Source organism: Macaca fascicularis, chromosome 12 (assembly GCF_037993035.2).
Source record: "Macaca fascicularis isolate 582-1 chromosome 12, T2T-MFA8v1.1".
NCBI classification, from domain to species: domain Eukaryota; kingdom Metazoa; phylum Chordata; class Mammalia; order Primates; family Cercopithecidae; genus Macaca; species Macaca fascicularis.
In genome coordinates, this window is record NC_088386.1 from 5,833,785 (window position 1) to 5,905,873 (window position 72,089).

The following is a 72,089-nucleotide window of genomic DNA, read 5'->3' on the forward strand; positions in this document are numbered from 1 at the left end:
AATTTGCTAAAATCATAAGGCTCAAAAAGTAATATAGGTTAAAAGTAAATATGAGTCAAAGTAAAATTCTTCAAACTCTGTAGTAATATATTCTTAATTCTTTAATAAGAGAAGCTAGGAATTAGGAGTTTGAGGTAGAGAAGGATGATGTTTTACATGCCTAATTTTTGAGTTTAATTACAAAGTCTTGGTAATTAAATCTTTTTGTTCTGAACCAGGGAGGCCTAATTTAGGGTTTCATGGGTTTAAAAAGACATATCATGTGGAGAAGAATCAAGAAGATACAAAGATTTTCAGATTAAATCAAAAGGTAAAGAAACTTTTAGGATGAAATATTAAAAAGCAGATGATTTTACAACTTTAAGATGATGAATTCAGTTGATTATAAACAAGTTAACACCAGACTCTGGGGCCAACAAATCTGGTGGCCTAGTGAAAAATCCCTTCTCACTGCCTGCATTTTTTTTCCTTAAGAGAAAGATATTTATATATGTACCATTACTAAAATCTTGAATAAAATGATCTTTCAGCAAATTACATTTCTAGCATTTCATTTCCCAGCGGTAATGCCAAATAAAATGCAGATAAAAACATTAAATGTAGCTACCTACTGCTGCAGCACTAGGTAAGATTCCATCCGCAGGCATTCTAATAGGCTCACAATGAGTGCTTTTTGTATTGCTGAACGGTACTGTACAATCACAGGATAATTTAGAACAAAAAGTAAAGGTCAGACATTTAATGCTTCTATGAGTGACCTTTTCACTCCCAACCCCTTTGTACAAGCATCTGTATTAGCAAGTTTAGATGCGTCTTTTAAGGAAGTTGTACAATTCCCTCCAGGAGCTATGTTTCCACTTTGAAAGGGCCTCCATGGGGAATGGAGTTTCGCTGAAACATTCACAGGGAAGCAAAGTCCTCATTGTCCCCCTGAGAGATTCAATAAGAAAAGCTAAGTACAGTATGAGAGCCGGCAGTTTCCATGGTAAATATTAATGTTCAACATTCAGGTGCTTATTTGGATCGGGGGAGTTCAGCCAGAGCCTCTCCTTCTTCCTCCTCAGGAAGAATGTGGGGTCTGCCAAAGGTCGGCTGTATCACGAGCTTCGGGTTCATAATGTACTTAAGTGGCTATTATGCCTGTGTTATTAGATGACCTTCTGCTACAGAATGAAACTTCCTCTTTAACCCGAATTCCTAAGGTCACATGAAATAAAAATAGCATGCTGTAATAGTGGCTGGAATACGTGCTTTTTCACATAATGTTCAATAAATGTTACTTGAATTAAATAAATCACTTATTTCATTTCAGGTAAAAACGTGGGCACTAATCCTTTGAAGAAAAGAATGTGAGAAACTGCACTTTCCCTCAGTTGAAGATGCAGCAAATATTACTGAACCCTCCCCTGTGCCTCCTCCCAGCCCTGTGCAACCCACTATGATGCTAAAAAGGCTCAGAACAGAGCCTCCTCCCTTGCACTCCTCACAGCCAGACATCTACGCACACGGTTCTTCCTCGCTCTCCAGCTTATCAAGCACACAGGAAGTTCACTACAGTTCCTTTTTTAGAATTTTTTTTATTTTTTAACATTCATCAGTGACCTCTGCATTTTCATACACAAAGACACAACTGTGTTCTCAATTTAGTCTATTCATCAGTAGCAACAGATATTACTGACATTTTAGATCTTAAAACACCCACATCCTCTTTTAGTAACCCTTTCCTCTCAGTCTCCTTGGAGTTTAAGGACAGCTTCCCTCTCCATTAAGTACTTTTCCCTAGGTAATTCCATGGACTTTCATGGCTTATTACTGCAGAGCTTGTGTTTCCAGCCCAGAAGTCACTTCTCAGTACACCTTTGTCCATCCATCCATCCATCCATCCAGAAAATATGATGGAAGCAGTAGATATTTCTAAGTACGTTAAATCAAAAAATCAAGGTGCCTTATGGAGTTGTCTTGAGAGCTGCCAGTAAGAGCTGAAAGCAGAAAACGTTGAAGGAAGGTGACTCTGGGAATTATTATAAGGATTTAGAAAAGATGAGGCATCTATCTTTCTCTTCATTATAGTTTTCTCCATTCCTGATGATTCTGAAAAGGCTACTCTCATGGACCATCTCATCAGAGTCAATATTGTTAGTTGTTAAAAAGATGCATTCCCAAGACCCTAAACCAGACTTACAAAATCAAAACAGCTGGGGGTTACTGACAAGCATGAGAGAGTTTAGGTAGTATTGTTTTAAGGCTCCGAATCTGCTTTTAAATATCACTTTTCCCTCATTCATCTGTTTGGTGTGTTTTATTGTGTTTGTCTTTATATACCTAGTCTTTAATTTGAACCTTGATTTTGTCATTTAACCAGGAGATACTTGTTTTGTTGTCGGCTAAATATTTTTTGGTACTTTTGTTACTTTATGTTTAGGTTTTTGTTGTATTGAACTATGTCAAGAATCTGAGACATTTCTATATTTCGATTTTAGCACTTTAAAAATAGGCTTTGTTTTTAAGAGCATTTTTAGGTTCACAATAAAATTGAGTAGAAGGTCCAGAGATTTCACACATACTCCCTCCCTTCACAGATATACAGCCTCTCCCATTATCAACAGCATTTTTTAAATTTTAAATATTTAGCATTTTTAACTATAGTCTGTAGTCTTGAAATGTTGGTTTTCTATTTGGCATAGATTTTCTATTATATAATACATATTGTATTTTTAAAATCTCTCCATCATTTTATGTAGTTTTTTCTATTATTCTACTACTCTTTAATATACTAATGTATTAAAGGTATAGGAAACTATATTAACATTCTTCATTACAGTAAGTATGATTTTTTTTCAATTTTGCCTTACAGTTCTAGCCGGTTTTACTTTATATATTTCATTATTACATTTTTGAGTGCAAGAAGGCTCTTGACTATTATATCTTTTTTAGAGATTTTACCTTTCATGATTATAAAATATCCCCTTTGTCCTTTTTAATGGTTTTCACCTCAAAAGCTACTTTCTATGTTATAAATATAACCACACCTGCTTTCTTTTCTATCGAGTTTTTATTAGACTGAAAATCTTCATTTAATTGTCTGTATGGGTTCAACCTTTATGTGCCATTTTGCTTCTAATGATTATTATAATGAAAACAAAGATACATATTCACAGAATATGAGAGTCTAAGTTATTTAAGGTACAGTTGTTTTCTTTAATGACTGATTTGTCATATTTTCAAGTCAACATGTTTTTCTTTTCAATTGATTGTTTATTAATGTTTATTGGTGGGTTTCATGTTTCTACTTTGATAAGTATTGGTTTTAATATGTTTATTCATTCTTTTTGTCTCCTGCATTTACATTTTTTGTAATTCATTATCAAACAATGAATTAATAACTTTTTGCCACGTTTTTCTCCTACAATGTATATAAAAGATGTACGTGGGATATTTGTGGTTAGGTATTCAACATTACCTCTCATCCACTGAATAAGTTCCAGGATATATCTTTTGTACTTATATTTTGTTTTAATTTTGGTCATCTTTATTGATGCTTTTCATAATGCTCTTTTTACATAAAAGCAGGCCCTTTATCAGAAACCAAATCTACCAGTGCCTTCATCTTGAGTTTCAGCCTCCAGAACACTTGTTAATAAGCTAGTTTATGACATTTGTTTTGTCATCCTGAAAAAACTAAAATACTGCTATATCATTTGTGTTTAGAATCATGCCTGACAAAAAATATTCACCAAGTTTTTATGAAAAAAATGCATATATCAGGGACAAGCAAATAAACATCATAACAAGTTGCTACTTAACACAATATTGACTGTTTTCTTATTTTCTTACTTTTTGTATTCTTGATGCTCTGGCATCTGAGCTCTTGCTAATCCATGAGAGAGTGCTTTTCCAGGGTGAGCGAATTTCTAGACATAGCAAACCACACCGCCCCCCCACCCCAAGCAGCATTCTTTCCATCTGCAAATGTGGGCTTTGTACTGGTACATTTGAAGCTTCCTGGTTCATAGGTAGTGCCTCCTTACTGGGCCCTCTCAGGATAAAAGAAGAGAATGACCTCCCTTGGGCCTAATTTTTAAGGACCTTAATCTCATTCATGAGAGTTCTTCCCAAAAGCCTCATTTCAGATACCATAACCTTGGGGGTTACGATTTCAGCATATACATTTTGATGGAATGCAAACATTCAGATTATAGCAAGCAGTGACCAACCTCCCTGCTCCTGTGCTGCTTAACAGCCTGGTAGATGGCATAGACAGTCATGTAAAAAAAAAAATTAAAGTGAAATTCTGTAATGGAAATCAAAGCAGAGTCACGTGAGTAGACCAAGATTGGTATTTTTAGCTAGGAGAGGAGAATGCCTAAAGCTTCCATAAGGAGATGACCCTTAGCAGAGACCTGAATTACAAGTGAAAACAACCATGTAAAGATCTGAGGAAAGAGTATTCCAGGCACAGGGGGCCGCTAGCATGGTGACAATCTTGAACTGCTGGAATCTTGGAATGTTCTATCTGGGAATGTTCAGGGAGATGAAGGTTGGTGGGTGTGGTAGGAGCCCAGTGATAAGGAAGAGAATGGTGCAGCAGGATGAGTTCAGAGAGAAAGCAGGAGCCAGGCCATGCAGAACTTTGTGCAGGGTGTGTGTTAGTTTCCTAGGGATGCTATAACAAAGTTCTACAAGCTGGGTGGCTTGAAACAACTGAAGTTGTTAGTCTCATAGTCCTGAAGAATAGAAGACCAAAAGGAAGGTGTCTTGAGGCCATGCTCCTTCTGAAACAAAGGGAAATGCATCTTCGCTTCTTCCTAGTGTTTGGTGGTTTGCCGGCAGCCTTTGATGTTCCCTGGCTGGTAGGTGCAGCATTCCATTCCTCCATCTTCACATGGTCTTCTCCCTGTGTTTCTCTGCCATCACATGGTGGTCTTCTTATAAAGACATTGGGCGTATTGGATTAAGGATGCACCCTACTCCAATATGACCTCATCGTATTGTAACTAATTATGTAGTCAATGTCTTGATTTCCAAATAAGCTTACATTTTCAAGTACCAGGAGTTACAACTTCAACACATCTTTTAAGAGAAGGACATAATTCAACCCCCAAAAGAGGTGATTGCTAAACTACTGAACAGTTCCTACAATGTGAAACTTACAGAATTTGCTGATAAAAAAAAAGATGTGGGAGTATAAAGGGGGAAAAAGGCATTAGAAACAATTACTAGTTTTCAGTACCTAATACCTGAACCATTAGTGTGGCCATTTAGCGAGATAGATAAGACTAAGGCAGGAATATGTTTGATGGTGTAGAGAAGTCAAGAGTTCCACATTAACATAATAAGTTTAAATGCCTGCTGTACACTAAGTGAATAAAGCTGTTGGAATCCCACATCTGTTTCTCCGATAAGTGTTTTAGGTTGGAGATTATACTTGGGGTTCACTGGCATTTCTGACAACATTGAAAGCCTTGGGGCATCACTAGCAGGGTAACGAAGGCGGAGAAGAGAACAGGCCGCTGGATTCAGTCTCCAGCTCACCAATATTTAGAGGAGAAATAAGCCATGAAGGATACTGAGAAGAAAAATTAACTGGTTCAAAACAATCAGAGACTGTTGTATCTTCAATACAAAGAAAAAGGTGTGTCCAAAGCTGGTGCCTGGTCAACCATATGAAATGAGATTTCAAAACCAAGTAAGGCAATAATGGAAATTTTTGACTCATCTAAACTGTCCTGGGTCAAAGGGGATTCCAAGTGTGTAATGCAGAAATACCCTTTCACATATTCAATACAAGTTATTAAATTATGCACACAGAATAAATTTTGAGTATTTGTATGTTTTGCTTTTGTTTTAGACTGCGAATGTTTTTTCCAATGATCAATCATGTTGAGCACACTTTCATATACCTGTTTGCCATTTGTGTATCTTGTTTTGAGAAATGTTTATTAAGATCTTTTGCCTATTTTAAATCAGATTATTAGATTTTTTAATAGAGTTGTTTAAGCTCCTTATATATTAAATTCAATAGAAGGAAAATAAAAATAATGACACTGACTTAAGTGTTGTAAGGGTTCCTCAGTGGCATAATGATGTTTGGGCAGTAATTAGTTGGATAAAAAGGATCCAGGACTTGTCAGAAAAGAAATTAGACATAAAATTGCACACAGTAAGAATGTCCAAGGAACTGTGATTCCACATCTCTATTCACACTGTTCACATGTTCTTTGTATTCTGTTGTCTACTCCACGCCCAAGTTTTCCCCACAACCTTTAACTTTGTGACATTTCAAATGCCACGGACTCTTGACACCAATGTCAGGTTAAATATATCCAGGAGTTATGACTGAAGGGTTTTGTTATTTCAATCGATCTGTATTACAAAATGCTCTGTGTATATGAATCTTTGGCCTTTGAGATACTGATCCTGTTCCTAATTTTCATAGTTTGACTCCGACACCTACTCTTGAATTCTGGCAGGTCCCATCCCTGAGGGGAGAGATGGTTTTGGAAATCTCTCTCCTTCTCTCGTTTTAAATATCCTACGCATGGCAAAAACATGCTAAGATGCTTTGTAGAAATTGAGAAATGTTAAAATTTTATGTTTGCAAGAACATAAATCATTTTCAAGTAAAGCTAATCTTGTTTTTATTTTTGTTAATATAATGTTAAATAAGGGTCATTATTAATGTTATTGTCAAGTATTACCAACAAATTCTTCCAAAGTTTTAAACAATAATACAGGCTGGGAGCAGTGGCTCACACCTATAATCCCAGCACTTTGGGAAGCCAAGGCAGGCAGGTCACCTGAGGTCAGGAGTTCGAGACCAGCCTGCTCAACATGATGAAACCCTGTCTACTAAAAATCCAAAAAATTAGCCGGGCATGGTAGTGGGTGCCTGTAATCCCATCTACTCGGGAGGCTGAGGTAGGGGAATTGCTTGAACCCAGGAGGCAGAGAGTGCAGTAAGCTGAGATGGTGCCACTACACTCCAACCTGGGCGACAAGAGTGAAACTCCGTCTCAAAAAAAAAAAAATAAATAAACAAAATAAAATACTTAAATTTAGAAACGCTGCATGTTTATATTCTAATTTTAATGTGGTGTTGTAACCTCTGTAACAAATCTAATGAGGAAGTCTTTTACTACAAATATAAACCAATCCAATTTTTGGATAGGATAAAGTACAACAGGTTGAATTCAATACTAACTCATCATGACCAAGTACTATTCAAGCCAACACTGCAAATAGGACTCAATTCTAAGAAAGTTGACACTACATCACATGAGTATGCCGAATAGCTACTAATAATAGCAATTGCTACATGCACTTTCCATGGGACATTCTTCTCACATTGAATTGCGTAATTATCCAAGTTTATCTTTGCTATCACTCTTCACAGCAGAGAGAAGTAATTCATAAATCACAGAAAATGCTCTTGGTGGAGAAATAATCCAGGCAGTTTGAGTCTACACTAGTAATGCCTCTCATAGTGAAATCACTTATAATCTCCTTTATAACTTTTAACAATATAACTGTCTATAAAATTCCTATTAATGCACTTAACCTATCATCTAGGTTTTGAGCCCCTCATGCATCGGGTATTTTTCTGTATACCTTTGTAACAAATCTGCATGTTTACACATGTATCCCAGAATTTAAAGTAAAATTTTTTAAAAAATAGAATATCCATATCCCATTAAATATTTAGCTTCATGATATTCTCTTGTCATTATAAAAAAATTCTTCTTAATGGAATAGCACATATGATAAAATGTAATACTACAGCCACTGGAATTAAAATAAGGAACATAACTATGTGAACTCCTACCTTTGAGTCTTAAACATTGGCCTGAAAATCCCAGCCAATTCAATGAAACACAAAAATGTAATTTTAAAAAAGATCTATTATATATTTAGCTTAAACTGAGGATTAAAAGAAATTCTAGATGCATTAATGAATAAAAGTGGAAAATAAAGGTAAACACCTATTTGATACAAGAGGGAAAAGATTTGCTAAATGTAAAAGAACGGAAATAATATGAACATAATTAATTATATATTTTTAAAGTAGTCTGGTAAATGACATTGAAAACAATCAAATATCAAATAACAAAATCAAATATTAAATAAACTTACATAAATTGACAAAATAAAGAGGGATATTGTAAATTCCTAAACACCTTGTACCTATTGGTAAACAAATAACATTACCTTATTAGAGATGAACCATACACATTTTTCAAAAAAAGAAATAGGGTTTTATGTACAAAAATGTTTAGCTTTACCATCAATTGAAAAAAAAAAAGTTTTTGCAGAATGTCCCCATTTTTTAGCTGTCAAATTTGTCCCCTCATCCCAAAATCCAGTTTTCACATAATTATATGTCAATAATTACTTTCATAAATAATTGATCAGGGACTAAAAAAATAAACTTTCTGAAAGACAATTTACCAATAATAATTAAATTTTGCTTCTTTGTTTACTTCTTTGACTCAGCAATTCAACTTCTAGAATACAAACATCACTGGGCTCAGTGACTCATGCCTGCAATCCCAACGCTTTGGGAGGTCAAGGCAGGAGGACTGCTTGAGCCCAGGGATTTGAGACCAACCTGGATAACATAGTGAGATTCTGTCTCTAATTAAGAAAACAAAATTAACAGGATGTGGAATAATGTGCCTGTCCCAACTACTTGGGAGGCTTAGGTGGGAGGATCACTTGAGCTCAGGAGGTCAAGGCTGCAAGTGAGCCATCATCGCCCCACTGCACTCCAGCCTAGGTGACAGAGCAAGATCCTATATATAATATGGGAAATGTAGTATTAGGCATTTGACATAATACTTAAAACACCTAACAACGCTGCTGTTCAAGGTGCCTCATAGGAAAGCTTAGTCTAATAAGTTATTCTGCAATGGCTGGTGTAGCGCATGTCATACATATGCATTTTTAAATATTTGGTCTATTTGCATTTTCTAATATTTGTAACATAAAGTATATTAACCCAAAGTAAAAAAATCAAGAATCCCTTCATATGTGCATATACATAGCACACATTTAGTATATGTAATAAATAAACAAATGAGGTTGAACTCAGACTGCTGACAATGCTTATTTATGATGCCATTTGAATCTTTTTTATAAGGAATATAGTTAAAAGAAATGCAAATCCCAATGAACACATTAAAACCATTTATACTTCCTACCAAAAGAAAAATTAAGACAACCATGATAAAGCTTTTTGAAACCAGCCCAATCGTCCCACAGAACTGATATTCATGGTCTCTGTTGAATAAACATAGAAATTTACCCTCCTAGTCTTGAAACTTGAGAAACTCACATTTGTCTTATCTAAATTCCTTTCTCAGGAAACCAATCATCAGGCTTCCCAGATGGCATCAAGGCGCTGAAACTTAGCAGGTCACCACATCTGGACAATGAGACGCCAGACCCCTTCACCTGTCATGACTGTCTAACTGACCACTGGCTGCCTGTAGACCAACTCCTTTTCCTTACCTCTCCCTCGTTCCTGTCTTCCCACACATGGTAACGTTTCTTCTCTGATATACAATTCCCTTATTTTAGTTGCTGAGGGAGATGGATTTGAGACTGATCTCCCATCTGCTCAGGTGCAGCACCTGATTAAAGCCTTCTTCCCTGGCAATACTCATTGTCTCAGTGATTGGCTTTCTGTGCAGCAAACACCAGGACCTAAACCAAACCCCTGGCATTTCGGTAACATTTTCACCAACATTACTAGCATTTTAGGGGTGTATATACATATATACACACACACACACACACACACAAAATACACATACATATATATGTATATGTGTGTATACATACAATATATATTATATAAATTATACATATAGTCTCCTGAACTATATATTAATATAAATATGTAATTTATAATAGAAAATATTAATTTTGCATGTATATAGACATGCACACATATATATGTAAATATATACACACACACTTAAAAATCTGTATTATTCATTACATAAGATGATATACAATAACTAATATGTGGGCATATATACATATACAATAAGGCAAGGATGCTTTGGATGGCATTGTAGCAATGCTTCCACAGAACTCTGACAAAATGTAGTATCGCCGACCCAGTAATATTATTTACAAAGATCTTTTTCTCATAACTGATGGTGTAAACTAAGACTTACGTCAAGGTTGATCATAGACAAAAGATGGAAAAGACATGAAGTTGCCACTTATATTATGCAGGTTTTAATCATGGCTCAACATTTTGTTAGTTCTGTTGTGCATACCACTTCACATGGGTCCTCAGATTCCACATAATTAAAATGGGAAAGCAAATAGTGCTGGGGCTGAGGAAAAATGCCTATCATAGGGCTTCCATGGCCATCAGCATGGACCCCATGCAGGTTTTGTGGTGGCTATTCCTGTGCTTACTACTGTTGCTGAGGAAGCACTATAAACTACCTAATTGCTTAATAATATGAAACAGTTAAATTTATGTAAAATATTTACGTGAGAAAACCCTCATGTCAGTGTTTTATATATACATATACACATATACAGCTACACACACACACACATAAAACCAAAATACTAAATAGTGGTTAGTTGGAAGTGATGAGATTATTGGTGATTATTGTATGTTTCTTTAAACTTCCCTGTATACTCTACAATGAGTAATGTTAAATGAATTGTAGAAAAATAAGCGTTTTTTTTTTTTTTTTTTTTTTGAGACGGAGTCTTGCTCTGTCGCCCAGGCTGGGGTGCAGTGGCCGGATCTCAGCTCACTGCAAGCTCCGCCTCCCAGGTTTACGCCATTCTCCTACCTCAGCCTCCCGAGTAGCTGGGACTACAGGCGCCCGCCAACCCGCCCGGCTAGTTTTTTTGCATTTTTTAGTAGAGACGGGGTTTCACCGTGTTAGCCAGGATGGTCTCGATCTCCTGATCTTGTGATCCGCCCGTCTCGGCCTCCCAAAGTGCTGGGATTACAGGCTTGAGCCACCGCGCCCGGCCTGCCTTGTTATTTCTTAATGCTTACTTTTATTCCTCCAACTCTAATATAATTGGTTTCATTTTTATGCGTTCCCTTACACTATTTAATCTGTTACCACACGTGTTACATAGATAGTTCAAATATACATAGTTTTGTTTTTAAAAAATTTTATGCATTTAAATTTTTCCATGTTACCTTTCAATCTTTATATTCATCATTTTAATGACTACACAATGCAGCCTTGAGTTAATACGGAATATTTAACTTATGTAATGGTACAAGTTCATCTGTTTTCCCCATGTTTGTGCCTTAAAAATTAAACTGCTATGAAAATATGTTTTAAAAATTTATTTTACTTAGTCCAGATTCTTTCCTTACAATACCTGTCCAGCAGTAGGTGATGTTAAATGTGAAGAACATTTTCTTCTGACTTCCATTACCTATCATAATACTCTCATATCTAAGAAAATTGCTCTGATGCACCACACTCGTGGCATTGCAAAACTGTATTCAGCTCGCTAAAGCCTTACCAAGGGCTAAATACCATAGATTTTTTTTTAAAAAAACAAACAATAATATATGCTACATTGAAAACATAAGAATTGCCTTAATAACATAAATATTACCTTAATATTACTTTAATTGTATTGAACATTTGACCACACTTCTCACTCTAATATACCCTTATTGGAATTCTTTTTAAAAACTATTTGTTAATTTTTCATTTTAAAGTCATCTATAATCATTTTTGGATCTTGATTTAAAAAACGATAAAAATAATTTTTAAAACATATTTTATTATAGACTAATATAAAATTTTAGAAAATATTTAATTATGTCAGGCAAAATAACGTCACTGTGGTTTCCTAAGAAAACAGTCCATGCTTTTAAAGGATTTTTATAGAAATATCTAGGAGTGAGTGAGGCTTTTGGTCTGTGCTTTAAATGCTTCCACAAATTAAAAATTGCAGAAAAAAAGAAAAGCAACACAAGAGATAAAGCAAAATTGCCAAAATCATGTCATTTGTATCTTGTTGATGAGTTTATGGGGATTTATTGTATCACTTTCTTTACTCCTGTATATCTGCCAATATTTACGTATATTTTTAAATACACTAAAAATGTATAAATATTTGAGTAGACTTTTAAAACATTTTATATAGGTGTAACCCTTTGTCATATTTGTTGGATAAAGACACAGGCATATATTCTTTCTTTCAGATTTGGAGACCTGATATGTTAAATACCATGTTTTAATTTTTTCAGAAAAATTGGTAGTAAGGTTTAAAGTCCTTGAGTAGTATCTTTCTTTACTTTTTCTTAGAGGGTAAGCAGGCATCTCAGCAGCAACCTTTCCACAAAAAACATGTTTGCCTTTCTGTCATTAACATTCACTTTCTCTGTTTGTGATTCTGACAGCTCAGAGGATTAAATTCTCCACGTATTGATTTTGATGTGCTCCTTGTCATGTTTTGATCAAAAGAAACATCATTTTCCTTCTGCAGTGATAAGGTACAAGTAGCTAGACTTCATAATCTTTCACAAAAGCCATTTCCAAAGTGTTTCCCCTTTCCTGACAGCCACATACGTGTTATTTCTCCTTTTGAATTATAAATTAAGGTGCTGCCATTTATTAGAGATGAAGATGATAATTTTTTTTTCCTTTGGGTAGAAGAGGCCAAAGAGATTCCTGAACCCCAAACTCAAAGACAGTTCCATGGGCAACAGTTTAAGAATAGCTATTCAGAACCAAATTTTAATTGACTTTTTAAAGAGTCATCTATGGACTCAATCAATGGGTAGAGGATCAAAGACATTATTTTGGTTTTTAAATAAATGTGCAATTCACATGCCTTCAGTGGAAAAGGAAAAAACCGGTATTTGAGGCCTATGCCCTAAGTCACAAGCATTAGCTCTGTAACTGGGACTTGAGCATTAGGTAACAAAGAAAGAACCAAGGGACTGTGCAGTGTTGCATGGCTGAGTGACGGGTCTGTTCTGAAGCCCTCTCCTGTCTCATCCCAGACTCTACTGAGCAATTTTCCTTTGTAATGAGGAGGATCTGGGTGGTGATCCCCAAATTCACTCACTCCTGGTGGGGAGGCAAAATTTTACTTTTCTACCCACTAAGAATTTTCAGCCAGGCTTGAGAATTAAACTGATATAAAAGAGATTAACAGGAAAACAAGCATACAGATTAAGTTTTACATGACATGGAAGCCCTTTTAAAGAAATGAAGACCCAAACAAGTGGCAAAACCTAATTGCTTTTATATTAAGTTGGATAAGGAGCAACTACTGTGTGAAAGTAACTAAATTATGTGTGGAGGCTGAAGGAAGGTAATTCTTTTAATAAGATTCATTTGTACAGAATTTTTTCCGTTTCAACTTCCCATTGCTGATAAGGTTAGTCTCTTTTTATGGATGCGTAGCATTCCATGGTGTATATGTACCACATTTTCTTTATCCAACCTGTCTTTGATGGGCACTAAGGTTGATTCTGTGTCTTTGCTACTGTTAATAATGCTACAATGAACAAGAATGAGATTATGTCTTTTGCAGGAACATGAATGGAACTGGAGGCCATTACTCTTAGCAAACTAACAGAGGAACAGTAAATCAAATACCATATATTCTTATTTTTAAGTGGGAACTAAATGATGAAGACACATGGACACAAAGGTGACAACAGACACTGGTGGGGTCTACTTGGGGGTAGAGGGTGGGAGGAAAGAGGTGAAACAGAAAAGAAACTATTAGCTACTAGGCTTAACACCTGGGTGATGAAATATCTGTACAACGAACCCTCAAGACACTTGTTTACCTATATAACCAATCTTCACATGTACCCCCAAACCTAAATTTTTTTTTTTAACAGAATTACTCTGTTTCTGGGATTGGGAGGATGTCTTTCATATGGAAGTTATATCTCCTGCTTTCAGGAAGAAAAAGCAGGTCAGATCACCTTTCTTGCACCTACTATATTTTTAAGTGCCTTTAGTTCAAAATAATCCTTGAAAAAAAGTAGCATATTTGGGAGAGCATATTGTGCCACCCTTCAATCTCTTTGGAATCTATGGCCCAAGTAAATGACTGCATTTAAAGGTCTTAAATATGAATGCAAATGCACCTGGAAGGGCAGTAAATCCATTCTAACTTGTTAAATGTAAGCAGAAGAAATGATACAACATCCTGTTTTCCAGACAGCAAGCCCTAAATAAGAAAGACAATGCTCAAGTAGATTCCTCACTCCTTTGTTTCATTTCAAAGGGGAAAAGAGGACTTTGGAACCTTGGCATGAAGATTCTCACCATATCTTCACAGTAATAAATATTCCTGTTTCCTCACCTTTAAAATGGTATAGATACTTCTATGGTACCATTTTAAGGAGACAGATGGTACACCTAAAATGTATATTTTGTAATCCTATTTCATAATGTTATGATATTAGTAGATAGGGACTTTGAGACAATTAACGATGGCAGAGCCCTTATAAAAAAGTATTAATGTCCTTATTAGAAGAGGCACCAGAGCATTGACTTGCCCCTTCTACCACGTAAGGACACAGAGAAGGTACCATCTAGGAGCCAGGAAACAGCCAGTCACCAGACACCAAATCTGCTTGTGCCTGGACCTTGACTTCTCAGCCTCCTGAGCTTTGGGAAATAAATTTCTGTTATTTTCAGCTATCCACTGTATGACGTTTTGTTATAGCATCATGAACAGACTAAGAGGGATATCTTCCCTGCCAAACTTGCAGTATTGTTAGAAGACTCAAAATAAAACAAGAAATTAGATGTTAAAATCTGTGCAAAATATAAGGCCACTTAGAAGTAGATTATACTTCTGCATTTAATGCTGAATTTTGGCCCAATTAATTTTTAACAATTGCACTGTTTCAATCCTCATATTTCTGGTCCAATATTGCCTTAAATGGTGTTTGTTACATATTCAGTGAATTTTGGGAGTAAGAGATAGAGAATCCTCCTTAGTTGGGATTGAGATATTCCTAGTTATGCCCTAAGCCTTATACCCCTATGAAAAGATTACTGTGCAGGAAGATGGAGGGTGCTACCCTAAGCAGACAAGCCAACAAATGATCCTTTGGCAAGTTGCCACCCATGTGATCAAACGTGGATTTCATTAGCCAGACCTATTGTGCCAAAAATAATGTAATTCTTTTCTGGACCCTAAAGTTTTTCTCATTTTCAGGGGATTCTTGCATTTGAACTGTCCCTCAATGCTCATTAATTTTGGTGTGAGGTAAATGTCAGCTTAAAACTAAAGGTGACCTAAATGCCAAGGCACCCTAAGACTATTAAAATAAAGAGTGTTCATGAGTTAATGAGCCTAATGGACACTCATTCTATATGCAGAACCTGAGGCTGCAGCTCCCTTTGCCCTCATTCACAGGCTCAGGAAACCCAGGCATTCCTTAGCCACCAGGTCACAGGGTGCAAGAGAGAGCTATTTGGTTATGAGTTACAAAACGAGTTGGCATTATTATTTTAAATGTTAATCATGCACATCAAAAGCACTTGGGCCACTTCCCAAAATAATGTAATTCTAGTACAAGGGGAGGCAGTGGCTGTGGTGGGAAGAAAGCAGAAATGGCCATGGGAGTACTGAGCTGCCTATATTACCTTGGTTACTAACCTGTGCTTAGAAAATACAACTGGATCCTCCAGCATTTCCTCAACCCTGCCTCCCCTTGCAAAAACAAATAAGTACATAAATGAAATGAAGTGTTTAAAATGAAAATGAATCTTTTTCTCAAACCTTCATGCACTCATTGCTCTCAAGATATCACAATGAAAACTACACATCACCCTCACAATAACACCTAAAGACAGCCAGCTTTATTTTTGCATTGAGTGTAAATTTCTTTGGTAGTTGTCTACATATGCATAAACATGCACCAGTCTTTTTATTTGCAAATCAATGGTCAGCAATAATGGCGCTGTGACAGTGCCAAAGGTCTACAATTTAGCTCATGTACACACAGCAACACTTTCTTCACTCTGCTCTGGAATTTTGAAAGTTACCTAGCTATTTTCAGTTCTTTAATAAAATGTGTAACTTTGAATAACATACCGCAGCTTCAATGTTCTATATCCTCGCAATATTTATTTTTAGAGTCAGCACTGAGACTTTCAGTTTTCTGATGGTCCCTTTCCTGCCCGCCCTGGCTCCTAATGCTTCTCAGTTGTGCTGTAACTTACGTATCATCAAAATGCATGAAGGAAGAGGCCAAAAGTTTATATTCTGCTCTATAATCGTAATTAAGTCACCCACAGTTTTACCTACACGTTTATTCTAAAAGTCATAATCTGATAAGCAATACTTACATTCATATAATTTTGACTTTGCAGATATTCTTCATTGGAATGCTACAAAGTTAATACTTCCTCTGCCTAACGCCCTAATCTGATGAAAATGGTGCCACTCATACCAGTACGGTGTCCAGGAGAAGTCTGTTCTATGCATTCCTCACTTCTCAAGTTTCTGCCACCTTTTAGTTGGTTTCACATTTTGAACCTGAATTTCCCTGGAAAACCTGATTGTCTTGCCTTTTTCTTGATGGGAGGGAGAATAAATGCTGGTTTCACCTCCTACCTAGTTTTGTCTTCTCTGGTTTCACCTCCTACCTAGTTTTGTCTTCTCATCCATCTTCCCTGTTGCTGGCATCTTCCCTTTCTATTCTGAAAGATGTCCTCTCCTTGAGTGCCATTGGCTCCCTGTGCTTCTTTCAACCACCTTGACTTGTTAGCCTATGCCATTGCTGTTTGCCTGATGTGAGTTTCATTATTCTCCTAGGTTAGCTCTATTCTATCTAATGCTCCGTAATTTTCTCTCTCCTGGTGTTTTCAGTTTGATTTTTTTCCTCAGTTGACATTGTCAGAAAGCAACCTACATTTCAGAGTACCTTCACGTCTTTTTTCTCACACATATGATGGCTTCTTAGTTCGTTGCAGGTTGCCAGGGAGAGCCCCTTGGCTCTTAGAAATCTTCTATCTTGCATCACTCTGGCCGAAGAGAAATTTAATGCCAATCCCCTTTATGTTGCTTTGGAGGAAACTGGTTACATTTTCTTATCTCTCAAAGCTTTCAGAATGCTGTCTTTATCACTGGTGTTCTTAAATTTGAAGAAGATAATGAGCAGGTGAGTAGGTGCTTGACTTTTAAAAATTCTTTGTGTTAAAAGTTTGATAGGTCAATTCACATTTAAGCTTCACGGTTTTTTTAGATCTTGGATAATTCCTTTTTTTAAATTTCATTGATAATTTCATTCTCCATCTCTTGATATTTTTAAACTTTTCTTTTTTCCTGGAACTCCTGTTATATGTGAGCTTCCTAAAATTGATCCTCCATACCACACGTCTTTTAGCTCATGTTTTCTACTCTCTTCATTGGGGTTTTTCTATATGAAAGATTTCTTAATCTTTGCTTTATTTTGTCTACTTAAATTTTAATTTCCTGGCCTAGGCAACATGGCGAGACATTTAATTTCTACAAAATTAAAAAATCACCTGGGCCTGGTAGTGCATATCTGTGGTCCCAGCTATTCCCGAGGCTGAAGTGGGAGGACTGCTTGAGGCCAGGAGGTAGAAGTTGCAGCGAGCTGTGATCACACAACTGCACTCCAGCTTCAGCAACACAGCACGACTCCATCTCAAAAATAGTTTTACAAAAGTTAAATTTCTGTTGCTTTTTTGCAGTCTTCTTTCTCGAGTTTTTTGTATAATATCTTGTGTTTGTCTTATGCATTGTCTAACAACCTTTTTGAATACCAAAAGTTATAATTAGCCCATGTGTGGTGACTCAGGCCTGTAAACCCAGCACTTTGGGAGGCTGAGGCGGGAGGATCACTTGAGGTTAGGAGTTCAAGACCAGCCTGGCCAACATGGCGAAACCCCATCTCTACTAAAAATACAAAAAAAAAAAAATTAGCTGGGAGTGGTGGTGCACACCTGTAGTCCCAGCTACTTGAGAGGCTAAGGCAGGAGAACTGCTTGAACCCAGGAGATGGAGGTTGTAGTGAGCCGAGACCATGCCACTGCACTCCAGCCTGGGCAACACAGTGAGACCATCTTCAAAAAAAAAAAAAAAAAAAAAAAAAAAGCAAACATTTTATCGTATGTTTTTCTGTTTATTGATTGTGATTGTGATGTTTTTCTTTGATACCTCAGATGTGAGGTGTCTCTCAATTTTTCTAATGTAGGTGTTAAGAAGACATCAAATGACTGGGGATGAGCTCTGTTATTTTGGTCTTAGCACTCTACTGACAAGCTTCACTTCGAGCAATGGAAAAGAGACCTTGATTACAGCTTAGATTTGTTCCTGCATACATGCTTTAGTTGCATTCAGAGAGTTATTTACATGCATGGAAAATACTAGCCCCTCAGTTTTGTTTTGTTTTGTTTTTCCTGAGAGTAAATGTCTATCTTTGTTCAACACAGAATAGTATGATTTCATTTTTTTGATATTAAGATCTTCAATATTACCCCACCTTAACAAATCCTAATTGGTCACTATTATTTCTGTGAGGCCTATGTTTGCCAAAACTAGAATCTCCCTTCCAGATTCTGCTTCAAGTTTCACTCATTTCTGCTTTAATTACCATAAAATAGATTCATTAGGTTGGTGCAAAATTGTGGTTTTTGTCCCTGAAATGAATGGCAAAACCAAAATTACTTTTGCACCAACTTAAGAGAACGCAGTGCCATCTGGTTTTTCATGCACCTTTTGTTTTCCAGAGAGTTCTCGACATCACTTGTCTGCTGATGGTCCAGGTTTATTTTCCTTGCTTTTATGGTTATACCACATTTTGCCTTTTTATCAAGATTGTATTAAGATAATAGCAGAAAAGCAAGGCAGATACGGGAACTGTTTGGCATCTTGTTCTGAGAAGTCTTCACTCATATCTGAACAATTCTTCTGGCCATAGTGTGAATATGAAAAGGAAGGAGCAAAAGAGGAGCAGTGGGAACAGGGATTATCTAGAAGTAAAATATGGCAGCTGTGGCAGTGGACATGGAGAGGGGGGCGATGAAGAGCTTTCTGAGAGGTGTTGCCATAAGGCTCAGCAGCTATTACCCACCCCACATTTTCTGTCTGTATTGAGGTTACTGTTCTGATGTTACGGTATCTTTTCTAGACCCATCTTTTTGTATCTGACTTACTCTCTCACACACGTATTTCCCTCACATTTCAAGCTGTGGCTCCATCACCCATTTAAATCATACCCCTGTGTCTTGGGGTTTGACTCATCACCCAGGGCTTGAACAGTGATGTCACATTCTTCGGAGTGTGGGAAATAGCTCATCTCTCTAATAGAGACTGGCATTTTTAATTTCTTTCCCAAAATCCAACCTACACCTTCATTGCCCAGAGATAAGAATTCTGACACAGAACAGGCTGCTATGAATTGCTGGAGTCTTTCTACTCATTTCTGAAAGGGCAGCTGGAACATCACAGCCCTTAGGAATTTGTATTTTGAGTCCTGTGTCCTCCTGGGAGGATCATGGCCACTTTCTCCTTTTCTTACATGATGGATTCACCACACTCTGCCTGCCACTTTATCTAATCTGCCCTTTGTTGCACAACCTTTTACCGTTTCTCTATTTCACCTATTGTCTTGTTTTTAATCTTCATCTGTCTTCATGGATCTAGGTTTGTCTCCCTTTCTTTGGCTTTCTCTCAGCAACAACTTCTATGGTAGATTTCAATCTCTTTTCAATTTCTGTCACTACAAGGGCTTGTTCCAATGGTGACTATCAGTGCATTAACCTCTCAAGCCTCACCCCATCCTGGGGCAATGAGGCAGGATGGAGGGCAAAGAGAGAGCTGGCTTTCAAGCAGTCCCAGGCAGTTATTTGAGAACTGAGAACTCAACTAGTAAATGAGCTCAGACTCCATCTATTTTTTTTCTGGACTGTTGAAATGATCTTAACTTGTCTCCCTGGCTCCAGTTGCATCCTTATGCCAAACTTACACCAGTATTATTGCTGTCAAACAGCAAACCAATTATGTTTTGCCTGCACTGTTATCATAAAGTCATCAAAAATTGTAGCCGCTGCTTAAGAGATTCCTTTGCACGAAGAGTTAAGTCTTTCCCCACAGATTTTGAGGGAACTAAAGAAAGTAGGCAGGTTTATCTGTCAGAGAGTAGAAATGGTGGGAGTGGATGCCAAGGAGTGTCAGAGCAGCATCAGGCAACCAGATGATGTGGTGGTGTAGCGTGGAGAGCCATGTGCTCCCCTTTCCTCCACAAGGTCTTCAATGACGTTAATTAACAGATCATGTTCTGAATAGGACTTGATGTGCTCTAGGAAACAGGATGAGAGATCTTAGGGTTTGGCTCTTATGTGATTCAGAAGCAAGAATGCTGCACAGATTCAGGAGCAGAAACTAGGAAGTCACAAGGATATAAGGTACAAAGGTAAAATTGGTGGGAAATGCTCTGAGCTTTTTGAAGAATTGAAATTGAAGGTTAGAACAATCAGACCCTACATTACTAAAGAGCAGGAGTTCCCATTTCACTCATGTACTGCCTACTCTTGCCTCTGCCTCCTTTTAGGGATCCTGTCCATAGCATCCATGTCCAATGCGGGAAAATGGACAGTGAAATCCAAAGAAATTAACCTCAAATATACTTCCCGTTACACGCTGTGAGACTTTAAGCAAATACTTTTACTTCTCTGTGCTCCAGGATGGTCACCCATAAAATAAAGATAATATTACCTGTCACGCAGTGTGACTAAGGAAATTACTTGAGATAAATTTAAAACTCCTGATAGCACTATACCTGATTAGAGTTATGTTGCTTTTATCAATTTTGCTCAACTTGTATCTTTCTAATTATTAAGATTCTTCTTATTTCCTGAGGAGCTACTTTCAATGATAGGCAGTTTTGTTCACCAGCGAGTCTTTCTTATACCAAGCCATTATCAGCAACCCTGCAGGGTTTGCTCAGTAGTTCTACAGTAGCTTCCGCAACAACTGAAAGGGGAACGAGTCATCAAAAGTCAGTTCCTTGAATTAGGTTAACTTTATGTGGTCCACAGGAGACATTAAACTTGAATAACCCACGGATTTCTATTCTCCTAGAGAACATTTCCCTCTGAGAATTCATACTATCTGGGTAGAAATCTTTTTCTCTGGCAGCCAATTAAAATGAGGACAGCAATGAGTATGTAGCCAGATAACCATATCCTACAGTTATAGGGAGTTATTTTAATTGTTCTTCATGATAGGCGACAGACCATACCCACAATGGGCTACACAAACAATTTCATCTCCTCCTCCAAGTAATTAGAACAGATCATCCTTGTATCCTGCAACCTTTTGGGAAGCTCTCTAAGGCTTTCTCCAAACCTTGAAGACAGCTGGGTCAATGTTGTCTTTAAGGAGTGTTCCATTTGTGTGTGTGCAGGTAGCAGCGGGATTCTCTTTGTTAAGCCTCATCATGAGGCAGCCATATTTGACAATTGGTGTCTCAAGATGGATGTGTTTTAGCAAGTGCCTTAAGCTTTTGTGCCTTCAAGATCACTCAGTGAATTTAAGGGAAAACATGCATTACAGAGGTAATTTTATACTTGTCATGCTTAATAATCTTTAATGGTGTACAATCACATTTGTTCTTACTTTCATATCAGCAGACAAACTATGGGGAATACTAAGTAGTTAGACTTATTATTATTGCAATCTATCTGATTCTTTTCCTTGTAAATGAATGTTTAATTAGTTAACACTGTGCTCATGCTTGCACACTACAGCTCTTTAATACACAGTTCCTGAAATTTAAAGTAAACACTCATCTCTGGCTTTCTCTTGCCTCTCTGTAGTATGATAGAGGTGTGCCTTACTTGCTGCAAAGATTACTTTTGGTCATGATGATCAACAACAGTCAAGCATTTAACTTTTTCAGTATCAGGCTGTTGAATACCATGAAATGCATGTGAATAAGCTATTACGGAACACATTGACTTTAGCAGAGGCAACTCTGATGGTATCTTTGTGATTTGTCTTTCTACCTGCCACATCATCAGATCTCTACGCATAGGATGCCTATAAGTAGCCAGAAAGGGATTCAGCATGTGCACACTGGCTGTAAGGTAATGCATATTTACATGGCACCCTGTGGAGTTAGAATTCCAAAGCCAGGCATTGATTCACCCATTACGGCAAAATAACTGTTCCCTTTAATATAGTAGGATGAAGAAGAAAAGGACATGACCAAGGAGTCTGTTGGTTTGTCTGAGAAGGGAGATACACCAGATGGCTGGAATTCATGGCAGTGGGAAAGAGGAGTGAGGCAGGTGGCACAGGAGAAATAACACAAGATGTGTGAGGTTTGCACAATAGGCCTCAGTGTCTTTCTTTCTGTCTTAGCTAAGAGAAAAAAGGATGAAGATGATGATGATAGTGGTGAGAGTGAAATAGTAGCAAGAATAATGTCTAATGGAATGAGACTTAGAGATAAATAATTAGATTTCCTAAGATACAATTCAGTCAGAGGAGGATCTTTATATTAAAATCCAGTCAGCCTGACTTCTGTCTTCAGAAATGAGCATTTCATAAAGACCTAACCCCTATTTCAGGGCACAGGGTTAGAATCTCAGATTTCAAGGCCAAGGAGGGTGACATAGCACATTTCATGTCAAGCTTTTCAAAAACACACATTTATGTGGCAGGTTCTAAACTGAGCAAAGTGGAAGATGTAAAAAACTGGTCCCTGATCAAGAACACCAGCAAGTTATAGAAGGTTGGGTATGTGCATATGTAGGTGACAATCATGAAATATTAATTATAAGAGCTCAAATTCTAAGATTTACCTGTCATATTATAAATAACTTTTGAGTAGCTCAGGATGAGTTTTAAAGTTTGGAAGAAGGAATAAACAATCATGATATATTTGTGGGGACCTGTTCTCTTCTGATTTTCTCCTAAAGGCATAGATAAACGTGTGTGTGTATGTGTGTGTGCAAATGTGCATATACATGTTTCCCCCCCCCCAGAATCATCACCATTGTCTGTCTCTAGGCTTTCCCAAGTTGAGTTGAATAAAACTTTCCTTAAGCAAACTTTTAATGAGAAATAGTCAATAGAAGAGTGACTAAATAGACATCCACAATAAAAAAAAGTGAATTAAATATCTGACTTGTGCTCATATTTTAAATGATTTAAATGTAAAAACAGGAAGGAATTATGTATTCATTCATTCAAGACATATAGAGTGCCAACTCTACCATGTACTATTCTGACAAGGCAAGCAAGACATTACCAGCTGAGGGTGGAAGGCTGAGGGAGTGGGGCTTCCACATGACTTGTATTGTGGAGGCCAGAGAAGGGCCCATGCCCCATGCTGATTCATAATCTTTCCAGTCACACAAGGCCTGACCCTTAGTAAAATAGTCCTCTTTACATATTGCAAAGAGTATCCACACAAAAGGCAAGTTTTCTTGTGTGCATCACGTATGATTTTGGTTTGATTTGTCTTTCTGTCAAATAGACAGACAAATAAGATAGCAAAACTTCTAGCTTTGATATCTATTAGTAAATTTCTAATACTGTACCATTAGAAAGTGAAGGGCTCTAAGAGTACAACTCTTCCTGCTGGTGTGAAAAATACTAGGTCTTACCTGAATGCTAGTATTTGAATGGGAATACAGTAGGAAGGAGGAAACAAGCAAACCACCAAATAAAATCCCCAATATGGAGACACCATGGAGAACATAGTTGACAAGAAACATGCCAAAAGCAATTTACAGATTCAATGCTATTCCTATCAAACTACCAATATCATTATTCACAAAATTGGGGAAAAAAAATCTAAAATTCATGTGGTATCAGAAAAAGCCCAAATCACCAAAGCAACCTAAGCATAATGACATTACACTATCCAACTCAAAAGTATACTACGAGGCTACAGTAACCAAAATAGCATGGTACTGGTACAAAACCAGGCACACAGACTAAGGGAACAGAATAGAAACCTCAGGAATAAAATCGCACACTTACAACCATGTGATCTTCAGCAAGGCCAACAAAAACAGGCAATGGATAAAGGACTCCCTAGTCAATAAATGTTGCTGAGATAACAGGCTACTCACATGCAGAAAAATGAAACTAGACATTTACCTTTCACCATGCATAAAAAGTAACACAAGATGAATTAAAGAGTTAAATTTAAGACCTTAAAATATAAAAGCCCTAGAAGAAAAGCTAGGAAATACCTTTCTCTACATCAGCCTTGGCAAAGTATTTAAGGCTAAGTCTCCAAAAGCAATTGCAACAAAAAAATTGACAAGTGGACCCTAACTAAAGAGTTTCTGAATGGTAAAAGAAACCAGAAACAGAGTAAACAGACAACCTACAGAATGGGAGAAAATATGCACAAACTATGCATCTGAAAAAGGTCTAAGATCCAGAATCCACAAAGAACTTAAAACAAGCACAAAAACAACCCCAATAAAAAGTGGGTAAATCTATGAACAGACCCTTCTCAAAGAAGACACACAAAAAGCCAACAAACATTGACAAAAATAATGCTCATTATCACTAACGAAATGCAAATCAAAAACCACAATGAAACACCATCAAACAGCAGTCAGAATGGCTATTTTTAAAAAGTCAAAAAACAACAGATGCTGGCAAGGCTGTGGAAAAAGTGGAACACTTATACACTGTTGGTGGAAATGTAAATTAATTCAGCTACTGTGGAAAGCAGTTTGGAGATTTTTCAAAGAACTTAAAATAAAACTACCATTAGACCTAGCAATCCTATTACTGGGCATATACCCAAAGGAGTATAGATAATTATACCAAAAAGACACATGCACTCATATTTTTATCACTACACTATCCATAATAGCAAAGACACGGAATCAATGTAGTTGCCCATCCATGGTGGACTGAATAACAAAAAATATGAGATATAAATACCATAGAATTGGCTGGATCATCATGGAGGATGGGAGGCAGGACTAGATTGCAGCTCTGACTTGCACGGGCAGAGCAGCGTGCAGAGGTTCACATTGCGAAATTTTAGCTCCAGATCGACTGCAAGAACAAACCAGCAATCCCAAGAGGACCCACAGACCCTACGAAAGAAGCAGACTGCTCCTGCAGGACCTGGGAGACACCCAAACACTCAGCTGCAGCAAGACTTGTCAAGGAGAGTCTGAGCTCAGACACACCTAGCTGTCTCTGCCTGATAGTCCTTCCCTATCCACTCTGTTAGCTGAACACAAAGGTCATATAATCTTGGTAGTGCTAGGGCCCGCCCACCTCCAGTTCCTCTCCATACTACCATAGCTGATGCTTTATGGAAAGCACCACTTCCCAGCAGACAGTCAATCAGCACAAAAATACAGCATTAAACCACCAAAGCTAAGAAACTTCACAGAAGTCCATTGCACCGCCCTGCCACATCTATCAGATCAGGCACTGCTATCCACAGCTGACAGACACATAGATAGTTCACATCACAGGACTCTATGCAGACAACCCCCAGTGCCAGCCTGGGGCGAGGTAAACTTGCTTGGTAGCTAGACCCAGAAGAGAGACAACAATCACTGCAGTTCAACTCATAGGGAAGTCACATCCATAGGAAAAGGGGGAGAGTACTACATCAAGGGAACACCCCATGGGACAAAAGAATCTGAACAGCCTTGAGCCCTAGACCTTCCCTCTGACAGGCCTATCCTAATGAGAAGGAACCAGAAAACCAGCTCTGGAAATATGACAAAACAATGCTCTTTAACACCCCACGAAAATCACACTAGTTCACGAGCAATGGCTCCAAACCAAGAAGTCGTCCCTGATCTACCCAAGAAAGAATTCAGGAGGTTAGTGATTAAGCTAATCAGGGAGGCACCAGAGAAAGGAGAAGCCCAATGCAAGGAAATCCAAAAAGCAATATAAGAAGTGAAAGGAGAAATATTCAAGGAAACAGATAACGTAAAGAAAAAACAATTTTGGCTTTTGTTGCCATTGCTTTTGGTGTTTTAGACATGAAGTCCTTGCCCATGCCTATGTCCTGAATGGTATTGCCTAGGTTTTCTTCTAGGGTTTTCATGGTTTTAGATCTAACATTTAAGTCTCTAATCCATCTTGAATTAATTTTTGTATAAGGTGTAAGGAAGGGATCCAGTTTCAGCTTTCTACATATGGCTAGCCAGTTATCCCAACACCATTTGTTAAATAGGGAATCCTTTCCCCATTTCTTGTTCTTCTCAAGTTTGTCAAAGATCAGATGGTTGTAGATGTGTGGTATTATTTCTGAGGACTCTGTTCTGTTACATTGGTCTGTATCTCTGTTTTGGTGCCAGTACCATGCTGTTTTCGTTACTGTAGCCTTGTAGTATAGCTTGAAGTCAGGTAGCATGATGCCTCCAGCTTTGTTCCTTTGGCTTAGAACTGTCTTGGCAATACAGGGTCTTTTTTGGTTCCATATGAACTTTAAAGTAGTTTTTTCCAATTCTGTGAAGAAAGTCATTGGTAGCTTAACAGGGATGGCACTGAATCTATAAATTACCTTTGGGGAATATGGCCATTTTCACGATATTGATTCTTCCTATCCATGAGCATGGAATGTTCTTCCATTTGTTTGTGTTCTCTTTTATTTCATTGAGCAGTGGTTTGTAGTTCTCCTTGAAGAGGTCCTTCACATCCCTTGTAAGTTGGATTCCTTGATATTTTATTCTCTTTAAAGCAATTGTGAATGGGAGTTCACTCATAACTTGGCTCTCTGTCTGTTACTGATGTATAAGAATGCTAGTGATTGAGGCACAACAAAAGCTAAAATTGACAAATGGGATCTCATTAAACTCAAGAGCTTCTGCACAGCAAAAGAAACTACCATCAGAGTGAACAGACAACCTACAGAATGGGAGAAAATTTTTGCAATCTACTCATCTGACAAAGGGCTAATATCCAGGACCTACAAAGAACTCAAATTTACAAGAAAACAACAACCCCATCAAAAAGTGGGCAAAGGATACGAACAGACACTTCTCAAAAGACGACATTTATGTAGCCAACTGACACATGAAAAAATGATCATCACTCGCCATCAGAGAAATGCAAATCAAAACCACAATGAGATACTATCTCACACCACTTAGAAAGGTGATCATTTAAAAGTCAGGAAACAACAGGTGCTAGAGAGGATGTGGAGAAACAGGAACACTTTTACACTGTTGGTGAAGGTGTAAACTGGTTCAACCATTGTGGAAGACAGTGTGGCAAAGCCTCAAGGATCTAGAGCTAGAAATACCATTTGACCCAGCCATCTCATTACTGGCTGTATACCCAAAGGATTATAAATCATGCTGCTATAAAGACACATGCACAAGATGGCCGAATAGGAGCAGCTCCAGTCTCCAACTCCCAGCGCGAGCAACACAGAAGACTGGTGATTTTTGCATTTTCAACTGAGGTACTGGGTTCATCTCACTGGGGAGTGCCGGACGATCAGTGCTGGTCAGCTGCTGCAGCCCAACCAGCGAGAGCTGAAGCAGGGCGAGGCATTGCCTCACCTGGGAAGCGCAAAGGGGAAGGGAGTCCCTTTTCCTAGCCAGGGGAACTGAGACACACAACACCTGGAAAATCGGGTAACTCCCACCCCAATACTGCGCTTTAAGCAAACAGGCACACCAGGAGATCATATCCCACACCTGGCCGGGAGGGTCCCACACCCACGGAGCCTCCCTCATTGCTAGCACAGCAGTCTGTGATCTACCGGCAAGGCAGCAGCGAGGCTGGGGGAGGGGCACCCACCATTGCAGAGGCTTAAGTAGGTAAACAAAGCTGCTGGGAAGCTCGAACTGGGTGGAGCTCACAGCAGCTCAAGGAAACCTGCCTGTCTCTGTAGACTCCACCTCTGGGGACAGGGCACAGTAAACTAAACAAATGCAGCAGACACCTCTGCAGACGCAACGACTCTGTCTGACAGCTTTGAAGAGAGCAGTGGATCCCCCAACACGGAGGTTGAGATCTGAGAAGGGACAGACTGCCTGCTCAAGTGGGTCCCTGACCCCTGAGTAGCCTAACTGGGAGACATCCCCCACTAGGGGCAGTCTGACACCCCACACCTCACAGGGTGGAGTACACCCCTGAGAGGAAGCTTCCAAAGCAAGAATCAGACAGGTACACTCGCTGTTCAGAAATATTCTATCTTCTGCAGCCTCTGCTGCTGATACCCAGGCAAACAGGGTCTGGAGTGGACCTCAAGCAATCTCCAACAGACCTACAGCTGAGGGTCCTGACTGTTAGAAGGAAAACTATCAAACAGGAAGGACACCTACACCAAAACCCCATCAGTACATCATCATCAAAGACCAGAGGCAGATAAAACCACAAAGATGGGGAAAAAGCAGGGCAGAAAAGCTGGAAATTCAAAAAATAAGAGCACATCTCCCCCGGCAAAGGAGCGCAGCTCATCGCCAGCAACAGATCAAAGCTGGACGGAGAATGACTTTGACGAGATGAGAGAAGAAGGCTTCAGTCCATCAAATTTCTCAGAGCTAAAGGAGGAATTACATACCCAGTGCAAAGAAACTAAAAATCTTGAAATAAAAGTGGAAGAATTGATGGCTAGAGTAATTAATGCAGAGAAGGTCCTAAACGAAATGAAAGAGATGAAAACCATGACACGAGAAATACGTGACAAATGCACAAGCTTCAGTAACCGACTCGATCAACTGGAAGAAAGAGTATCAGCGATTGAGGATCAAATGAATGAAATGAAGCGAGAAGAGAAACCAAAAGAAAAAAGAAGAAAAAGAAATGAACAAAGCCTGCAAGAAGTATGGGATTATGTAAAAAGACCAAATCTACATCTGATTGGGGTGCCTGAAAGTGAGGGGGAAAATGGAACCAAGTTGGAAAACACTCTTCAGGATATCATCCAGGAGAACTTCCCCAACCTAGTAGGGCAGGCCAACATTCAAATCCAGGAAATACAGAGAACGCCACAAAGATACTCCTCGAGAAGAGCAACTCCAAGACACATAATTGCCAGATTCACCAAAGTTGAAATGAAGGAAAAAATCTTAAGGGCAGCCAGAGAGAAAGGTCGGGTTACCCACAAAGGGAAGCCCATCAGACTAACAGCAGATCTCTAGGCAGAAACTCTACAAGACAGAAGAGAGTGGGGGCCAATATTCAACATTCTTAAAGAAAAGAATTTTCAACCCAGAATTTCATATCCAGCCAAACTAAGTTTCAAAGGGGAAGGAGAAATAAAATCCTTTACAGATAAGAAAATGCTTAGAGATTTTGTCACCACTAGGCCTGCCTTACAAGAGACCCTCAAGGAAGCACTCAACATGGAAAGGAACAACCAGTACCAGCCATTGCAAAAACATGCCAAAATGTAAAGACCATGGAGGCTAGGAAGAAACTGCATCAACCAACAAGCAAAATAACCAGTTAATATCATAATGGCAGGATCAAGTTCACACATAACAATCTTAACCTTAAATGTAAATGGACTAAATACTCCAATTAAAAGACACAGACTGGCAAACTGGATAAAGAGTCAAGACCCATCAGTCTGCTGTATTCAGGAGACCCATCTCACATGCAGAGACATACATAGGCTCAAAATAAAGGGATGGAGGAAGATTTACCAAGCAAATGGAGAACAAAAAAAAGCAGGGGTTGCAATACTAGTCTCTGATAAAACAGACTTTAAACCATCAAAGATCAAAAGAGACAAAGGAGGCCATTACATAATGGTAAAGGGATCAATTCAACAGGAAGAGCTAACTATCCTAAATATATATGCACCCAATACAGGAGCACCCAGATTCATAAAGCAAGTCCTTAGAGACTTACAAAGAGACTTAGACTCCCATACAATAATAATGGGAGACTTCAACACTCCACTGTCAACATTAGACAGATCAACGAGACAGAAAGTTAACAAGGATATCCAGGAATTGAACTCATCTCTGCAGCAAGCAGACCTAATAGACATCTATAGAACTCTCCACCCCAAATCAACAGAATATACATTCTTTTCAGCACCACATCATACTTACTCCAAAATTGACCACGTAATTGGAAGTAAAGCACTCCTCAGCAAATGTACAAGAACAGAAATTATAACAAACTGTCTCTCAGACCACAGTGCAATCTAACTAGAACTCAGGACTAAGAAACTCAATCAAAACCGCTCAACTACATGGAAACTGAACAACCTGCTCCTGAATGACTACTGGGTACATAACGAAATGAAGGCAGAAATAAAGATGTTCTTTGAAACCAATGAGAACAAAGATACAACATACCAGAATCTCTGGGACACATTTAAAGCAGTGTGTAGAGGGAAATTTATAGCACTAAATGCCCACAAGAGAAAGCAGGAAAGATCTAAAATTGACACTCTAACATCACAATTAAAAGAACTAGAGAAGCAAGAGCAAACACATTCGAAAGCTAGCAGAAGGCAAGAAATAACTAAAATCAGAGCAGAACTGAAGGAGATAGAGACACAAAAAACCCTCCAAAAAAATCAATGAATCCAGGAGTTGGTTTTTTGAAAAGATCAACAAAATTGACAGACCACTAGCCAGACTAATAAAGAAGAAAAGAGAGAAGAATCAAATCGACGCAATTAAAAATGATAAAGGGGATATCACCACCGACCCCACAGAAATACAAACTACCATCAGAGAATACTATAAACACCTCTGCGCAAATAAACTGGAAAATCTAGAAGAAATGGATAATTTCCTGGACACTTACACTCTTCCAAGACTAAACCAGGAAGAAGTTGAATCCCTGAATAGACCAATAGCAGGCTCTGAAATTGAGGCAACAATTAATAGCCTACCAACCAAAAAAAGTCCAGGACCAGATGGATTCACAGCTGAATTCTACCAGAGGTACAAGGAGGAGTTGGTACCGTTCCTTCTGAAACTATTCCAATCAATAGAAAAAGAGGGAATCCTCCCTAACTCATTTTATGAGGCCAGCATCATCCTGATACCAAAGCCTGGCAGAGACACAACAAAAAAGAGAATTTTAGACCAATATCCCTGATGAACATCGATGCAAAAATCCTCAATAAGGTACTGGCAAACCGGATTCAGCAACACATCAAAAAGCTTATCCACCATGATCAAGTGGGCTTCATCCCTGGGATGCAAGGCTGGTTCAACATTCGCAAATCAATAAACATAATCCAGCATATAAACAGAACCAAAGACAAGAACCACATGATTATCTCAATTGATGCAGAAAAGGCTTTTGACAAAATTCAACAGCCCTTCATGCTAAAAACGCTCAATAAATTCGGTATTGATGGAACGTACCTCAAAATCATAAGAGCTATTTATGACAAACCGACAGCCAATATCATACTGAATGGGCAAAAACTGGAAAAAAATCCCTTTGAAAACTGGCACAAGACAGGGATGCCCTCTCTCACCACTCCTATTCAACATAGTGTTGGAAGTTCTCGCTAGGGCAATCAGGCAAGAGAAAGAAATCAAGGGTATTCAGTTAGGAAAAGAAGAAGTCAAATTGTCCCTGTTTGCAGATGACATGATTGTATATTTAGAAAACCCCATTGTCTCAGCCCAAAATCTCCTTAAGGTGATAAGCAACTTCAGCAAAGTCTCAGGATACAAAATTAATGTGCAAAAATCACAAGCATTCTTATACACCAGTAACAGACAAACACAGAGCCAAATCATGAATGAACTTCCATTCACAATTGCTTCAAAGAGAATAAAATACCTAGGAATCCATCTTACAAGGGATGTAAAGGACCTCTTCAAGGAGAACTACAAACCACTGCTCAGTGAAATCAAAGAGGACACAAACAAATGGAAGAACATACCATGCTCATGGATAGGAAGAATCAATATCGTGAAAATGGCCATACTGCCCAAGGTAATTTATAGATTCAATGCCATCCCCATCAAGCTACCAATGAGTTTCTTCACAGAATTGGAAAAAACTACTTTAAAGTTCATATGGAACCAAAAAAGAGCCCGCATCTCCAAGACAATTCTAAGTCAAAAGAACAAAGCTGGCGGCATCACGCTACCTGACTTCAAACTATACTACAAGGCTACAGTAACCAAAACAGCATGGTACTGGTACCAAAACAGAGATATAGACCAATGGAACAGAACAGAGTCCTCAGAAATAATACCACACATCTACAGCCATCTGATCTTTGACAAACCTGAGAGAAACAAGAAATGGGGAAAGGATTCCCTATTTAATAAATGGTGGTGGGAAAATTGGCTAGCCATAAGTAGAAAGCTGAAACTGGATCCTTTCCTTACTCCTTATACGAAAATTAATTCAAGATGGATTAGAGACTTAAATGTTAGACCTAATACCATAAAAATCCTAGAGGAAAACCTAGGTAGTACCATTCAGGACATAGGCATGGGCAAAGACTTCATGTCTAAAACACCAAAAGCAACGGCAGCAAAAGCCAAAATTGACAAATGGGATCTCATTAAACTAAAGAGCTTCTGCACAGCAAAAGAAACTACCATCAGAGTGAACAGGCAACCTACAGAATGGGAGAAAATTTTTGCAATCTACTCATCTGACAAAGGGCTAATATCCAGAACCTACAAAGAACTCAAACAAATTTACAAGAAAAAAACAAACAACCCCATCAAAAAGTGGGCAAAGGATATGAACAGACATTTCTCAAAAGAAGACATTCATACAGCCAACAGACACATGAAAAAGTGATCATCATCACTGGCCATCAGAGAAATGCAAATCAAAACCATAATGAGATACCATCTCACACCAGTTAGAATGGCAATCATTAAAACGTCAGGAAACAACAGGTGCTGGAGAGGATGTGGAGAAATAGGAACACTTTTACACTGTTGGTGGGATTGTAAACTAGTTCAACCATTATGGAAAACAGTATGGCGATTCCTCAAGGATCTAGAACTAGATGTACCATATGACCCAGCCATCCCATTACTGGGTATATACCCAAAGGATTATAAATTATGCTGCTATAAAGACACATGCACACGTATGTTTATTGCAGCACTATTCACAATAGCAAAGACTTGGAATCAACCCAAATGTCCATCAGTGACAGACTGGATTAAGAAAATGTGGCACATATACACCATGGAATACTATGCAGCCATAAAAAAGGATGAGTTTGTGTCCTTTGTAGGGACATGGATGCAGCTGGAATCCATCATTCTTAGCAAACTATCACAAAAACAGAAAACCAAACACCGCATGTTCTCACTCGTAGGTGGGAACTGAACAATGACATCACTTGGACTCAGGAAGGGGAACATCACACACCGGGGCCTATCATGGGGAGGGGGGAGGGGGGAGGGATTGCATTGGGAGTTATACCTGATGTAAATGATGAGTTGATGGGTGCAGCACAGCAACATGGCACAAGTATACATATGTAACAAACCTGCACGTTATGCACATGTACCCTACAACTTAAAGTATAATAATAATAAATATTAAAAAAAAAAAAAAGACACATGCACATGTATGTTTACTGTGGCACTATTCACAATAGCAAAGACTTGGTACCAACCCAAATGTCCATCCATGACCGACTGGATTAAGAAAATGTGGCACATATACACCATGGAATTCTATGCAGCCACCAAAAAGGATGAGTTCATGTCCTTGTAGGGACATGGATGAAGCTGAAAACCATCATTCTCAGCAAACTATCGCAAAAACCGAAAACCAAATACCGCATGTTCTCACTCATAGGTGGGAACTGAACAATGAGAACACTTGGACACAAGAAGGGGAACATCATACGCTGGAGCCTGTTGTGGGGTGGGGAGCGGGGGGAGGGATAGCATTGGGAGATATACCTAGTTTTAATCTAAGTATTAATACCTAGATTATTTTAAGTATTTAAATACCTAAAATTGCAGCACATCAACATGGCACATGTATACATATGTAACAAACCTGCACATTGTGCACATGTACCCTAGAATTTAAAGTATAATAAAAAATAAAACAAAATTTAACAAAAAGAAAAAACAATAAAAAAATTCAGGAAACATTGGACACACTTATAGAAATGCAAAATGCTCTGGAAAGTCAGCAATGGAATTGAAAAAGTAAAAGAAAGAAATTCAGAGCTTTAAGACAAGGTCTTTGAATTAACCCAATTTATCAAAAACAAAGAGAAAAGAATAAGAAAATATGAACAAAGCCTCCAAGAAGTCTGGGATTATGTTAATCAACCACACCAAAGAATAACTGGGGTTCCTGAGGAAAAAGAGAATTCTAAAAGCTTAGAAAATAATCAAAGAAAACTTCCCTGGCCTTGCTACAGACCTAGACATCCAAACATAAGAAGCACAAAGAACACCTGGGAAATTCATTGCAAAAAGATCATGTAGGCACATCATCATCAGGTTACTCAAAGTTAAGACAACGGAAAGAATCTTAAAAGCTGCGAGACAGAAGCACCAGGCAACCTGTAAAGGAAAAGCTAACAGATTAGCAGCCGATTTCTCAGCAGAAACCTTACAAGCTAGAAGGGATTGGGGCCCTATCTTCAGCCTCCTTAAACAAAACAAATTATTAGGCCAGAATTTTGTATCCAGCAAAACTAAGCATCATATGAAGGAATGATAGTCTTTTTTAGAAAAACAAATGCTGAGAGAATTTACCACTACCAAGTCACCACTACAATAGCTGCTAAAAGGAGATCTAAATCTTGAAACAAATCCTGAAAACACATCAAAACAGAACCTCTTTAAAGCATAAATCAAACAGGATCTATGAAACAAAAATACAAGATAAAAAAAACAGGCCGGGCGCGGTGGCTCAAGCCTGTAATCCCAGCACTTTGGGAGGCCGAGACAGGCGGATCACGAGGTCAGGAGATCGAGACCATCCTGGCTAACACAGTGAAACCCCGTCTCCACTAAAAAAAAATACAAAAAACTAGCCGGGAGAGGTGGTGGGCGCCTATAGTCCCAGCTACTCAGGAGGCTGAGGCAGGAGAATGGCGTAAACCCAGGAGGCGGAGCTTGCAGTGAGCTAAGATCTGGCCACTGCACTCCAGCCTGGGCAACAGAGCGAGACTCTGTCTCAACAACAACAAAAAACCAAAACAGAACAAAAAAACAAAGTACACACACAACAAATAGCAGAATGAATGCAGTGGTATCTTACATCTCAATACTAACACTGAATGTAAATGGCCTAAATGCTCCACTTAAAAGATACAGAACCAGAATGGATATGGGTTCACCAACCAACCATCTGCTGCCTTCAGGGGACTCACCTAACACATAAGGACTCTCATAAACTTAAAGTAAAGGGGTGGAAAAAGACATTTCATGCAAATGGACACCAAAAGAGAACAGGGCTAGCTATTCTTCTATCAGACAAAACAGGTTTTAAAACAACAGCAGTGAAAAGAGACAAAGAGGGACATAATATAATGGTAAAAATCCTGGTCCAATGGGAAAATATCACAATCCTGAACACATGCACTTAACACTGGTGCCCCCAAATTTATGAATCAATTACTAATAGACCTAAGAAATTAGATAATGGGGGACTTCAATACTCCAATGACAGCACTAGACAGGTCATCAAGAGAGAGTCAATAAAGAAACGATGGATTTAAACTATACCTTGGAACAAATGGACTTAACAGATATATACAGAACATTTCATCCCAAAACCACAGAATACACATTCTATTCAACACCACATCGAACTTTCCCCAAGATATACCATATGACAGGCCATAAAACTAGCCTCAATAAATTTTAAAAACCTGAAATTATATCAAGCGCTATCTCAGACCACAGTGGAATACAACTGGAAACCAAATCCAAAAGGAATCTTCACAGTCACGCAAATACTTGGAAATTAAGTAACCTGCTCCTGAGTGAGCATTGAGTCAAAAACAAAGTCAAGATGGAAATTAAGTATTTTGAACTGAATGACAGTGACACAACTTATCAAACCCTCTGGGATACAGCAAACGTGGTCTAAAAGGTAAGTTCATAGCCCTAAACACCTACATCAAAAATACTGAAAGGGAACAAACTGACATTCTAAGGCCACACACCTCAAGGAACTACAGAAATAAGAACAAACAAAACCCAATCCCAGCAGAAGAAAGGAAATAACCAAGATCAGAGCAGAACTAAATGAAATTGAAACAACAACAACAAAAATACAAAAGATAAATGAAACAAAAATATGGTTCTTTGAAAAGATAAATATGATAGACCACTAGCAAGGTTAACCAATAAAAGAGAGAAAATCCAAAGAACCTCATCGAGAAATGAAAAAGGAGATATTACAACAGACACCACTGAAATACAAAAGATCATTCAAGGCTATTATCAACACCTCTACACACATAAACTAGGAAACCTAGAAGAGATAGAGAAATTCCTGGAAAAATACAACCCTCCTAGCTTAAATCAGGAAGAATTAGATACCCCGAACAGACCAAAAACAAGCAGCAAGACTGAAATGGTAATTAAAAAATTACCACCATAAAAGTCCAGGACCAGATGGATTCACGGCAGAATTCTATCATACATACGAAGAAGAATTGGTACCAATCCTATCGACACCATTCCACAGGATAGAGAAAGAAGGAACCCTCCCTAATCCATACTATGAAGCCAGCATCACTCTAATACTAAATCCAGATTTTAGAAAAGGACATTTTAATAGCAGTTCCAAAAATGGGAAAATCCAAATAAGTAACAAGTACATGGAGTGTTTTTTTAAAAATCAACTAAGAATGAGAGAAAAGTTTGCTAATATCATGAAATGCCATATTATTGCAATTAGATTAGTGAGAATTATAAAGACCAGTGTTGCTAGAGTCTGTGAGGATAGGGAGAACTGAGAACATCTGTGCAAAGCTGGTGGAAGAGAAATTTGATACTGCCATTCGAGAGCACATTTTGTTAATTATGCTCATAACCTATGGCCCAACAATTCCACTTCTGAAAATAAATCACAACTACGCACTGGAAGTGTATAAGGGAATCTGAACAAAAGTATTTATTAAAGCATTATGTTTACAGAGAGCTGAAGGCAATGCAGAGACTGGATATACGGTCGTTACGAGGAATACTGTGGATGATCATGTAGCATTCAGAAGCAAAAATCTAAACTTACATAATATGACATTTATTTTCCTTAAACAGAATGATGGATGAAAAATTGACAAATAGAATATGTCCTTCAATATCAGTGAGATAAGTTAATAATAAATGTAAAAAATAACATTATTTTACAAGTGAAGGATGTGTCCACAGGCTTATGTTGAACATATTAAGTGCCAATGAAATAGTGGAGGAATAGGGATGGAGACCAAGGTAAAAGATAAAATTCAAGAAAATAGTGTGAAATGCACATAAGATGATTATGTACTATGAACTGAGAAATATGATGCAGCCTGAGAGGATGAAGAGTAAGAGCTGGTGTTAAACTCAAATATCATAAGGTAAATGAGAAAGGAGCACATCACCATGATCATTAGGGACTTATAACATTTATTACAAGACACACAGGAATGCAAGGGACTTCATCTGTATTGTACATAGCTTTAGCCACCACCCAGCCAGGAGTAATTAAAGCTAAGTCCACAGCAGCCACAGCTCCAGTTCCCGTATTATTGCTCCATCCACACAGCAGTGGGACTGCTTTGCTCCTGCTCTCATGCTGAGTCTTGTGCTGACCCAGTTACTCTCGGCCTCTGTGTCTGCTACACCTGCTGCTACCAACTCTCTGGTGAGTGCCTCCGATTCAAACTCCCTAAGAGACAATCTAACTGGTGTGACCCGTCACCCTGAACTATCTACGCCTACACAGAGCACTTTTAACTAGTGACTACATAAACTGCTGAGCACGCTCCAAGTGGTGCCTTTCAGGTAAGTCCTGCTTTCCTGGACAAATTCCCGGACATCATCTCTTCTCGCTGTCCTATGCCTTGAACTCATTGGGCACATCCGAGGGTTCATCATTACTTCACTGCTGCAATGTGACTACATTGTGTGATGCGTGGTCACTGCTGCGTTATCTGCAGTCAATGGGGCCAGTTTGTGCTGGTGGCAGAGGAAAAATCTTATGTCTTGAAGTTGCCGCCTATCAGATATGGATGGCAGTGCTCTCGTGTTTGCTAAAAGTCCCTTTTACAGCCATAAAAGGTGGTTATGCTTGTCATTCAGAGGAAAATGGTTACATATTTTAAAAAGGTTTGACAAATCCTTACTTGGGTTTCCCTGTGAACTGGCTGGACCGCACTCTAGATAGGGAGAATAAACATTACCACCAACCTCCTCTCCCATGAGGAATTGTATAGGCTCAAGAAATCTTACTCACTTAACATCTTCCAGCCTGCTATAAGTTGATATGATTTTCTAAGAATGCAGTCTTCATATTATTTCAGTAAGCAACAACTTATTCCAAATATTTACGTCTGAGAAATAATTTTATCGAATCTCCCATCTGGTCCATGGGGGCCTACCCCAGCACATGGAACATATATTCATCTTAGCTGAGAGGAGAGCTCTATGCATGGCACACACTCGGAGTGGCACAAATACCCTTCAAAAAAAAACTCAACAATTATACTATCTAAAATAATATGTAGAATCACATAAACATAAATGCATTCTTCAGACATTATTTATAACATATTTCTAGCTGAGGTAGAGTAGCAAGGACCACATTCGCCCTCCCGTTTTAACAAATATCGAGGAAATATATGAAACTAGGCTTTGAAGACACTGGATATCAGGTAATGAAAGATAATGGTCACTAAGAGATAAGAAGCAAATCATGAAAACATTCTGATTGCCCTTTCTTAGTGCCTTTGGAGGGTCCCTATACTGTGGCAGAGGGATGGGTGACCCAGGCAGACCTCAGAGTTCACTCTGAGTTGAGGAGACAAAGCAGGTTTAGCAGATGAAATTGGCTACAGTGTGTAGGACAGAGGAGAGAGATGTACAGAATAAGAACTCTGAACAGCTGCAGAGGGGCTGCACTGAGTATTCTACAGAGAACTGATGGATACATAGGTGTGAGGAAACTGCTTAGAGTGGGAAAGAACCAGCTGAGGGAATCAAAGGGAGTAGGGCCTGGTGCTCACACAGGCATGGGAGTAGTACCTGTTCCCATCAGGCTGAGGGAATATTATACGATTCATACTCAGGGTACAACAAAGCAGATGGGAACAGGGAGATAGATGCAAGGCACCCTGGGAGCAAATTTAAGGAGACGCTCACTTTTGAGTTCATATAAGTGAGGACTGGCACATCAGAGCGAGTGCTTCCTTAAATACAGCAGCCTACTGCCCCCCTCTCAAGTAGGCATTTCTGCCTAGGCAGGACTTACAGGAGCCCAAGCAGAAGCACCTTGCATCTGCACCCTAGATACCTCACTTGTCTTACCCTAATCCCAGCTCCACTCGGAAGATAAGGTTAACTTGTCACAGGCTAACCACAGCTATGATGCTCTTTTAAAAACAAACCTTAAAAGAAGATCCAGAAAAATCAATCTGTTTTCAAACTGTATCCCAGTTCAAAATAAATAATATTTATAGAAATACAAAAAGAGCCAGTACCTACACCAAAGTAAGAAGTTCTCAATGTCTGGCAATGGAAAGAACCTGGGAAATACATATTAAGGAGCAAAACCAACCCAGAATTGACACCTATGTTGAAATACCACAGAATGACATTAAAGTATTATAATTGCATTCCATACGTACAAAAGTTAACTGGAAACATGGAAGTTGAAAAAAAAAAAAAAAAAACCCAGGGCAGTAACAAAGCACAGGGAGAAAAAAATGACAAAAAAGAGAAAAGAAACTCATTGAGCTGTGGAACGAACTATGGGGAAAAAAGTGGCAGAAATAAATGAAGAAATGAAGCTGAAAAATTCCCGGATGTGATGAAAACTATAAGCCTATAAAGACTCAATGAGCTAAATGAACTCCAATTATAAGAAATATGAGCAAAACCACACCAAGACACATTATAATCAGACTGTTCAGAAAACATGCCAAGGGGAAAATTGTAAAGGAGCCATGAGGTGGGAAGAGACACATGACACACGGAAGAAAAAGTGGAAATGAAAGGGGCTTTAGTCCAAAACCATGGCAGTAAGAAGACATTTGGGCAGTATCTTTTAACTACTTAATAAAATAGTAAACTAGAGTTGTATACAAGAAGCATTTTCAAAAATAGATATGAAATAAACTTTCAGATGCACAAAACCTGAAAGAATTCATTACCATAAACTTGTACTAAAAGAAGTATTTTAAAAAGTCACGTTTACGGCAAATAAGTTCTGTACATGCAAAGACGTTCAACAGTGTTAGTCATCAGGGAAATGCAGATTACAACCCCAGTGAGGTACTACTACAGACCTACTAGAATGGTTAAAATTAGAAAGTTTGATCACATCAAGTTTGTCAAGCATGCAGTGCAACTGGAGCACTCATACACTGCTGGTAGAAAAATGGTACAGTCACTTTGGGATACAGGTTGTCTCTAAAAGATTAAACATACACCTACCATATGATCTGGCCATTCTACACCTAGATATTTACCTAAGAGAAAAGAGACCAAACATACATCCATACAAACCCTTGTGCATAGTCATAGCAACTGTATTTTTAATAGGTCCAAACTGGAAAATCACCAATGCACTTCAACAAGGGAAGGCATAAAGAAAATGTAGCATGTACACATAAAGGGATACTATTCAGCAGTAAAAATAAGTGACCAACTGCTACACTCAATCGCACAGAAGAATATCAAAATACTCATGCCAGGTGAAAGAAGACCGATAATAGCAAGTACCTTCTGTACTATTCTGTCTCTATAATACTTTACAAGATTAAAACTCTTCTTGATTGACAAAAAGGAGATCACTGGCTGTTGAGGAGGGGTGATCAGAGAAGGGCAGGAGAAATTAGCAAGACTCATGAGGAAACATCTAAGGGTAAGGCATATGTTTATTATCTTGAGTGTAGTAGCACCTTCACGTGTAGGTACATATATCTAAACTTACCATCTTGTATGCTTTATACGTGTGCAGCTTATCATATGTTAATTATATTTCAATAAAGGTGCTAAAATATTATAATTATGAAATTCCAGTAACAATTTTAATGTGAAGCAACACCAGAGTGATTATATTTAGCATGATACCATTAGTATACTGCAATATTAGGCAATAATTTAAAATAATGTTTTGGAATTAAACTTGTTGATGTTGAATAATGTTTATAATATATGAAGTTAAAAACTAAGTTGACTAATTTAATACCATTTAGTCACATTATATTACATATCCATTGAAACAAATTTAAAAAAATTAAACATTAAAAACAGTTGTTTTGAATTCAAGTATAACGAGTCTCTTTTTCAAATAATTTTCTGCGTTTTCTCATTCTGTTAAAATGAATACTTGTACGATAAAATATTTTCACGAAATATTGTTGGTATGAAAAAATATTTTTAAACAAGAATATCAGATATGTATCATAAGATATTAAAAAAAAAAATCAGAAGTTTCATTTGTGGGCTCCCCTAGTACAGAGTTCTCCTCTTAATAGGCACATGGTAATTCTCCCACTTTACAGAGATCAAAGTTAACCCTAGTACAGAGTTCTCCTCTTAATAGGCACATGGTAATTCTCCCACTTTACAGAGATCAAAGTTAACCCCATGGAGACAAATCACTTGCTTAGTGACACACCATTATTAAGTGTTGCCAACGTGGGCAGGTTGACAGAACTCGGTCCCCTCTATGTTTAGCGTAGGCTTCTTCCGTGATAACAAAAAGAAGTCCAGTGCAAGCCAAACTTTCTTTTCACCCATCAATCTTTACACCTTCCTTAGAAAGCCATCTTCTATCTGAAAACTTCTTTGGAGAGGCAATCAAAGGAGTTACTCAGGAGCCCCTTCAATCTAGTCTAAATGAGACAAATGAGCATAAAGAATTACCCCATTTGACCAAGAATACTGGTTCCTTTCATTCAATGTCATCTTTCATTCAATGTCATCTTTCATTCAATGTCATCTTTCATTCAATGTCTGTTTTTTTTAACCATTTGTACCAAGCAGTGAAATACTTTCAGAGGGTGTAGTGAGGAAGAAAGAGAAGCTAACCACCTTTGAGGATAGTTCAGTTCTCTCGCTCTGTACTCTACCCGTGTCCTTTGGAAGGGGCAATTTCATAGTGTTGACCCTTGTGTGACATCTATGTACTGTTCTCTTATCAGGAGTAAAGTGACTTAAAAGACTGAAATGAACTAAAGGTCATTACGTCCATCAATGCTGACAAGCGTGGGATCACTGCATGACAGATAGGCACATTTACTAGATGAAATGTTTAATGGCTATTATTTTGTTTTTCTGGCTCAGAGCCAGAGATAAACTTAACATACTGGTCATGCTGTCCTTCACAATGTCCTGTCAAGTTTCCACTCCATATATGCTGCATAACAGGAGACTAGATACCAATGAAACCCTTTGCAATGATTTACTGAGGAAACACAAGGTTTTTAATATCATTCTATATATGGAAAATATCGTCATCATATATAAGTCTTAGAATACAGACTCACATAATATTTATAAATGGTTTACATCGTTTCTCTTACAAAGGGTGAAATCAAGATGCTTGCTCAACATCACACAAAAATTTATCGTCAGAAGCAAGGGCAGAACTTAGGTCTTTTGAGTTCCAATTCTCCAAAGTGTCTCTGAAACAATTTTATCTGACGTTAACAATAAATGGGCGCATAAAAGATTTGCCAGGTTTTTTCAGACAAAATGAAGAGCCGAATTTACCTCATGTTGAACATTTTGATAAATAAACTAGCTTATACTTTCTGTAGTTTTCAGAATGTTTGATTTTGTTTAAAATATAGCAAACAATAAACAACATTGATCTGTATTTTAGGGAGAAGTACATTTTACCCACAGATTAAAAACATATTGTTAACACACCTTAATAAAAGTTTTTAATACATACTATTAATAGCAATAATAAAAAGTAACTATTACTTTATTTTTCATAGCCAAGTCAAAATCTATCACTAATTCATCCAGCTGACCACATTCCTCTCATTGTGTCATAAAATGTCATGATTCACAGAGGTCCTCCAATTGGTATCATGTGCTGTATATATACTAGCATTAACTTAATTGAATTACATTACTGGCTTACCTTGACAATTACATGAACTGGCCTCTGTGTTTATTATTACTTTTAGGGGCTTTATTGATAATATTTAAAATATTAGTCTTCTCTTCAAAGAAAACATGATGTAAATATCTCTTAGGTATCATAAATAGAAAGAATTACGTCGCTAGCCATTAGTTTGTCTTTATTTTGTATTCACATTTTGATCTTTCACTCTTTATAGTGGGTTCAGGAAAGTTCAGTGTTACCTTTAACTGGCATATATATAGCATTTCACATCCTATCCTCAGCCTTGGATTCTCTACTTATTTTATTTTTGCCCGTATTTCCCCAATTATTTTCAGTCAATAACATCAAATATTTTTTACTTTGTCTAAGGTCTAAAACATAGTTTTTAGAACTTAATCCCTTATGTAAGTTAAGTTTAAAAGCACATTTATTTATACTCTTGACATAAACATCGATACAGAATTTTTGGTTCAATGCAGTGAATTGAATATATATGTTGATTTGCACTTCCTTCAGAAAACTCATTAAAATTGTAGCAAAAAGAGCAAAAAATATATACATTCACATAGGCTAAGAGGATAGGTGAAAACTGAGGAATGATATTCTCACTTTTTTGGAAAATGTAAAAGAAAGGTGGCAGGTAAATAGTGTAGCAGAACAGAATGCAAAAGAAACATAGAACTTTCCAGAACAAACCTTGTGAAGCCACAGGAACCAGAGACACTAAGTTAGGCAGGCATGGCTAAGGATAAGACAGAAAAAGAGGGAAGATTTAAAGTCTGAATAAAAACAGTTAGAACCTTAGGTCTTGTGTTCCCACCACGGCTGAGAACAAAGGTGTATTCTCTAGAGACCCTTAACCAGGGAAAACGTGGACTCTGAGACTCCTAGCACCACAGGGGAGTTGCTCAAAACCCTTGTAGAGAAACCCATCCATCAGCAAGCCCCTCCCATCTCACAGAAGTTCCCATCTGATTATAGAGTTTTGCTCTTGATTCAGGATGGACATACACATGAGGAAACTTCCAATGATGAAAGCAGAAAGAAAAAACAGAACTCTGAAAAAGCAAATGCAATGAAGAGATCCAAAAAATAAAATTTCAAAATTAGTTTATAAGATCAGCAAATTAATATATGGCATCTATGTTCTGTTTATCTACTACTGTATAACACACTGCCACAGAATTTAGTGGTTTAAAATTATTATTATATCCTTTGTTGTTCTAGGAGTTGGCTGTACAGTTTTTTAAAGTCACTCATACGTCGTGTTAAGATGGCGACTGGGTTTGGAAGCATCTTAAAGCATCTTCACTGAACACTGTGATCTGGTGAATCCTCTCGCTATGTGACCTCTCCACATTACCCTGTGCTTCCTGTTGTCTGCAGTCTCAGGGTAGTCAGACTTATACTATGCTGACTTCATGCAGAAGACATATTCTAAGAAATAGAAAAATTCCTTTCTCTGAGGACCTTGGCTCAGAGACTGGTACAGTGTTTCTCCTACCAAATTGTATTGGTCAAAGCCATGTCGAGGAACAACACATTAGCAGTGTGTCTTATATCCCCCACCCATAGAAGGCCACCAAAACACGGCACTTTCTCTGACCCAACCCAGCAACAAATGATGGTCCAGGCAGGTTCATCCATTCCTATGCCCTTGCTGCCCACCCCCACACACATCCTATCTAACAACCGTCTCTCCGACAACATCAGGTGACACCAACACCACTAGCAAAGGAAGATTGATTGGGATCCCTGATCATAATAAGCAGCAGGAAAGCATTCTCTTTCATTGAGATTCCCTGTCCTGCTGAGAGAGGAGGCGGAAAAGTAAAACTGCAAATAGGGTCCAAAACAGCAAGCAGCCTAGCTAGGGAAGCCTCCTTGTCTCCAGGGTAACAAGACTGTTTCTCTACCTAGAGAAACTGAAGCAGTGGGAGGGAGAGGAGAGGAGTCGGGGAAAGACAGCTCTAGGGAAGATCCTAGCATCTTGAGACATCCTTGGTGGTACATCCTGGGGAGACCAGGCCACACAAGTAGGGAGCAGGGGGAGCCTCAGAGGCGCCCAATGAACCAACTATATGAAAACAATGCCTCAAAGCCTCCAAAGATTCGTTAGTCACTGGAACTACAGACCACAAAAGCAGGTTAAAACCAACAAATCAACAGGTTTGTTGCCAGCAAACTTGTCCTCAACGGTTGGCTGTAGGAAATTCTTCAAAAAAGTAACCTAAATGGTGCAACTGCCTGATAACATGAAAGATCTAAATATCACCCAGATGACAGATACGTTAAATAGCTTGATTTTGATCGTTATTTCTCAATGTCTACATATATTAAAACATTATACCTTTATACTTCAATAAAAGTGCTAAAATATTGTAATTATGAAAATCTGGTAACGATTTTAATGTCAAGCAACAGCAGAGTGGTTATATGTAGCACACTACCATTTGTATACTGAAATGTTATGCAATAATTAAAAACAAGGTTTTGGAATTAAATTTGTTGATGTTGAATAATGTTCATGATATATTAAGTTAAAAAGCAAGTTGACTAATTCAATACAATTTGGTAACGGAATAATATGTAGACACTGAAACAAATCTAAAAAAGTAAACACTAAAAATAGTTATTATACATGTATATAATTTTGTTTGTCATTTATAGCTCAAGAAAGGAAAATAAACAAACAGCACCCAGAATCTACTAACAAAATAAACAAAGTATTCAGGATATTTGAAAAAAATAAAATTACCCGTATACCAAGAACCAGGAAAATCACTACTTGAATGAAACAAAGCCTACTGATAAGGTCAGTGAGATGAATCAGATGTCAGGATTATCGGACAAATATTTTGAAAGCCGTCAGAGGAGAGAAATGGCACAGCTAGGGGAAGACCAACTCGACTGAAAGCAGATTTCTCAACAAAAACCATGGAGCCAGAAGTAACTGGCACAGTATTTTTCAAGTGCTGAAAGAGAAAGATATAGATTTATGTAGTGAAACCATCCTTCAGGAATGAAGGAGAAATAAAAGTGTTCTCAGATGAAGGAAGAGTAAAAGGATTTGTTGCCAGCAAGCCTGTCCTCAATGGTTGGCTGCAGGAAGTTCTTCAAGAAAGAAAAAAGTGGGTACTGGGGGGTGAGGAGGGGTGGAGTTGATAAGAGAAGAAATCTTGAAGTACCTGAAATGAAGAAGGAAAGACAGAAAGCAAAAATATGGGGACATACAATAGACTAACCTTTCTCTCGAGTTTAAAAAAGCATATTTGACCATAGAAATGAAAATATTATTTGATTAAAAATATATTTAAAAGAGGAGAAGCTAAAGGGACCTAAAATTTCCACACTTCACTTGAAGTAGTAAAATGTTGGTGGCAGTAGACTCATATCAGGGTAACATGTTGATAGCAGGGGACTGTTATGTTCTATTTGTTGTATATTGCTGTATGTAGAGAAACTGCTACTGAACTATACAAAAAGATACATAGAAAAACCTATATAGGTCAAGAGTAACTCACAGAAAGACAACAAAGGAAAAATCAGGGGAAACAAAGAAAATATAATAAAATGGAAAACTTAAGTATTAACATAGTGATACTACCTTTCATATAAATATTCTAAGTAGGCTAATTGAAAAAGCAGAAATTTCACTCACTAGTATAAATATTGTAAGTCAAAAATAAAATCCTAAGCCCCTAATCAACTGAGTGGTCCCCCTCTTGTCCAAGCAAACCACAGAGAGACCTGAAAAACAGAATTCCCAGTAATAGCAGGAAAAGAGTTTGGACGTGCCTCATTGTACCTTTTCCATTTTGGAGTTTAGGCACACTGACTAGCATTAAAATTAAAAATAGACATCGTAAGTCTGACAAAACAGACTTTTCATGGTACTAAGATATCAAATTATAAATAAGAGCTAAGGTGAGGATTAAGTCACACCCTACAGACCATAAAATCTCCTTAAAGTTTTTAAAAAATTATCCTGGTATAATGTGGCTGACTTTCCAATCCAACTCCAGTATAGCATCATGTGACAGACAGAGTCTAAAGGAAAAAAAAATTTTACCCTGAAATATATGTATTTGACATATTTTGAAATGGCCCTGCTAAGCCATCTTTTTGTGGCAGAAATTTGCCTCTATAGAGAAGCTCCATTAATATAGCCAGGTCTTTCCCAGATCTAGCAGAGATTAACTGAGAACTTGACACTCTTAAGGTCTGAAGAAAGCCATTTGCCATCTATTCTCTCTGAGGGCTGACACCTATGAGGCTTCATCTTCATAAGAATCTGGTCCCCCACAATCCCTTTATCTTAATTCAAGCATTCCTTCCTACTGACTTCAAGTCTTCAGAAAATACCTTAACTCTCACAAACAATTGTCAACTAAAGAATTCCTAAAACCCTGAAGAATCCTTGTAATCCCCTGACTCAAGATGTCCCACCTTTGGGGGCCAAACCAATGTATACCTTCCTTGTACTGACATATGTCTTTGCCTGGAACTCTTATCTCCCTAAAATGCCTAAAACCAAACTGTAACCCTACCGCCTTGGGTGCACTTTCTCATGACCTCTTGAGACTATGTTCTCTGGGCCCTGGTCGCTCATACTGGCTCAGAATAAACCTCTTTTAAATATTTCACAGTGGTTGGGGTTTTCCATTAACCTTGAATTGCATAAGGTAAGGGTGACAGTTCTTGAATTTGAAGATGTGCTGTACAAACATTGTTTTGTAACTTTTTAGCTGAGAAAGTTTGATCAAGTTACTTAATTTGTCTGAAGCTTAAGTCTATTCATATATAAAACAGGGATGGTGGCACCTAACTTATATACAATGAGCACTTAGTAAATGGTGGCTACATCTAAACAAAACCTAGTAACATAAGTTTACCGTACTCATAAAATGGTTAGAATGGCAGTATAATAGAGAAGTAGACAAGTAAGCTTAAAAGAGAAAGCTTAAAATAAAAAGTGATGATAGCTTTTGAGTAGAGTGAGAGGGTATGCTGAGGGCACCTCCTGACGATATTGTCATTTGGACTTCAGTGACGAAAACAGAACACACTCTAAGTTTAAGGTACGAACAGGGTTAGTTTTTCAGAAGAGATAGACTTTTGTTTCTCTCTTGCATGAGAGTAGAAACGTAAGTGAGCTTGAGATAACAGACAACAGAGATTTATTCTCTCACAGTTCTGGAAGCTGCAAGTATGAACTCAAGGTGCTCACAAGACATTCTCCCTCTGTTGGCCCTGGGGAATAATCTTTCCTGGACTCTTCTTGTCCTTGGTAGTCGCGGGCAATCCATGGCATTCCTTGGTTTGCAGATGTATCAATCCAATCCCTGCCTCTGTCATCACATGGCTATCTTTCCTGAGTTTGTCCATGTCTAAATGTGTCTCTATAACAACACTGGCTATTAGAATTAGGGCCCACCCTAATTCAGGATGACATGATTTTATTTAAATTGATTGTACCCACGAAGACCCTATTTCTAATTAAGGCCACATTCACAAGCACCAGGGATTAGTACTTTATCTTTTGAGAATACAATTCAATACACAAGTCAAGCCACATAAAGGGCAAAATGATTTTTTCTCAAATTTATAATTTTAAGTAAAAGGTTTTTTCATGGAAATGTAATTTTACACGCAGAAAAACATCAAAATTGTCAATGTATAGTTCACTGAATTAAGTTAGCAAATAATGTATCCACCTAGATTTTTAAAAATGGAAGATCAATAAAACTTGAATGGCCTCTCCTATGACACACCCAGCCATGTTCCTCCCACATGAAAGTTAGCCATTATTCTGGCTTCAATTAGCACAAGAGACTTGTCTGTTTTGCATTTTTTATAATAAAATGATACAATATTTGCTCTTATTCCTGAGTATTTTCATTGAATTTGTTTTTTATGAGAGTAACCTTGTAGCAGACCCTCCAGGAATGACTCTCAAAATGCTACAGAACTGACCCAGGTGGATAGTCACCACCATGAATCTATCAAACTACTCAGTCCAAGAACAAAGTACTTCGGCTGTGATCTTAGAATTGAAAAGCCTAAAGCAGGAAACTAATCACCATCAGTGCCACATAACTTAGTGCCTCTTGGACATCAAGAGTGAAAGGAGACTGGATGCTGAAAATACTATGACACTGCTACAGAAGAACCTTACAATGTGACCTGAGAGCACTCGAATAACAATCCATGTGACATCAAGAAGCATAGCTGCAAAGGAAGCTGGGAAATGCAGTCTATTGGTCCATTCTCTGAAGCAGCAGATAGTGTCTGAGATTGAGGGCAGCATGGAAGTGGAGCAAGCAGTCCGCAGCATCAGTTCACAATGACAAATAGCAAAACATGCATAAAAGAGCTGAGGATTGTGTTGGGTTCTGAGAGATGGGGGAGTATTTTCTGGGAGGAAAATGAGTAAAGGACCTTATAGGCAAAGAGAGGAACAAATGTCTGGACATTTCTGGGAACTGCTGTGGTCAAGGACAAGATGACAGGCATCACTAAAATGGCACTGCAATCAAGAAGGCCATGATATATTTTGATTTTAATCTTGTTTTATCTTAAGAAGCTTTAAGAGATTAAAGTAGCATTTTCACATAGCAAAAATTCTAACTATGCAAAAGCAAAGTCAATGAAAAAAGTCTTTTTTTATGCAATCCTTAGTCTCCTAGTTCCACTCCCAGAATCAATTTCTATGGTCAATTTCTCCTTCATTCTTTCAGAAATACTTTAAGCATTTAATACATTAGAAATATTTAAATGTTTGTACATACCACTATGTATTCCTGTAGCACTCAGTAAGAGAATACAGTAATTTTTATTCTGCACCTGGGTTTTATCTTAGAAGTATTTCCTAATTAGCACATATAAATCTACCTCATTTTTTAAAAATTCCTTAACATTTCATCTAAATAATGCATCTCAGTGTGCTCTATCAACTTCTCACTGAGGGTCTTTTAGTTTCTTCCTGTACTTATGCCTCTGATACACAGAAAGATAGAAATCAACAAGATAGATGGAGATATAGATATATAAATATGTAAACATATCTAAATATCTATATATATACACAGACACATCCATAAACACACACAATTGCCTGAAAGGTGACTTCTAGTGAGTAGAATTTTTACTGCGTCAAAGATTTTCAATTTTGATGTATATTACCAAATCTTCCAAAGTGATTGTCATAATTTTTGCTTATAACAGTGCGTCGAGGTGTCTACTTTAATTACATTCACAAGATAAACCTTTGCCTGGATCTATACATTTGTCAAGAGTAGTAAAAAGGTAGAAAGCAGATTTATTGTGTTTTTAGTTTTTTATAAATTATAAGTGATATTGGATTTGATCCGTTTGTATCTTAGGATGTCTGTGGAAGAACTCTATAACGGATGGACATTAGATTTGAAATTTGAAAAGCAATAATACAATGGGATAAACTGGAGATGATTTTCAATTAATGGCCAGTCAATATAAATTATTTCACCAATAGAACACAGATAGTATTTTTACCTGGGAAGATGTAAGAAGGGACAGCAAATGAATATCTGTTAGCTTTCCTAATTCAATATGTTGGTTTAAGCATGCTGAGCTTTTTTATTTATTTCATTCAAAATGAGAATGACCTCTTCATATTATATTGGAATCTGGCCTTAAATACCACATTATAGCACTTGTCAAGAAGCCAGATGCCCTTTCCCAGTCTAAAAACCTGCTTTTCTTCCTGAAAAATAGTTTGTGACACAAGAGATGTTGCTACAAAGCTATCCATTAAGCTTGAGTGATGTGGCAATGAAATTGTAGATAGTATCATTTTAAGAGGTTGTTCTTCAAGAAACACTGTAAACAAGGCCATGATTTAGAAACAAGAAAACTCAAGCATCAAAATACAGTAACAGCTGGTCGTTTGGAAGAAAAGGCATAGAGGCTAACTTTAAAATAACACCATTAATGCTCCTATCTGGAACAAGGCTGTTTTTAAACAAAATGGGACTGTGAAAGACTCGTTTTCTTTGTCTGGCAAAGGCTAGCACGTCTTTTTAGTTTTCAGAAATATTACATATCCTCAAAAAACTGGTGGTACAAATTTGCGAATTTCCATGCCAGAAGAGGCTTTATACAGATGCTTCTTTTGTAAATTAGAAAATGAGTGGGGTGAAATTACTAAAAGTTCACATAGCAGATTAGAGGAAGAACTGAGACCAGCTACAATGACTCCTAGGCTGAGAATCTGAGATCACACAGCTGATCACACTGTGATATAAGAAACGGCATAAAATTATAGAAACTTTTAGTGTATAAAAACCAGCTATTTCGTTGCACTTCCTATACAATAGAAGACCTGATGGCAAATATATTTAAAGTATTAGTTATAAAGACAATATAAATTCAGCCTGCTAAATGTTTTATGACACAGTTTTCTACATATAAAACAAAGTCCACTATTTTTCCTCTAAACAATGGAATAACTCTTTTGCAGTCTGAATTATAGATATGTAAAGCCCAGTAATTTTATTTCCTTTTTTTCTACTCTGTTGTTTTGTTTTTCTCTATGTTGTCTTGTCCCCTCTGGGACACAGGAGATGAAAGGAATGAAACTCAATATGAAGTGAGGCTCCGATCACTCTTACCTTGAATATGCAGTGCAGCATGGGATGCTTCATATTCTTAATTCTGCAGGGCTGGCTGATGAGGCTTTCATTTTCAAATGATTAAGAGACTCACATCACTCAAGTACCTAGTAAGAAAAAATAGAATTTGAATGAAAAAAATCGAAGCCATTTTAACTACTTAAGTATTTTGCATGATTGATAATGGACCAGCCAAAATAAATGGTAAAATGCAATAAATGTTATAGATTTGTCTCATTTTCCTTTCTCTAAAATGTAAAATATAAGTTGATGAATTTGAATTTAAAATGCCTTCCCATTGTGTGTGTGTCTCTATGGCTTCCTCTCTACCCTTTTCTCAGTTGATATTCAATAAAGTTACCTAAATAAAAATTTGAAAGAGCTAAATCCGGCTAAAATCCTTTAAGGTCTTCACATTTAATTTGAGAATACCAAATTCCCAGGCACAGAAGGCAAGGACTCCAGAGCAGACCTTTTTCTTCCAGCCTGTGTCACGGAGACCCCAACACCTTACCTATTCCATTCCGTGCTGAGCCAGGTGCATTTCCTGTAATGGTGCATTACAGTGTTATTTCATCTGCATGGAGGCAGGCCTACTTCACCTTTGTGATCGCATGGTTGTCTTTCAAGGCTCAGTACTAGCACCATCTAATTTACGACGCATCTCCCAGACACGCCAAATAAAATGTCTTTTTCTACCTTAACCATATGCAGTGCATATGTATAGTTCTCCCCTCACACACACCCCCTACACATCCCATTTTGAGGACTATACGTCCTCAATACTAGTTGGATCTAGTGAGGACTGGTAATTATAGGGCCTCCACATAGAGAAAGGTGAACACAGCTTCTCGCTCCTCCACTGACATGCTTGCAGCTTTTTCTGCTTGAACAATGCCCGATTCCCACTGGGCCCTCAATTTCCCTGAAATAGGTTTCAATAGCTTAATTTTCTCAGCTTTTGTGGGTGCCTCCTTGGCAGTTTCCTGGCATAATTTTTCAAACTGTCTTTCTCCTTCAAAGTCTACAAGTGAGTATTAAAGAATGAAACCTCAAGTGGAAAGTATAACCAAGGACTTCAGTTTTGAAAGTCATTCACTCCCGTTCTCTTCATTCTTTTCCTTCTCACCTTTTCATTCCTTCATTCTCTAGACACTCCCCTCCAGCCACGCATGCTTATCTAATTACACTCGTGCTTAGAAATCCCAGAGGTTCATCTTGAAACAAACCAGTCATGGAGCCCTTATTGAGGAGTCCTCCCACTTAGGGAGAGTCACAAACACTTAATCCACCACTAGGCTAAAGTCAAGATAATGCCAGCCAGACCTTTGGACAAGGCAGTTAGTTACAACAGGTCACACAGACCCTGCATGTGGCACCACTCTCACCTGTCTCCCACACGAGGTTTTTCTTTAAAAACTGGTAAATTTTAAAATTTAAGACGATACTGAATACTACTTCGGGCAGAGCACGGTGACTCAGGCCTGTAATCCCAGCACTTTGGGAGACTGAGGCACGCTGATCACGAGGTCAGGAGATGGAGACCATCCTGGCTAACACAGTGAAATCCTGTCTCTACAAAAAATACAAAACATTAGCCAGGTGTGGTGGCGGGTGCCTGTAGTCCCTGCTACTCGGGAGGCTGAGGCAGGAGAATGGCGTGAACCCAGGAGGTGGAGCTTGCAGTGAGCTGAGATCGTGCCACTGCACTCCAGCCTGGGCAACAGAGCGAGACTCCATCTTAAAAAACAAACAAACAAAAAAAACAAAAAACCTACTACTTCGCTATCTTCTCGATTTGAGGGCTCTCTGATTACAACTTGCTTTTCCTTCTCCCAATCCTTACCTCTTGTGTTCAGCTTTCCAGCTATGGGGAGCCTAACCTGGGTCTGGTTACAATTGGAGCAGAGATAAGATACAGAGATACAATTAAGTTCTTGTCCCTGTCTCTAATATTCCTACTATTTTTCTGTTTTATTAACTCAGTATATTTTCTACTTTAGTTTGATTTGTGTTTCTTTTATTACTAACAGAATGCTAAGAACTTCAGACCATATGTGGACTGTTAATATATTTACAATATTTCATTCCACACATTTATTTCTCTGCTTCTGGCTCTCCACGTGTAAGTCTAAAATTAGCTACTTAGTTTAAATGAACACACCTTTCTGAAATTAAGAGACTTAAAAGAACATTATCCTCGCCATAATAATGGTTATATCAAAGTGGATACGTTGAGTGGCAGAGTTCTAAAGGGGAGCTTGGGCACCTGTGATAAAATCACCATAATCTTACAAACTTGGAAACTTTCTTTGACGTGGAAACAGACTGAGGTGGGCGCTAAAAGTGCAAGCATCGTTATCCTAATATTGCTTTCTCTGGGCTACTATAGAATCCATTCTGCTAAGCATATGCAATGAACGGGGAAGTCAGAGTTTCTGCAGCAAGACTTGGGCCTCTTGTCTTCAGTGAAAGCTTGTTAAAGATGACCTAACAGGGTGGTTGCCTCTTCATTCTGTTTTTTAATGGGGCAATCTGAGACTACAAATTCTCAGATGATAGTCAGAGGAGCAAAGGGTCACTACAAGTTGTCAGCAGGTGCCAAGGGCAGCTGGAGAAAATCATCACCTGCTGCAACCCTTGGTCCTAATTAGCCTCCTCTTCATTAATTACATGCAGTCGCCCACAGTCCTGGGAGCCATGGAGCCATTTTGTTTTACGCTTAAGCTTGCAGAAAGCATTCTCTAGATCTTTTTAAAATATAGTCATGATGCCGTACGTCATGCAAAATAAAATTAAGCATGCCCTGGACAGCTTGTTTGCATTAGAATATGAGTGTCTTTCTAAACAAGATACGTGTCCTGGAAAGCAATGAGTTTCCTACTAAATTTCAGTGACAGTAATTTCTACGATCTATTTCCCTGAGAAGTCAAGGGGAGGTCACGAGGTGATGAATAAGATCATCCAGAAGGTGACAACTTTTCTTAAGACTGTCCATTAAGGCCCAGTGGACTCTCATTGCCCAGACCCTGATCAAGACAGCCAAAATACTTGAAATTAGCCAAGGAAAGGTACAAATTAGAGCAAAAGCCCACAGTTTTCTCAAAGTGTGATGATTTTGCATGCTTAAAGTATATTTATTTAGATCTAGAATAAGTCTCATAGATCATGTAATTCAAACTTTTGCTTTCCGAATGAGATAAAGAGATGTGAACACATTAAGTGCACACAACGGATTCATGACAGAACCAAGACAAAAAGTAAACAATTGAAAAACACTAGCTGCACCTTCTCAACCCTATTTTAAAAGCTTGCTCTGTTATTCTCTGCTCTCCTATAACTTTAAGTCTTTCCCTCTATGCCCAACACTTTTCAGCCTTCCAAAATTTTTTTTTTTTTTTTTTTTTTAAAGAAAACCAACTTTGTTCTGTTTCCTCTTCTACTCCCTCGGTTCTGTCAATGCTGTGCTTACTGAATGCATGCTCTGCCCTCGCCTTCTCCCACCTACCCCACACATAAATTCACTGTGTTCAACCTTCTATCACATCCCTTCAGCGCTACCCTGGGTCAGTGATTGCAACTGCTAAAGTTTGACCACACCTCTATAAGATCTATCTGGATCTCTAAATGGCATTGGGAATGCTAACCGTAGCATCTGAAGACTTTCTTCCTCGGTTTTCCAGAACCACTCTTCCTTGTGTCTTCTCTCTAAAAAGAAAATCCCCCTGCCAGCCCCTCCTCTGCTGCCTTGGGTACTGGTTTTCCACATCCTGTTCTCAGTCTTTCTTCCCAACTTTTGTACTTTTGTTGCATTCATGCATCCTGTCCCAGGCTTCAACAAACCCAGATTTGTCCCTGGAATCTGGAGGCCTCTAAGCAATTGTTAATCTGTGGTCTCCATTTGGACAATACTCAGACACACACACACCCCCCCACATAAAGTCCCTCAAACATCACACACAAAAACCAAATGTCATTGATTCCCTTACCTTTAAACTTCTTCCTCTGTGTATCACCCTTTAGTTAAATGGCATCACTAATTTATGCAGTTACCTAGGAGAGACTTACGGCAAATGACTTTCTCTCTTCCTCCCTTCACTTATTAGTCTCTTTCCTATTTGTTCTTTCAGTGAAGTATCTTCTAAATTTCCATTCCTCTCTCAAATCCTACCCCAACCTCAGCCACTCATTGTGGAGTCCAATTAGATCTCGTCCACATTATCATTACTTCGTAATGACTTTCCTGTTATCATGGATCTTTCTCCAATCCACCAGCTCACGTACTAAGAAAAAATTCTCTACCACAGAATGAAAAGGAAAAGGAAATATCATCTGCCTATCACTGTTGGTTGTAGGTTTTAGGTTTGGGTTAGTCTCTCACATCCATACAAGACAGCTTTGTCTTGCATGTTGTCTCTGAACACTCCAGTGTCCTTTGGAAACATCACCTTCTTTCTCCTGAGCTTCCCTACAGGGAGAACTGGCCACCTACCTATGTGCCTTGAGGACCACTCACAGAATTCTACCAGAACACTGACAGCATTGTTAGTGCTGGTCCTCATCTATCTCCTTTTCTCAGGATACCTTAGTCTTTCATGGCTCTGTGTATATTAATTTAAACACACTCGCTGTTCCTATTTCCTAGTACAAAATCAGTTACACTGCAGGGTTTTGTTTTTTTTTTTTTTTGAGAGAGAGTCCCACTCTTGTCACCCAGGCTGGAGTGCAGTGGTGCAATCTCCGCTCACTGCAACATTCGCCTCCAGGGTTCAAGCGATTCTCTTTCTTCAACCTCCCAAGTAGCTGGGCCTACAGGAGCCCACCCCCACCCCAAACTAATTTTTTTGTATTTTTAGTAGAGAGGGGGTATCACCATATTAGCCAGGCTAGTCTCAAACTCCTGACCTTGTGATCCGCCCACTGGGACCTACCCAAAGTTCTGGGACTACAGGTGCGAGCCACCACAGGCGGCCACGTTGCAGGGTTTAAAAAATTATTAAATGGATGAATGAATCATCATAGTATGTGCACATATATAAATGTATTATGCACATACCTATGTTCGCATATGTCACCTCTTGTGCATCAACTTACCTCATTTTAGCCTAGTGTGTTTCTGCTCCGAAGCATCACTACTGACACCAGTCCTGTGTGGGCTCTAACTTCAAACAGGAACCACCTGCTAAGGCCTTGCCCTAGCGCCTGGCTAAGTCCTGCTTGTCTCCCACATGGGATATCAGCTTGGTACCCACGCATGTATAACCTTCAAGTAGCATAGCGCAGCAGTCCCCAAGCCCTCCCCGAAAAACCTTTGACCAACGGAGATGTGAACCTATGGCTAAAAGCATCCATGTTCTACCATACGGACCATCCTGACTCTCATCATGCAGCCGCTCTGAAGGTCTGAGGATGAGAATGTGTCCGGAATTGGCGGGTTCTTGGTCTCACCGGCTTCATTCCCTCGTGGCGAGTAGTACAATTCTTAAAAACAGCGTGTCCCGAGTTTGTTCTTTCAGATGTTCACGTGAGCCCAGTTTCTTCCTTTTGCTGGTTTTGCGATCTGGTGGACTCGAGGAGTGAAGCTGCAGACCTTCACAGTGAGTGTTACAGCTCTTAAAGGCAGCGTGTCTGAAGTTTTCCCTTGTTTCCACTGGGTTCAGTATTCTCACTGGCTTACAGGAGTGAAGCTGCACGGCTTTACAGAGAGCTTTACGGCTCATAAAGGCAACGAAGCTGCACACCTTCACAGTAAGTACTACAGCTGATAAAAAGCAACGTAAATCCAAAAACAGCAACAACAAGAGCATAAGCAGCAAAACAACTACCACCACACAACGTGAAAGAGAACTCAGGACTCCTGCTCCTGCTTACTGGGCAGCCTGCTTTTATTCCCTTATCTGGCCCCACCCGCATCCTGCTGATTGGCCCATTTTACAGAGAGTTGATTGGTCCATTTTACAGAGAGCTGATTGGTTCGTTTTGACAGTGTGCTGATTGGTCCGTTTACAATTCTCCAGCCAAACATGAAAGTTCTCCAAGTCTTCACCAGATTAACTAGACACAGAGCACTGATTTGTGTGTTTACAAACCTTGAGGAGACACTGGGTGCTCATTGGTGTGTTTACAAAACTTGAGCTAGACACAGAGTGCTGATTGGTGTGTTTACAAACCTTTAGCTAGACATAAAGGTTCACCAAGTCCCCATAAGATTAGCTAGATGCAGAGTGCAGATTGGTGCATCCGTGAACCCTGAGCTAGACAGAGTGCTGATTGGTGCATATACAATCCTCCAGCTAGACATAAAAGTTCTTCAAGTTCCCACCAAACTCAGAAGCCCTGCTGGCTTTGCCTAGTGCCTGCCATACAGGGGCCTCGGACAGAGCTGCCCGTGCCAGGCACCCTCACTTCTCAGCCTTTGGCCAGTTGAGGGGACCGGTGCCATGGAGCAGGGGCCGGCACCCGTCGGGGAGGCTCCAGCCGCAGGGGAGCCCACGGGCGCCGGGCACGGAGCACGGGGCCGCTCAGGCATGGCGGGCTGCAGGTCCCCAGCCCTGCCCCGCGGGGAGGCGGCTGAGGCCCGGCCAGAGTTGGAGGGCGGCGCTGGCGGGCCGACACTGCTGTGGGACCTGGCGCACCCTCCGCTGCTGCTGGTCTCCTTACTAGCCAGGCAGACCGCTCTGAGTTGCCAGTGCGGGGCCCACGCACACCCGGAACTCGCGATGGCCCGCAAGCGCCTCGCGCAGCCTGGGTTCCCGCCCGGGGCTCTCCCTCCACACTTCCCCGCAAGCAGAGGGAGCTGGCTCCAGCCTCTGCCAGCCCAGAGAGGGGTTCGTACAGTGCAGCGGCGGGCTGAAGGGCTCCTGAAGCGCGGCCAGAGTGGGCGCCTAGGCCGAGGAGGCGCCGAGAGCCAGTGAGGACCGCCAGCACGCTGTCACCTCTCAAGAACACTTACAGAGGTGAACCACATCTTTCTCTCATACTCATATCAGCCCCTGCCTCACCTTGCTTGCATCACTTCTCATCTCTTATTTCTACTTCTGGGAATCAAATTCTCCATCAACAATAAGAACTAGGCCGTAATCTCAAACTCTGTTTTCTGGGGAATTGAGGTTGAAAGAGTGGCTAATGATAACAGGGAAACGCAATTGCAGATTTTTATTAGCTAAATCCTGTTTTTCTACAGTTTTCGAGAAAAAACATTTATATTTTTATAAAAAAATTTCAAGGGAACGTGTTAAGCCTGAATGTATATGTGGATATAGATATGCAGTTAGGATGTGATTTGACTCTCACCTCTGCCATTCATAAATTATTTTAAATGGCTAGTTTATTAATGTCAATAAACTTTGAGTTTTTTCTTCAATGAAATAGGGATGAAAATTATCCTTTCAAAGGATTGCTATGAGTCTAAAATGCAAAAAAATGGACAAAGCACCTGAAGTTCTGAACGTGCAATTCTCTTTCATTACCTCAAAATATATTACCATAAAGGTTAACAATTATTCAATGGAGAAAAGTAAGTTATTGTCATTCATTAAAACCACAACTTTCAGTTACAGGAAATTAAAAATAGTCTGACACATTTAATGGCATGTCAAACTTGAATATTAATTTCCAGTGTTACTTTTGTTTTTTCTTTAACGACTAAAATTTACTGATGTTGATTTGATAGACGCTGAGGATTGCTCCCACCAGCATCACAGATGACTGTGAGTCTCCATTGTATTCCGTTAAGAGAGCCAGAGTTCTTACTGCTGATATCAGCACTTTTATTTTTCCAGTTTCCATTAGGTGGGATGCAATAATATTCAAAAAACACTCCTGTGCTAACAGATGAGAAAATAACCATCAAATCAATGGATAAGCAGAAAAGTGTCAGCCGGAGAGGGCCTAAAATGTTGATTCATCAACTAGTGTTCTAAAATTTGAATTCAGCATATGCAAGGAATTTGACAGCTGTCCATTTAAAATGTATGCAAAGATAAATGCACAGAAATCCAGTGCACTCATGTCCAGACCACCTATTTTTGCTCTAATATAATGTACCTTCACCTTTAAAAATAATTGTTTAGTAGGAATTCCACCTATGATGAAGGGCTCTACTTTAAGAGTGCTCCTCCATAGAATTCATAAAAATGATATAGAAGGAAATAAATAGCAATTTCTTTCTTTGTGTTGCATTTTGAGCTGCGTGTGTGGTTCCCATGTGAATATCTGTGAAAATCCTTACCACGGCTGACTTAATTACTTGTCACAACATTTTTTAAATGGCCACTTTGATCCTCAAAAGCTAGGCATCAATAGCTCTCAGTCTCCTTGAAGAACTTAACCGTTATAGGAGTGTTTGGCTCCCAAAAGTTGATAATTGCATGTTTATGGCATGAGCGAATTAACAAGTATATCACAAACACTGCGTTGTGTTTGTGCGTGGGAGGGGGACGTGGTCTTCATTTGAGTCAGAAGTGACTTAGAGGCACTTAATAACACTTCTGAAAAATATGCCAGACAGCCTGTGTATCTCACGTGGTTAGTTGTCAATGGCAAATGCTTCTCTCCTAATAAGTCATAGCATGATCCTCTCCTGTCTCAGCCTTCTCAGTCATTTGGAGTCCTCCTTCTCAGTCATTTGCAGCTTTCTTGTCACTGTCTTGTCACTTCTTTCTTCAAAGGATCTCAAATTCACCCATTGTTTTATCACCCTGTCAGCTCTTTTACTCAGTTCCTGCACTACTCTTATACATGGATACTGTGAGCTTTTCTTCCAGGCTTTATTTTTCTTCTTTGTAACTAACTCATTCCCTGGTGTTTCTTTAATCTTCTTTAAATGCCATTTTCTCATTTGTTACCTCCACTGAAGAACTTACACTGGTGTTGGCCCAGAATTTCAGACCTAAATTCCTCTAGCTTTACTTTTTTTCTGAATTTGCCAACTACAGAAAAGTATAAAGAGCAAAGTTTAAATCCCCCAGATTCCTATGATATCCCTCCTCTAGAGCCCATTCTCTCGGCGGTTTTCCATTTCCCTAGGATAAGTCAGATGCCTGTTCTCACACCCCAGCCCCATGCCAAAAGACTCCTGGAACCTGCCTTCCTGGTCAGTGAGTCGCAAGCTACAGTCAGAGGTGACCACACCTTTCACTACACTAGACTGTTTTAACTTTAATGACCTTCTTTCTTTTGCTTATTCTGATATTTTTTTCGAGATGCTTTGTCCTTTTTTTTGCTCTATACTCTATGTACCTCATTAACTCCTACTTATCCATGAAGTCCTAGTGTTAGCTTCACCACGACCATTTTAGAGGGGTTATGGAAATATTTATCCTGAGCACTTCCCTAGTTGTTTTAAGGTAACATATTTCATAATACTTGCTTTTGTAATTGTCTAGCCATTTCTTGGAAACATTTTTGAAAGATCTCAGCAGAAAGATCTGTGTTTTGCTTATGATTGCATCCAGTCTTTTGCCATGGAAACAAGTCAACAAACCAGCCAAAGACTACGTTCATTGAAAGTGAAAACCATGTCTATCATTCTTCTCTCTGTATCCCCAGTAGCTTTTACAGCATCCAGCTCATAGAAGGCACTTAATGAATGTGAGTTGAATCAATCAATCATGAATGATTGAATACAAATGTATTTCCTACACAGGTGCAATCACATAATATCATGTTGAGCTCAGTTTACTTAAGTTTGCATTTTATCATGAGTTGATAAAAGCTTGCCATGAAAGCTCTTTAAAAAAATCAGACATATCAATGTGATATTCAATGCAATAGACATAATTACTTTTTAAAATATTATTGAATGTCTTAGTTGCCCCTAAATTTTACTTTAATGAACTGTTTGGGGCATATGTTCTTATATGTATTTCTAATTTCAACTTTAGACTAGATCCCTGTTCCGGACATCATTAGATCAATGGCATACATTTTTTAACACTTTTAATTCTAATAATAAATGTTTTCCTAAAATTATTTTACAGTTTATACCTTAACAAACAGTACATACAATAATGTGGTTCACTACATCCTTTGAAATCTTGACTATTGAGCTTTGAATAGTGTTCAAATAACACTTGCAATTAAAAAAATTGTTAAAAAATTTTCGAACATGCAAAAGAGAAATTGTGCAATGAATCTTCTTAGACCCAGCTTCAATAAAGACCAACTCCACTCATGGCAAATATTATTTTCTCTATATCTCCACTTATTCATTCTGCCCCTAGAATAACTATGAAGCAAATCTCAGGCATCATACCATTCACCTATTAATATGTAGCTATGTATTTCTAATAGATAAAAGCTCTTGTTATGAGCAAAACCACAATATTTTCTCACCAAAGTAAAATTAACAATAATTTTTTACTATTATTAAATATTTACTGTTAAATTTGTGTGTTTACAGATGGACATGACTAATATTTCCTCATTTATGTTTTCAACAATGCAATCTTTTGTTGAAGATTTGTTTATTTGTTTCATATAATTCCTGGCAGTCAAAATTTCAAAGAGTGGCTATTTGTGGTGGTATTTTATACATTCCCCTGTCTCTTAGTTTCTGCAAATAGGTAGCCAAAGTAACTAGTTAACTTATTCATTTATTCATTGGTAAACCTACTCTGTAGGTACTATTGAAAATTCAGGAAACTCATAATGTATGTTTTTCTTTTTATTAGCAGTCATTGGCAATGGTCAGTGAAATCTGTTCGTTGATTTAGCATTCCAAGCTGCAATATTCAAACTTGAATATTTCTGTTTTACTTATTAGGTAGAACGCTTCTGTAAAAGAAACTTTTAATAAACTATTCAATTACTGTAAGTTATAGTTCAAGCTGGAAAATCTGGATAAATGCTTGCTTCTTTCCCTTTATTTGCCAAATTTCAAGAATAATGAGTGGCTTCCTTGGAACTCTTGAAAGCTACCGAATAAAAGTCGCTTTCAAAGTGTCATCAGAAGGTTATGGACTTACATATCTAATGAGTGTAATCTAATGTTGTTATCTTAGCATAGATGTTCAACTCAACCTATAACTGGAAGTTAAAGTTCATTCAGGCTGGGTTCTGCGTCCTTTTGGTAGCAGTTTTTGATAGCTTCTTTCTGGCCTGGTTTGATAAGAGGTTCCAGCTTTATCTTGTACTTTTTCCTGCCCAGTGAGTAGTTTTTTTTCATGAACTTTTTTGTGGTTTCAAAATATATAATCATATTTATATCATAAGCACATGTAGTTTCATATTCTTTTTTATTTTAATGCCTACAATTTTTTTTTTAGTAAATTCAACAGCAAACATTTTTAACAAATATATTAAATATTAATAAAGGTGATGGCCATCTTTAATTCCTGGCAAAAATCCTCTTTTGTTTTCTCTTTAATTAAAATACTGGTTATAGTCTGAAAAACTTTTGCTTCGATATTAAATTTGTTTTCCCACTTAAAGTAATCCCAATATACCACATCTTTCGTAATATTTATCTTCAATATTCTTCCGTTAAATGAGGCAGATTTTTTCAATACTTAAATAACAAAAATACTCATTTCTGCTCTCATATTTTGTTCATGATGCTTTATCAGTTTTCTGATTGGGCCTCCCTGCCAGACCCACCCTCTCATTTAATTTTCATTTGTTCTTGAGTCTCCTGAGGAAACTGAGATATAATGTCTCTTTTCTGAATCATGCCAAGTAAACTCTTAAATTGTTAGCATTTGATCCTAGTGTATTTTGCTCCACTAAATCTGGGGTGGGAGGATGCTCGAATTGTCTTTCCATGTCATCTCTGTATCTTGGAACCTGGCATAGGGCCTAAAAACAAGAGGTTGTCAGTAATCACTTGTATAGTGGGTGATCACAATCTTTGTGAGATCCTGTCCAATGATAATCTTCTGATTCTTTTCTCAACTGTCTGTAATTATAAAGATGATCAACTTTAGCACACACACAAATTTAGCAAGTTATTGATCCTTAGTTACTTCTTATTGGCTAACTTGTATTCACAATTTCTTATGCTCAAAAAAGGGTGAAAATACATTAGCTAAAGTAATGCTATCTTGGCTTGGCACAGTGGCTCACACCTGTAATCCCAGGAGTTGTGGAGGCCAAGGTGGGCAGATTCCTTGAGACCAGGAGTTCAAGACTAGCCTAATCAATATGACAAAACCCTGTCTCTACTAAAAGTATAAAACTTAGCCAGGTGTGGTGGTGCTTCCCTGTAATCCCAGCTACTCAGGAGGCTGAAGTGAGAGGATCACTTGAACCTGGGAGGCAGAGGCTTCAGTGAGCCTTGATTGTGACACTTCACTCCAGCCTGGGGGACAGAGCAAGACTCTGTCTCAAGAAAAATAAGTAAATATTTTGTTTAAAAAAAGTAATGCTATCTCTTGTATCCTATAAACTTCAAAACCAAAAATAACACAATGAAAATACATTATTCATGTCCATAAAAAGCCCAAACACACATTGCTGCAGCTGGAGGTTTTTATAACTTAGATGGAGTTTAGCTTTATTGAGGGCAGACCTCAAACACTCTTCACGTGGAATTCCATTGGCTTGGGTTATTCAAATGACCACGGTGGCTGGCATGAAATTGACAAGCCCTAAATATTAGTGTAGCTTAGTGAAACTTTTGTTTTTTACTAAAGATTTATCACTGCTGTTTCCCATGTGGGTGTGGCTGAGCAAAGTGTTTTGAGCTGCATTTGTGCATGCTTGATACCTGCTCTTTTGATCCCAGTGATCTAGAGGGCATTTTCACTGGGGAGAGGATGCTTGCATGTGTTAACTTCCTGAGAGCTAATAAAAAGGCCAGTACCAAACCTATCTGTTTATAGAGTTGTATGGACCCATCTAGACATTTTCAATTCTTGCTTTGAATAATTAAGCTACATTAACTGCATAAATACTTAAGTGTAAAAATGAAAATGTGAGAAAGAAATAATTATAAATAGTCATTTACAGTTCTGGAAATGCAGATAGCCATCTCTGCCTCTGTGAACAGCTGTGATGCCTCTCTTATCAACTTACCAAAACAAGGACCTACATATAGTACATGCTCAAAAAGCATGCTTTGTTTTAACTAGTTAAGTTATTTAGAGCATATAATCCATAGAAAAGCATCAGTTATTAAATGCAAAGTGTCAGGAACTTGAGGATTGAAGTAAGGAGAAGAAATTGATTCAGATTCATTTGGTCTTTAAAGTTGAATTGGCAGAGGTTTGGCTGAGAAGATTACTCATAATTAGAGTATGACTGATTTGGGATATGATATATAGGTCAGTGCTTTCAGAGGGATATGCTCAAGGTATTATATTAGTATAAGGGCAGAAATTTAGTTATTATATTTATTATACAAAATGGAAGATTAGTAGGAGGGTCTTAAGATTTTTTAGGAAAATTACATTGATCGAGGGGCAGCTATTGGGGTGTTCATGGTTAAAATATGATTTCTGGGCTCTGGGTTGTATTTTAGTCCCTCATTTTTGGGGTTTGGCAAGGGTATGTTTACCTGGGTTGATGGTAAAGTCAGAGATGGGGGTGGTCTGTGAATCTAATCGGAAATAGTTCTTGAAATTGAGCGTGGCAAGACCATCCTAGCTAACACAGTTAAACCCTGCCTGTACTAAAAATATAAAAAATTAGCCAGGTGTGGTGGCGGGCACCTGTAGTCCCAGCTACTCGGGAAGCTGAGGCAGGAGAACGGTGTGAACCAGGGAGGCGGAGCTTGCAGTGAGCTGAGATCACGCCACTGCACTCCAGCCTGGGCGATGGAGCTAGACTCTGTCTCAAAAAAATAGAAAGAAAAAGAAAAAGAAATTGAGTGTGCATACGTACGTGCATGCATGCGTGTATGTACGTGCGTATGTGAGTCTCTATTGATTAACTGTTATGTCCTTCAAGCATGAATGAATTAACATCTTTTGGTTATTATGCCAGCCTGGAATATTCAATATAAGCTCAGCTTCTACAATGATTGGTCAGGTATCAAATTAGAGTTCATTTGTAGTGGATTTGGCAGGGACCAGGTCTTCCATGATGATGAGTGACAGCATCCTCCAAAGTTAAAAATACCAAATGCGTGACAAATGGTGACTGGTTAATAGGGTGGTAGTCATTAGTCCATCGAGATGTCTTATTTAAGGGAACGTGTGGACAGTCTTAGTTCTATGGCCCTGAAATAACCAGATGCCAATTATAGTTTCAGTATATTCACCCCCAAGTGTCATGGGCCCAGAGTGAGGAGGGTAGTACTCCCAAGCAGGATGATGATTTCTTGGAGGTTGGTAGATTAAGAGACCAAAAATTGGTAGGGGATACCCACATTGGACAGGGACTTCTTGACTAAAATGGGCTATGTCCGATGAATGAATGTATGCACTATGTAATATTAAGGATTTACAGTATGGTTCAATATCCGTCTGGATTAGGTTTTATTGTACAGTCAATAATAGATGTGTGATATTTGATTAAGAAATTCTTAATATGTGCTTCTATGCATGTGGACAAGGTTTGTAATGTAAAACTACATAGGAGTGTACTATGTAAGAATAAACAATTATAGTACTATTTATTATCCGTGGGGACTAGCAGTAATGTACCAAGTACATGAAAGCACCAAATAGTGACTCAGTAGCCCAGGCTTCGTACATCTGTACACTTTGCAATTCCTTTATGGTCTAAGGTCCTCTGCTGGATCTCCTGCACCCAGCAAGCACATGAAGAGAGGATGAAGCAGGTGTGCCCTGGCCAAGAAGTAACCCTTATCATTCTGCTCATCTTCCCATTGGCCAAGAATCTGCTACCTGTGCTCAAGAAGATGCACAGTCCTCTGGGGAATATGGTTCATGGTGTGCAGTCTCTTCTCAGAAACCATGCTTTTCAATGGAAAAGGAGCAGGTGTGTTTTGGGGTCAGATAGCCATCTCTGCCTCTGTGAACAGCTGTGATGCTTCTCTTATCAACCTACCAAAATGAGGACCTACATATAGTACAAGCTCAAAAAGCATACTTTGTTTTAACTAAGTTATTTAGAGCATATAATCCATAGAAAAGCATCAATTATTACTTCCAACTATGTGGTCAGTTTTGGAATAAGTGCGATGTGGTGTTGAGAAAATGTATATTCTGTTGATTTGGGGTGGAGAATTCTGTAGATGTCTATTAGGTCTGCTTGGTGCAGAGTTGGGTTCAATTCCCGGATATCCTTTTTAACTTTCTGTCTCGTTGATCTGTCTAATGTTGACAGTGGGGTGTTAAAGTCTCCCATTATTATTGTATGGGAGTCTAAGTCTCTTTGTAAGTCTCTAAGGACTTGCTTGATGAATCTGGGTGCTCCTGTATTGGGTGCATATATATTTAGGATAGTTAACTCTTCCTGATGAATTGATCCCTTTACCATTATGTAATGGCCTTCTTTGTCTCTTTTGATCTTTGATGGTTTAAAGTCTGTTTTATCAGAGACTAGGAATGCAACCCCTGCTTTTTTTTTGTTTTCCATTTGCTTGGTAGATCTTCCTCCATCCCTTTATTTTGAGCCTATGTGTGTCTCTGCATGTGAGTTGGGTCTCCTGAATATAGCAAACTGATGGGTCTTGACTCTTTATCCAATTTGGCAATCTGTGTCTTTTAATTGGACCTTTTAGTCCATTTACATTTAAGGTTAATATTGTTATGTGTGAACTTGATCCTGTCATTATGATATTAGCTGGTTATTTTGCTCATTAGTTGATGCAGTTTCTTCCTAGCATCAATGGTCTTTACATTTTGGCATGTTTTTGCAGTGGCTGGTACCAGTTGTTCCTTTCCATGTTTAGTGCTTCCTTCAGGATCTCTTGTAGGGCAGGCCTGGTGGTGACAAAATCTCTAAGCATTTGCTTATCTGTAAAGGATTTTATTTCTCCTTCACGTATGAAACTTAGTTTGGCTGGATATGAAATTCTGGGTTGAAAATTCTTTCTTTAAGAATGTTGAATATTGACCCCCACTCTCTTCTGGCTTGTAGAGTTTCTGCCGAGAGATCTGCTGTTAGTCTGATAGGCTTCCCTTTGTGTGTAACCTGACCTTTTTCTCTGGCTGCCCTTAACATTTTTTCCTTCATTTGAACTTTGGTGAATCTGACAATTATGTGTCTTGGAGTTACTCTTCTCGAGGAGTATCTTTGTGGCGTTCTGTGTATTTCTGAATTTGAATGTTGGCCTGCCTTACTAGGTTGGGGAAGTTCTCCTGGATGATATCCTGCAGAGTGTTTTCCAACTTGGTTCCATTTTCCCCGTCACTTTCAGGCACACCAATCAGACGTAGATTTGGTCTTCTCACGTAATCTTATATTTCTTGGAGGCTTTGTTCATTTCTTTTTACTCTTTTTTCTCTAGACTTCTCTTCTCACTTCATTTCATTCATTTGATCTTCAATCACTGATACTTTTTCTTCCAGTTGATCACGTTGGTTACTGAAGCTTGTGCATTTGTCACGTAGTTCTTGTGTCATGGTTTTCATCTCTATCAGTTTGTTTATGGTCTTCTCTACATTGATTATTCTAGTTATCAATTATTCCATTCTTTTTTCAAGGGTTTTGGTTTATTTGCGCTGGGTACGTAGTTCCTCCTTTAGCTCTGAGAAGTCTGATCGACTGAAGCCTTCTTCTCTCAACTCGTCAAGGTCATTCTCTGTCCAGCTTTGTTCCGTTGCTGGTGATGAGCTGCATTCCTTTGGAGGGGGAGATGCGCTCTGATTTTTTGAATTTCCAGCTTTTCTGCACTGCTTTTTCCCCATCTTTGTGGTTTTATCTGCCTTTGGTCTTTGATGATGGTGACGTACTAATGGGGTTTTGGTGTGGGTGTCCTGTTAGTTTTCATTCTAACAGTCAGGACCCTCAGCCGCAGGTCTTTTGGAGTTTGCTTCAGGTCTACTCCAGACCCTGTTTGCCTGGGTATCAGCAGCGGAGTCTGCAGAAGATAGAATATTGCTGAGCAGCAAGTGTTGCTGTCTGATTTTTGCTCTGGAAGCTTCGTCTCAGAGGTGTACCCAGCTGTGTGAGGTGTGAGGTGTGAGGTGTTGGTCTGCACCTAGTGGGGGATGTCTCCCAGTTAGGCCACTCAGGGGTCAGGGACCCACTTGAGCAGGCAGTCTGTCCGTTCTCAGATCTCAACCTCCGTGCTGGGAGAACCACTGATCTCTTCAAAACTGTCAGACAGGGACATTAACATCTGTAGAGGTTTCTGCTGCTTTTTGTTTAGCTACACCCTGTCCCCAGAGGTAGAGTCTACAGAGGCAGGCCGGCCTCCTTGAGCTGTGGTGGGCTCCACCCAATTCAAGCTTCCTGAGGGGGGACTTTGTTTACCTACTTAAGCCTCAGCAATGGCAGCACCCCTCCCCAGCCTGGCTGCCGCCTTGCAGTTAGATCTCAGACTGCTGTGCTAACAGTGAGGGAGGCTCTGTGGGCATGGGACCCTCCGGGCCAGGTGTGGGATATAATCTCATGGTGTGCTGTTTGCTAAGACCCTTGGTAAAGTGCAGTATTAGTGTGGGAGTTACCCGATTTTCCAGGTGTTCTGTGTCTCAGTTTCCCTTGGCTAGAAAAAGGGATTCCCTTCCCCCTTCACTTCCCAGGTGAGGCAATGCCTCGCCCTGCTTCAGCTCTTGCTGGTTGGGCTGCACCCGCTGACCAGCACCGACTGTCCGACATGCCCCAGATGAACCCGATCCCTCAGTTGAAAACACAGAGATCACCCGTCTTCTGTGTTGCTCATGCTGGGAGCTGGAGGCTGTAGCTGTTCCTATTCGGCCATCTTGGGCACCACCCTATTTTCAGAAAAGCATCAATTATTAAATGCAAAGTGTCAGGAACTTGGGTATTGAAGTATGGAAAAGAAATTGATTCAGATTCATTTGGTCTTTAAAGTTGAATTGGCAGAGGTTTGGCTGAGAAGATTGATTCAGTTTCATTTGGTATCCACGAATAGCATTTGTGTGTATAAGAAGATTCAGAGACCTAACTTTTAAGTGTTTTATACATACAAATGATGGACTATTTATATAGCCATGGTTTGTTTGTGTTAGCTATGCATTCCATCTATATATTCATGTAAAATTTAAACAATGAATACATATATTCATCAATTGGGTTTACAAAGACAGACATACAAAGATTGTCTTCTCGCCATACCGTAGTTTTAATGGCAAAAATAATAATAATCTCTATGTCCTCAAATAGACTATCATTTGCATAAATTATAATCCAGACAAAAAAGTAAATATTATACAGATATTAAATATTTTGTCCCTGTGCAAACTGTTTGATATGTAAACTATTTTCAATATATTCTTATAGGAACACATCTTAAAATATGATGTATAGTGTAATTTGATTTTTTAAAAACGTGTAGTGTATTAGTTTTCTGTTGATTGATAATGTATTACAATTTTATCAGCTTAAAATACTACCCACTTATATAATAACTGTTTAGATCAGAAGTCTACCACAACATATTCAGATTCTCTATTCAGGGTCTCGCAAGGCCAAAATCAAGGTGCTGGAAGGCTGCAGACCTGCATTTCTTTCTGCAGGCCCTGAAGAAGATTTTGTTGGCAAAATCCAGTTCATTGTAGTTGTAGGATTGAGGTCTCTGTTGCCCTGACACATGGATCCCTCCCTCTTCAAGCCTACAAAGGCAAATGGAACCCTTTGGGCTTCTTAAACCACACTCTCACTCAACTCTCTGACTTACTCCTTCTTTTAGACAGGGTTTCGCTCTGTTACAGGGTCTTGCCTCTGGCTGGAGTGCAGTGACATTATGGCATAATCACAGTGGCATAGTCACAGTTCACTGCAGCCTTGGTCTCCTGGACTCAAGTGAGTAGCTGAGATCACAGGCATGTGCCAGTGCACCCAGCTAATTTTTAAGTATTTTTTGTATATATGAGGTCTTGCTGTGTTTCTCAGTTTCTCAGGCTGCTCTCAAACTCCTGGGCTCAAGGGATCATCTTGCCTTGGCTTCCCAAAGTGCTGGGCTCTGGTGCTTTTAAAGGCTCATGTGATTACATGGGGCCTCCCGAGAGAACTCTGAAAAATCTTCCTATTTTAAGGTCAACTGATCACTCTCCTTAACTACATCCTAAGAGTTCCCTTTTCCACTTGGGGTGACATATTCACAGTCATACGTTTTTGGCTGTGGAGTCTTTTTGGGAGCCATAATTCTGCCTACCGCACACATATGATCATCAACAGCCAAAACAATATACAACATGAAGTTTATTACTTTAGTAGAATAGTGGTATTACTGGTGATTCTTTGTTGTCTGTTTCTTTTGTTTTTCATTCAAGGGAACATGTGATATGTGGGTGTTTTAGAAGAAATATCAGAAGAAATTATAGCAGGCATTCCTTATGTTTAGCAGAAGAAGATTTTTCGATCTTGACAACTACCCTGGATACGGCGTTGCTGACTTTGTAGTTTGAGTCTAAACACATGCTTTCTGAGTACTTTTCTAATTTTATTCCCCTGGAGTCCGAGTGTGGGACAAGGCCTGCCTCTCAGGAGCTCACGTGAATGGGTTGTCAAGAACTGGTGTGAAATGGGTTGTGACAGAACAGGTCTAATGATACGAATGTTCAAAGCCCTAGGTTTATACCTGGGCTTGTCACAAACATGTAATGAGACAGGTATCTCTGCAGGCAATCAGATGTGTCCAGGCCAGGTAATGAGATATTGGGCTGGAAAGCTGTAATGAGGTGCTTGACTGGAACTGTAATAGGATCGCTTGCTGGGATTATATAATTAGTCATTTAACTTGGTGTATACAATGAGGGGTGTGACTAGGAGCATAATTAGTTTGGAGGTTGGGAGAGAGTTATGTCCTGTGTGACTGCACTGCAAAAAGATAGTCAGGTAAGACTTTTGGCAACACGTGTGCATTTGGGATGATGTGCACACTGCAAGGGAAGTGAGTCACACAGCCAGTGTTCTAGTGGGATAGGAGGGTGGTATGGTCTCCTAGCAGTAAGTGGCCATTCACTGGATGGAAAGAAATGCAGCATGAGGCTACAGAAATAGATGTAGTTATGGCAGAGGGTAGAGGATAGACTCTGGGTACAGGTTTTCCAGGCTAGAATCCCTGTTCTATGATACCACAACCACCACAGGCAACTCACTTACACTATCCCTGCTTTTATTTGTCTGTAAACTCAGGATAGCAGTAGTAATTGTCCCTTAGGGCTGTTAGGAAAATTGCCTGAGTCAATCTAT

The 72,089-nt window shown here is 38.7% G+C and overlaps 1 long non-coding RNA gene across 1 annotated transcript; it reads right to left on the minus strand.

Annotated features, from left to right (window-relative positions):
• Positions 1 to 1,577: 1,577 nt before the first annotated feature.
• On the minus strand, positions 1,578 to 57,718 carry LOC135966415 (uncharacterized). Its single transcript, XR_010579738.1, has 3 exons — positions 57,229 to 57,718; positions 51,861 to 51,967; positions 1,578 to 1,979 (listed from the first exon to the last, which is right to left on the minus strand). It is a non-coding gene; the product is annotated as an uncharacterized lncRNA (long non-coding RNA).
• Between the last annotated feature and the right edge of the window lie 14,371 nt (positions 57,719 to 72,089).